General features: G+C 39.4%; 5 protein-coding genes and 1 long non-coding RNA gene across 6 annotated transcripts in view; 5 read left to right on the forward strand and 1 right to left on the reverse strand.

Moving 5' to 3' along the window:
* The first annotated feature begins 8647 nt into the window (after nt 1-8647).
* Nucleotides 8648-13348, forward strand: LOC132844242 (polymeric immunoglobulin receptor-like). Its single transcript, XM_060867477.1, has 6 exons — nt 8648-8786; nt 8880-9200; nt 9986-10327; nt 10595-10699; nt 12184-12221; nt 12328-13348. Exons 1-6 carry the CDS (start codon nt 8747-8749, stop codon nt 12577-12579), a joined length of 1098 nt encoding a protein of 365 aa, XP_060723460.1. The 5' UTR covers nt 8648-8746; the 3' UTR covers nt 12580-13348.
* A 4363-nt stretch (nt 13349-17711) lies between these two features.
* Nucleotides 17712-29342, forward strand: LOC132844243 (CMRF35-like molecule 8). Its single transcript, XM_060867478.1, has 6 exons — nt 17712-17771; nt 17864-18184; nt 19213-19554; nt 19768-19872; nt 25236-25273; nt 25377-29342. Exons 1-6 carry the CDS (start codon nt 17732-17734, stop codon nt 25596-25598), a joined length of 1068 nt encoding a protein of 355 aa, XP_060723461.1. The 5' UTR covers nt 17712-17731; the 3' UTR covers nt 25599-29342.
* Nucleotides 29343-40907: 11565 nt separating this feature from the next.
* Nucleotides 40908-42520, forward strand: LOC132844247 (uncharacterized). Its single transcript, XR_009648340.1, has 3 exons — nt 40908-41009; nt 42151-42206; nt 42316-42520. It is a non-coding gene; the product is annotated as an uncharacterized LOC132844247 (long non-coding RNA).
* A 2764-nt stretch (nt 42521-45284) lies between these two features.
* On the forward strand, nt 45285-47662 carry LOC132844083 (CMRF35-like molecule 6). Its single transcript, XM_060867245.1, has 5 exons — nt 45285-45512; nt 45971-46312; nt 46366-46557; nt 46668-46772; nt 47652-47662. Exons 1-5 carry the CDS (start codon nt 45407-45409, stop codon nt 47660-47662), a joined length of 756 nt encoding a protein of 251 aa, XP_060723228.1. The 5' UTR covers nt 45285-45406.
* Nucleotides 47663-50570: 2908 nt separating this feature from the next.
* On the reverse strand, nt 50571-54543 carry LOC132844246 (phosphopantothenoylcysteine decarboxylase-like). The gene is made up of 5 exons (XM_060867481.1): nt 54223-54543; nt 53301-53396; nt 53096-53224; nt 51791-51959; nt 50571-51661 (listed from the first exon to the last, which is right to left on the reverse strand). Exons 1-5 carry the CDS (start codon nt 54379-54381, stop codon nt 51561-51563), a joined length of 654 nt encoding a protein of 217 aa, XP_060723464.1. The 5' UTR covers nt 54382-54543; the 3' UTR covers nt 50571-51560.
* Nucleotides 54544-61960: 7417 nt separating this feature from the next.
* LOC132844084 (uncharacterized) overlaps nt 61961-71729 on the forward strand; it is a 13546-nt gene continuing 3777 nt past the window's right edge. Inside the window, exons 1-13 of the mRNA XM_060867247.1 lie at nt 61961-61964; nt 62097-62213; nt 62342-62458; nt 62587-62703; nt 62832-62948; nt 63078-63194; nt 63323-63439; nt 63569-63685; nt 63815-63931; nt 64060-64176; nt 64305-64421; nt 64549-64605; nt 69335-70216. Coding sequence (XP_060723230.1) covers nt 61961-61964; nt 62097-62213; nt 62342-62458; nt 62587-62703; nt 62832-62948; nt 63078-63194; nt 63323-63439; nt 63569-63685; nt 63815-63931; nt 64060-64176; nt 64305-64421; nt 64549-64605; nt 69335-70216 — 2113 coding nt within the window. The remainder of the gene's footprint in view (nt 61965-62096; nt 62214-62341; nt 62459-62586; nt 62704-62831; nt 62949-63077; nt 63195-63322; nt 63440-63568; nt 63686-63814; nt 63932-64059; nt 64177-64304; nt 64422-64548; nt 64606-69334; nt 70217-71729) is intronic.

The following is a 71729-nucleotide window of genomic DNA, read 5'->3' on the forward strand; positions in this document are numbered from 1 at the left end:
AAACTTCTAATATAGCAGCAGTTGGATGAGGAATAGAAATGTGGTTTGCAGGAGAACAATTAAATGAATGTGCAAAACAGTGATTGAATAAATGTTCAAAACAGTGATTGAGTGAATGTGCAAGTGCATGTGTGTGTGTTCGGGAACAGTTCAGTTCTGAGTAGTGTGGTAACAGACCAGAGGTGCATTTCATATGTCTGTTATTTGACTGTACTGTATGTGAATTGCACTAGTAGTCCACACATTTCACATAAAACGTTCTGACACAGCTAAAAGGGGAAGTGGAACATTGCTCACTTTTTGGGTAAGACACACATAAAGACAGTTTTGTACAAGCTAATCTTGGTTTCTTATGTCATAAGAATCTTGTTCCAGTTATTTGACAGGATGTTTACTACTGTATGTTGATTGAAGATGACAGGAAAATATTACTCATTATATGATTCTCATATGTTAGATTTGTGGTTATGTTTGAATCATGTGCAGATTTTCCTATGGTTGAAAAATGGTTGACTGTCAAACCACTACAGTGAAAATCACATCCGCTGTTATGTGTTAAAAGTTATATAACTTTACTTGTGTGCTGGGAATCATCCATCCATTCTTCCATCCATCTTCAGTAAGCACTTTATCCTGGTCATCATCACCTGGATCCAGAGCCTATCCCAGGAAGGCTGTGTACAATGCATACCTAGGGGCAATTTTGCATAACCAATACAGCCACCAGCATTTTTCTAAAGATTGGAGGGAATCCAAAAACAGAGGAAACCTAATCACACTTATGGAGAATATGTACAACTTGACACAGGCTGAAACCTGAACTGATGACCCTGGAGCTGTATTTATCTACTGCAGCCTGGACATCTGATTCTAGATACAAGGTTTATTTCACATAGATCAACCTTAAAGTTAGTAATGAGTTTTATAGAAAATAAACACGGAGACACACTGAATTACTGTAACTTTTTTTTTTTACATTATGATGTCTTTTTGTTCAAGCACATGTGACGCCCCGATTGTCGGTTCTTCACAATTAACACAATTACAAGTGTAATTAAAGACACTTAAATGGGTTTTTGCATGTTAAAATGTTTAAAGGAATGGTGGTTCCACCAGTTCAATAGAGGGCGCTGTGGGAGTGCTGCGTGTTGCAAGGTGTCTGCTGGGCTGCAGGGCATAACCCAGCAAGACAAGAGCTGATCACACGCATGGTTTTGTCCTGTCTTTATTTCACAATTCCACAGATTGCTGGGAACATTTAACTGCCAGCTGATACGGAAGTCCCGTACCCGCTACAGTTCTTGGGGGCTTGTCCGGGATGAGCGCCACCTGCTGGAGGAGGGAAGCTCATCCAAAAGAATCCAAAGACCAACTTGCTGTGGATCTTCGTATGGAATCCTTGCTGTTGTTTGATGATTGTTAACAGGGGTTTGGAGGTTGGTACGATGGAAAATGAAAGAAGAAATCTGGTGAAGGAGATCAGGAAAGCACTTTGTGAACTGCCTGACGATGAACTCTTCCTCATTGCTAAAACCATTGAACAAACCAACGAGGGGGAAGAATCACGAGTAGCACTGGGGGATGAAGAGGGATGTTTCGATTTTATAAGTGGCTTTTTGTGTTGTAAGAGCCTGATGGGAAGAGAAGATGGAGGAATGGCAGTGCTGCTAGATCTAAGGGATAAAATCTTACAAATTACTCAGTCTCAGTATGTAACAACACAAAAGCATAAGACACCTGACTGGAGCACAGGGGAAACCCAGGGTCACTCTGATCACACAAAATCTGACATAAACCCAAATACCAGCAATTCCCCCATGTGCACAGTAGACACTGAGTATCAGCAGATGTTAAAGATGTATGAGGAACTTGGCCGAAAGATTCACGCTACGAATCCCCACACCAGGTCCTCACAATCAAGCGCCCTCCCACTTCCTTTCCAGACTCACCCTCCCCCACGCTGTACTGACGACCCAATGAACAGGAGAGAACTTCCATATCTCCCACGGAGGGAGTTTAAAGTATATGGAGGCCAGATTGGCGACTCTACCTCTGAGATTAGCTTCAACAGTGTATGCCGACAAGTTGAAGAGGGCCTACAAGAACATTTTAGTGAGAGTGAAATCATCAGAGGGGTATTGAAGATCACTAAACCGGGTCACTTCAAGGAGATGTTAATGGAGAAAGAGGATTTGACTGTACAAGAGTTGATAGGGCTGCTACAGTCCCACTTAGGAGATAAGAGTAGCACAGAGCTGTTTCAGAAGTTGATGTGTGCACGCCAAGGAGAAAATGAGAATCCACAGCAGTTTCTTTATCGAGTAATTGGACTCAAACAAAAGATTCAGTTTGCTTCCAAACACAGCACTGGGGATATAAGGTATGACGCAAAAACCATAAAAGAGGTATTTCTCCACACAGTTTGCCAGGGTTTGGGGTCCAAACACGGTGAGCTTCGTCGTGAACTTAAACAACTAATTGCTGCAGGAGACGTAACGGATGACATGCTTCTCAGACAGCTTGTAAAGGTAACAAGTGAGGAGGAGGAGAGACAGCGTCGGCTGCAGTCAACGCCACGACTTAAAGCCACTCATGCTCATAGTGCTCAAATTGAAGGGACTTCAGAAGTTAAGGCAGCATCTGTGACTACTGAGCAGACTGATAAAGAGATTCGCAAGCTTATTACCCAAGTAGAAGCACTGACTGATGTAGTCAATTCACTGCAACAGCCCAAGGGGAAAGAACAGAATTGTCAATGTATGGCTAAAGCACCTGAAAAGAGGAGAAGGTCGGGTTGTCCTAACTGCATGAGACAGGGGAAAGAGGAGACTTGCAGCCACTGTTTCATTTGTGGAGGGGAAGGTCACCGGGCGGTTGGCTGCCTAGACAGACAAAAAAGGTCAGTACCTAATGTCAGGCCAAAAAGTACACCAGAGACTGCAGTCCCTAATGCAGGTTCATCCTATCGCAACTATACAGTCAATGCTGGTTCATGGGATCACATGGGTAGTACCACCAGGAAACCGAGGAGAAGACAACCTGAAGGCTCAGGAGAAAAGATTGTCCAGTTTGTTGGGAAAAAGTGTCTACTGGAAGGAGAAATTGGAGGTCATCGTGTAAACATGCTTCTTGACACTGGAGCGCAGGTTAGCATCATTGATCAAGACTGGAGGAAAAAGTACTTACCAACACATGATGTCCGCCCCTTATCTGAAATAGTGGGACCCAGTGCTGGTCTGGAGGTGTTCGCTATCAATGGGGAAGTAATTCCATTTAGTGGGTGGGTCGAAGCAACAGTAAGCTTATCTGGACATGATGGGACTCGTTACTCCATCCAAGTCCCTTTTCTGGTCAGTCAGCTACAGTTGGAGAGGCCGCTGTTAGGGTTTAATGTGATCTCAGAGTTAATCACAGGACCCAAAGATAAGGCAGGCATCCTTACTACCTTACATTCCCTGATGAGTAACACTGGAAATACTCAAGATGACCTGGTTAAAGTGTCAGTTGGCTTCATTCGTACAAATAGAGTATATGCCGACACAGCCCGGGTGAGGGTAGGGTCACAAGGTGTCACCATTCGTCCTGGTCAGGTCGCCAATGTAAAATGTAGGGTACCTCCCAACTTTAATATTTCTGACCCCACAGTCCTATTTGAGCCAAGTGAGGAGGCCCCACCACTAGCATGTCTTGATCTTGGAGAAGGACTGATTGAGGTTCACAAAAGAAGACAGACGCACATAAGAGTTCCAGTTGGCAACCACACAAAGCATGAGGTGACCATCCCAAAAAGAACCATACTTGGGGAAATAGCAGCCATTGCTAAGATTATCCAGACAGATCAACTTGAGCCAACAAATCCACAGGGAACTGTTTCATCCCAATCAGCACAGCCAGAGGATGACAACACACAGTGGCATCCTCCTGTAGACCTCAGCCACCTGAAATCAAGTGAACAAGCAGTAGTGAGACAGCTTCTTTATGAAGAGTCGTCTGTGTTTGCTCGTAATGAAAATGACATTGGAAATATCCCCAGCCTACAGATGGCATTGAGTTTGAAGGATGATATCCCTGTGCAGAAGGCCTATACTTCTATACCCAAGCCACTCTTGAAAGAAGTTAAGGAGTATGTACAGGACTTGCTTGCTAAGGGCTGGATAGTAAAATCTCGTTCACCCTATGCTGCCCCAGTAGTATGCGTCTGGAAAAAAGATGGCACACTACGACTATGTATAGACTACAGACAGCTCAACAGGAAGACCATCCCTGATCGTCATCCACTGCCAAGAATACAGGATCTCATGAACACCTTGGGTGGTTATCGCTGGTTTTCCATACTTGACCAGGGAAAAGCTTATCACCAGGGGTTTATGGCCGAAGGGTCGAGGCACTTGACAGCATTTGTGACCCCTTGGGGCCTATTTGAATGGGTAAGGGTCCCTTTTGGCCTTTCAAATGCTCCTGCAGCTTTTCAACGGAGTATGGAGGAAATGTTAGAGTCCATCCGTGATGAGTGCTGCCTGCCATACTTGGATGATGTTCTCTGCTTTGCCAAGTCCTTTGAAGAACATGTTGAAAAATTGCGAGTCGTGTTCAGGGTTCTCCGGGAGCATGGAGTCAAGCTGCGTCCAGCTAAGTGTGAGTTGTTTAAGCAGGAGGTCCGGTACCTGGGTCGCCTTGTGTCTGCGGATGGAATAAGAGTGGATCCAAAAGATCTGGATGCTGTGAGGATACTTCGTGATAAACTACCTCGAAATGTTGGAGAAGTTCGCCGCCTTGTGGGCTTCCTAAGCTATTACAGAAGTTATATTCAAGACTTTGCTAGGTTAGCTAAACCTATTTATGGGCTGCTCCAAGCGAACACAGCAGAAAATCAATCACCAATAGGAAGGGAAAGGAAAAGGAGGAGGAGCTCACAGCTGCCCTCTCGACATCCGATTGTTTGGGGAGACGAACACCAGCAGAGTTTAGACAGACTCATTGACATGCTAACCAACCCACCTGTGCTTGCATATCCTGATTTTGATGCACCATTTGTACTACACACTGATGCTTCAGAACAAGGATTAGGAGCAGTGCTGTATCAGAGGCAGGAAGGAAGAATACGGGTCATTGCCTATGGCTCAAGGACACTGTCGCCTGCTGAGAAAAATTACAGACTCCATTCCGGTAAGCTGGAATTTCTTGCTCTAAAGTGGGCGGTGTGTGAAAAGTTTCGTGACTACCTCTTCTACGCCCCATGTTTCACCATTTATACTGATAATAATCCTCTCACCTACGTGATGAGTTCAGCAAAGTTAAATGCAGCTGGTTATCGTTGGGTGGGGGAACTTGCAGATTTCTGTTTTGAGATCAAGTACCGTCCCGGCAAGAGTAATAATGATGCCGACATGTTGTCACGTTGTTCCCTGGACATGGACCAATACATTAGTGAGTGTACAGAGGGCCTGTCACAAAGTGCCATCCAGGCAACTTGGGAGGGTAACATGATGTCCAAGAATGAAGATGTAGCCTGGGTGGCAGCCCTAAACTTAAAAGCAACTGACACAGTCACACTCCATGATCAGGTGGCACCTGCCATTACTCCTGATGAATTGAGTAGAGCACAACATGAAGATCAGGTGATTGGGCCAGTGGTCAGATTGAAGGAAGCTGGTAAGACATTGACCCCTGATGTTCGGCGTATGGCGGCGAATGACACGATGAAGCTGCTAAGAGAATGGCATAAGCTAGTTCTAGAAAACAACATACTTTATAGGAGAACGACACAAAGACGTCAACTGGTACTGCCTAGAAAATATCGGCAGATGGTACTTCAGCAGTTGCATAACCACATGAGTCACGTTGGGACAGAGAAAGTACTACAGTTGGCTCGAGAAAGATTCTACTGGCCTGGGATGCGGAAGAGTGTGGAAGAATATGTGACTCGCCAGTGTCCCTGTGTAACACAAAAACAACCTGTAACCCATGGGCACGCGCCAATGGGAGGGATAACCTCAAACGCACCTTTGGAATTGGTGTGTGTTGATTACTTGCACCTAGAGACCAGTCGTGGGGGGTATGAATATATCCTGATGGTCATTGATCACTTCACCAGGTTTGCTCAGGCTTATCCTACCAGGAACAAATCTGGGAAGACTGCAGCTGAGAAAATATTCAACGACTTCATACCTCGTTTCGGGTTCCCAGCAAAACTACACCATGACCAGGGGCGTGAGTTTGAAAATTCCCTTTTCCACACCCTACAGAAGCTCTCTGGGGTGGGTCGCTCCAGGACTACTCCATACCACCCTCAAGGTAATCCTGTAGAGAGACTGAACCGAACTTTGCTTCAGATGTTGCGGACACTGAATGAAAAGGACAAACAGAATTGGAAGGAACATCTGCAGAAGGCCATTCACGCCTACAATTGCACCAGGCATGAGTCGACGGGATACTCTCCCTTCTACCTAATGTATGGTCGTCATCCACGGCTTCCCATCGACTTATTGTTTGGGATAGTACAAGAAGAGGGATTCACCACCCCACGTGGGTATGCTGAACGCTGGGCAGATCGGATGGCTGAAGCCTATAGGATTGCAGCACAGAGCAGCAAGCAGAGGAGTCTGCGTAATAAAGAATACTATGATCAGAAAGCCAGTTGTATCATTCTAAGACCTGGAGATCGTGTCTTGGTAAGGAATATGAGTCAGAGGGGTGGCCCAGGAAAGCTGCGTTCTTATTGGGAGCCTACCATTTATGTTGTGAAGGAGCAATTAGGTGATAACTTTGTATACAAGGTACATCCTGAAAATGATGAGCGCAAGGTCAGAACATTGCACCGAAACCACCTCCTGCTTGCAAATGATTTACCAACACCAGAGAATCTGGACCCAAAGAATCAGAAAGTGCCTGGAAGAAGAGGTGTTGAGACAAGGGTACGGCTGAGGAGAAAGGTGACACAAAAAGACAAGGTAGGAGGAGATGAGGAGTCAAGCTCTGATGAAGAGGAAGAATACTATTGGAGGAGAATACGCAATTCAAAACATTCTGAATGTGAAGGAGAGGAACCAGGAAGTGGGCAGTCTAAGGGAGAGCTGGATGGGTCTGACTCAATGGAGAGAGATGATTTACAGAGGGCTTGCACAAGAGAGACTTCGAACCAATTATCAAAAGAACCAGAGTGCATATCTCATGAGGCTGACCTTCCAGAAGATACTTCGCTACCTGTGGAGAGCCAGGAGCCAGAACAAGACATGGAATCAGGAGGTGAAGACCCACAACAAGAACCCCCACAACAAGAACCCTGCAGAGGAAATAAGAGATCACTCAGAGAGAGAAGACCAGCTCAAAGAATGACGTACCCCTTTCTTGGACAACCCACATTCCAAACAGTACCAACATTAAACACACTAACAGCAAACACAGTTCAGTCACTACCCTGGGCACTCACATCTGCACATACATGGGGGGACCATATCAGTAACCCATACCAAGGGATACCAGTTACAGTTATAGTTCCAAATTATTGAGAATATATATATGGATACCTAAAGAGTTAAGAGTTTCACCTTCTGTGGTGGGGAGAGTGTGACGCCCCGATTGTCGGTTCTTCACAATTAACACAATTACAAGTGTAATTAAAGACACTTAAATGGGTTTTTGCATGTTAAAATGTTTAAAGGAATGGTGGTTCCACCAGTTCAATAGAGGGCGCTGTGGGAGTGCTGCGTGTTGCAAGGTGTCTGCTGGGCTGCAGGGCATAACCCAGCAAGACAAGAGCTGATCACACGCATGGTTTTGTCCTGTCTTTATTTCACAATTCCACAGATTGCTGGGAACATTTAACTGCCAGCTGATACGGAAGTCCCGTACCCGCTACACACAGACTGAAAATCCTGTGTATTTGCATTTGTATGTGTATTTTTGTTTCAGTGATCTTCCTGTGATTTATCAGATGTATGAAGAGCAGTCAGTATTTGTGAAGTTCCACACAGACAAAGTGGATATTGCATTGTGTTGCATCTGTGCTGCATCAGACATACACTAGATTCAAACAGTTAATGTCATTCATTATCTAACTAAACTTTTCACTTTCTACGTGTTGGAGTTTCAACCGTGATACCAACACAACCTTCATCATCATTGTCTGACTCTATCTGTCCAGATGTAGATCAACCCCAACTACATGATTATGATGAATCTGGTCCCTTATGAACAATCAGCATGCACACTACAATATGAAGTCAGAAGAGATAGACATATTAATTCAGCATTCTATAATATATATTTACTGCCATTAGCAGATTCCCTTATCTACAACCAGTTAAAGAAATTCTTTGCAGACCTACATATATAGCTACAGATACAGAAAGTGTCATTGTATTACACATTTAATGTTCAGAGACAGACAGCAATGAAGGTGGTGTGCAGGAAGCTCAGATCTTTAAAATATGTGTAAATGTTTTCCACATACTGCCAGAAATTCAGACAAAGTCCGGATCTCTCATTATGAAAATTTTTATTCCTCCATGGTGAATTCTAATCACATATGACTGTTTACACATCTGCATTACACTGATGTAATTTACACATATTTCACACACACTTCCTGTACAGCTCTTTCTAACACAAATAGTAGGGGAAGTGGGAACAGCATTATTTCTCTTTAAGACACTGATGAAGACACATTCAGAACAGGCACAGAACATTAGCTTTAATATCTTTCTAAAATAGAGTTGGTGTAAATATCTGTGAGAGTGAACTCAGGATGAAGAGCCTCCTCATCTTCACCTTCTGTCTGATCTCAGGTAAAGAAATGCACTTCAAAATAATCCTCACTACCAGCAGCAGTGTTACATGAAGGAAGGTTTTGCTCAGATGGATGTTTGGTGTTTTGTTAGATGGAGGAGCCTCAAATGAAGTAACAGGATATTCAGGAGGAGGAATCCTTATCAAGTGCAAGTATGGTGCAAAGGTCACACAAAGGCCAAAATATTTCTGTAAGGGTTCAATGCGAGACTGTTCTGACCAAATAAAGACAGAAAATGAAAACCAGTGGGTCAATTCAGGAAGATTTTCACTGTTTGATGACACCAAATCATCAGAGTTCTGGGTGATGATAAGAGAGCTCACTGTACAGGACACTGGGACGTACCACTGTGGAGTTAATGTAACTTCAGGGAATGACATTAAGACATCAGTGAACCTGAACGTAAAGGAAGGTGAGTCTCCCACCACTGCCTTCTGTTAATCTTTACAAAGATCTTGTGTCATTAGCAGATATACAAAATACCAAGTAATATTACTGTCCTTAAATAGCATTTCTATCATTAGAATTTTTACTCTACATTTTCTTTCAGAACTTTCAAATAGTAAAATCATGACTTAATCTATATTTACTGTCTGCATGGCTAAGAAACTAATCAATGCATTTTTACTTTGATTCCTGATTAAAGGAAACCAATATCTGCACCTGTGTATTAAACTCAGCTGTTTCCTGTGAATCCTCAGTTTCTTCTGAACTTCTCTTTGCAAGTTATCGTCATTCAATTGTATGTTTATGAGCTGCATTTTTTTGTCTTTTAGCTTAAGTCGTACATTTTGATTCCGATTGTCCTGCAAGCAGTATTGTTCAGTGTGTTCATTAAATTCATTCATTGGGACTACTGAAGTCCTTATCTAGGTTTAAAAATAACAGGCTATAAGAATTGATAAGTGTTCTGAGAGGAGATGATTATTTCGGGTTTCTCCAGTGTCAGTTTATTGTGACAGTTTGATGCTGGAAAATGCTGGAAAATTCTGGAATTCTGAAAATATTATCTTCAAATAATCAATATAGGCTTGAAAACAGAAACTCTGCTTTGCATCAGGCCAACCTTCTATTGTTTATTTTCCTATAAGAGAAGACCTTATGGTTTTTGTATTTATTTACTATATTGCTTGTTATTGATTATGATGGTGAGGCTTTATGACATATAAACTGATCCAATTGGTTTTGGATCTGCAGATCTGTCCTATGGGAAGTCCATCAGTAAGACTGTCCATGCAGGAGGAGATTTGAATGTCAGCTGTAAATACCCAGAATCCCTCAAGAGTCACCCTAAATTTGTCTGCAGGAGGCTGCAAACTGCTGCTTGTTCTTATAATACATCTGTTAAAGGAAGTACAAAATATGTAAAAACTGGGAAAATATCTCTGTATGATGACAAAGAAAAACAAATCTTCAGTGTGAGTATTAGAGATGCAACTGAGCAGGACTCTGGTGAATACTGGTGTGGAGCTGAAGTACCTTGGAGATCTGATCATGGATACAAGGTTTATTTCACACGAATCGACCTGACAGTCACTGGTGAGTTTGTAGAAACACTGAGATACTCTGAATTAATGTTTTTGACATTAAACAACTTTTTACTGTTTTAGATCCACGTGTAACAGGTTCAACTTCAATACCTATACAAACTTCATCATCATCATCAGCTGACCTTACTCCAGCTCCTCCTCCAGCAGTGATTCTGTTCAGATGCACATAGTATAACTAAATGACTTTGATCAATCTGATCCCTTATAAATGATCAGCATGTAGGTTAAAGTGACTGTCTGTTTGTTTCTCTTCCAGGATTTCCAGCTTCCACTGTGATCACTGTGACTGTAATTCTGCTGCTGCTTCTGATTGGAACCATAATCCTCATTCTGACTCTACAAAACAGACACAAGATGCAAGGTTCTCACACTCAAACTACACACATGATAAAATGATTAGCACACATGTTAGGGGGAGATGTATTTGATGCACTACAATATGAAGAAGTTAATTAAAGATTAATGCATGAATAAACAAATTATTCTTGATTTATCATTTGGTTTCATAAAGGAGTAAAACAAATATCTTATACTTTATTAAGGCACATTTTGCGAGTCTACCAACTAAATACATGTTTTATTTTATTTTTTTCATTTTATGAAAAAATTTTAGTAAGATAATAATTTATGTCTCTGTCAAATTTTTAACAGGTTTTTAATAGGATTTAGATCTGAACCCTGATTGGACTATTTCAAAATATAATAAATCTTCTTCTCCTGAAGCCATTCCTTTTTGACTCGGATGATTCCCTCTATCCTGACTATAGCCTGAGTCTCAGCTGAAGAGAAGTAGCCCTATTGCATGATGCCGCCACCACCATGCTTCACTGTGGATATAGTGGTCTTTGGTTGATAAGTTGTCTAATTTTTGCATCAAACATCTTTTTAGAATTATGCCCAATTGGACACATCAGCCATAACACATTGTAGCATTTTGTGTTATGCACAGAACATGATTTGGGGTCATTTAAGAAGGCTTGCCACCCTAGCTCACAGCCCAGACATCTAAAGAATATAAGAGATTGGTGTCACATGCAGGGAGTAACCAGTACTTCCCAGATGTTTCTGCAGCTCCTTGTTGCCGAAGGTCTCTTCTCAGTCTCGACAATAATTTTTGTTTTGTCCTTTAATCAATTTTAGAGGGACGTCCTGTTCTTGATAATGTCACTGATGATGACCTTAATGGTGTTACATGGTACATGAAATGTTTTTGAAATTCATTTATACCCCTCTCTGGATCATTACCTTTAGACAGTGAGATCCAGGACATGCTTTGTAAGCTCTTTGAGGTCCATGGCTTCAGTAGTCGGATGAAACCAAGAAAATTCAAAGAAAATCCCACAAAAGACAGTTGATATTTGGGGGTTAATTAGAATTAATTAGAATTAATGTCCCTGAGTGGGTGAGAGGGGAAATGAGGACATGGGAGGCAGACGAGTTCAGTCAAACTCAACCAAATAGCTTTAATTTACTTTCATTTTCAGCCTTTTAATTAAACAAACATACTGCTGCACACACACAGCTCAGCAGCATGTTTTCCTCTCTCTCTTCATTCACAAACCAGCGCTTGGCCACGCCTCTGCTTCTACCATTACTTTTAAACACAAGTTCAAATGCGATGGGTTAATTTTGAGCAGTCACATGATCCATTATAAAAGAGTGGACACTTATACAAACAGGTTATTGTAAGTTTTTGTTTTTCCACTTAAAATGTTTCTGCTTGATTTTCACTTCATGTTTTGATGCTTGTTGTCTATTAAATCACAGTATGGTGTAAAAAGTGGTGTTTTGATTAATTACATCCAATATCATCAGTAATTATTAATATGCCTGTTTTTTTTCCAGCAGGCACAACTTTCCAAAATTCAGGAAATGGCCAGGAGGTAATTGTCTTCAAATTGTGTGTGTGTTTGTTCAGTACCAAAACTTACTGTCTTTCAAAAATAATGAAACATTTATATTTTTGTTTCTGTTCCTCTTTGCTCTCAGGTTCCTCTTGATGTTCATGAATATGAGGAGATTAAAATCACCAGACGACTTTCTGCCTCAAACGCTGAAATGTCCACAGTTTACGTCACTGCTCAACTACCCACAATCTCCTCTGATCATCACAATGCTTATGTAAAGAGAGGTTTACCCACAAACCCCTGTGATTCATCTGTTTATTCTTCTGCTCAACTGTCCACAATCCCCTCTGACCAGAACATCTACTCCAAAGCTCAGTTACCTACATGTCTCTGAAGCATGTCTCAGTGCTCAGTGCTCGACTAACTGAAACACACTGGAAATATATTATAGTTTATAAATTGTATAGTAATATAATAAGTTTTTTTTACACTTTTATTTTTAATGATCATGCTGACTGATAAAGCACATTTGTGTATATTATTACTCTGTTATGAGATATTTACATTAACTTTTACTGCATTTGGCAACCACCTTTATCCAAAGCAACGTATAAAAGTGCTTTTAAGCCTCTATCAATAAATACATTAACAATGGCTCACTAGGTTACAGAGTTTGGATACCATCAACCTAAATCTCTATTCAAGTTTTTTTAATATGCACATACAACAAACAGGGAAGTGATAGTTCATATCATAAAAAGTGCTAGATCAAGAACATTATTGATATTTAATAAATCTTTCAGTGACGAACTAATGTAAAATAAATAAAATAAATAATAAATAAATAATAAAAAAACACATTGTGTTGTTTCTAAGTAACATAGAAAGTGTGAGGTCTTTATTTAAACCATTACATATAAAATGAATACTTTGACTTAAGACTCCTATAGATCAGGAGCAGAAGAGCAGAGGTGACTGTGCCTTAGCGCAGTAGCGGCCCCAAAACTTTGGAATAATTTGCCTTTGTACATTAGGCAGGCACCTTCACTGGCTGTTTTTAAATCACATTTAAAAACATATTTGTATAGTGCAGCATACAACGCAGTATGAGAGTTACCTGTTAGGAGTTCTTTTTAAGTGTGTGTTACTAATTATTATTGTATTTATTGCATTTTTTATTGTGTTTTTTTTATTATTATTATTATTATTATTATTATTATTATTATTATTATTATTATTATTATTTTAATGCTTTTTAGTTATATTGTTTATATTGTTTGTACAGCACTTTGGTGAACACCTGCTGTTTTAAAAAGGTGCTTTATCAATAAACTTTGATCTGATTTGATTTGATATAGATGGCAGTATTTACATTTACATTTATGACATTTTGCAGATGCCCTTATCCAAAGAAACATACAAACAGGGAAAAGTGGTAGGTCTTCACCCATTGTTATAGCCAAATATAGCCAGTGACAGCTGTTCAAACATCTAGGGGAAGTTCATTCCACCACCTCAGGGCCAGAACAGAGAAGAGTCTTGCTGTACAGTATATCTACCTCTTACACTGAGGAATGGTGGGACCAGTCGAGCAGTGCTGGTAGATCTGAGGGAGCGAGGTGCAGTGCAGTAGTTTATTCTTGACATGACTTGACAATGACATGACTAAAAAAGTGGCTGGGCAGCCTGTGTGGACAAAAATGGCTGAATCCTTCTGATGTTAGAGAAGAAAGCGACATGAGCGTATCACTTTAGCAACATGCAAGAAAAAGGACAATTGATTGTCCATGGTTACCCCAAGGTTGCGTGCTGTAAATGAAGGGAAGATCATATCGTTGTGAAGAGATATTATAGTATCCTGACCTGGGCATGAATCACCTGGGATGATCAGAAGTTCAATTTTGCTGGGATTGAGTTTCAACTGATGAGCCGTCATCCACAATTATATGACCGACAGACATGCTGAGATCCGAGCAGAAGCCATCTGAGGGAGAAGATAAGTTGAGTATTATCAGCATAGCAGTGGTAAGAGAACCCATGTGAGGAAATAATTCAAACTAATAAAGCTAATTTTTTTTTGCTGTTTTTTGCTTATTTTATCTATTTTAAATATTATGGTGCAATCTATATATGTGTCTGTGTGTGTGTGTAGAAACAAATATAAATATTTGGAAAAAATAAAGAGGAAAAAAATCTGAATTTTGTCTGAATTATGAAACTCTGAGTTTACACTCCATTTCCACCAGCTATAAAGATGCATAGAATGTGGTAGCCTAGTGGTTAAGGTGCGGTATTACTGATTGTAAATTTGTAAGTCTGAGTCCCAGGTCCACCAAGCTGCCATCGCTGTGCCCCTGATCAAGACCCTTAACCGTCAGTTGATAATTTACTTCAGAGTACCTCCTAATTTAGTGTGGACTACTTAGAGAAAACTACATAATTTCAATTGACATGTACTATGCATGTATTCCAAACACACATTTATGTAAGTTGCGCTAACTAAGGTGACATTTCCTACAACTAGGAATTTGTCCATTACATTTTCTTCAACAGCAATCTGGTATACTTAATAAAACCATGCAAACCGATTGCCTTAAAAAAAATCAAGTAAGTGTTACTCCAGTAACTTAAGTAGTTCAAACATTTGAAATCATTGGATCCACTAATCACATTTGTAATTACACCAAAATTATAGTAGTGACACAGTTTAAGGTTCTAGTTAAGTTAATTAACACAGCCAATTTCTCTGCTGGGTTTTAAAAAATTAAAGTTAAATTAGTTTTAAATTAGCACCCTCTAGAATCAAGAAGCTGACAATTTTAAAAGTGATGCTAGGATTACTTAACAAAAAATGACTGAATCCACTGTCATTAACAAATGAAAACTAATGGCAAACCTCCACTCTTACACCCCTGTTTATATACTAAGTCACCAAATTTTTAAGCGATTGTAGTTTTGGTGGAAATTTGTTCTGTCGAAGCCAAGCATCACTCTTTGAATATAATTTGGATAAGGCATATGATGGCCCAAACAAGAGCCAGATTGCTTGAGGTAACTTTTCAAGATAGTCGATTACAATACTTTCCCCAACAATGATATCATTAGACACTGGCTCATGATAGATAAGATTTGGAGAGAGAGGTACATCAACGACAGTCAGCAACCCAAAAGATACAGGTGCATCTCAATAAATTAGAATGTATTTCGGTAATTCAGTACACACAGACTGAAGTAGTTTAAATCTTTGGTACTTTTAATTGTGATGATTTTGGCAAACATTTAACAAAAGCCCACCAATCCCAAAAAATTTAATATTTCATAAGAAATAATAAAAAAAAATTTTTTTAGTGAATTGTTGGCCTTCTGGAAAGTATGAAAGAAATCATTTTCTGTATATGTACTTAATACTTGGTAGGGGCTGCTTTGCTTTAATTACTGCATGGCATGAATGTGATCAGTCTGTGGCACTGCTGAAGTGGTATGGAAGCCCGGGTTTCTTTTGTTTTTTGACAGTGGCCTTCAGCTCATCTGCATTTTTTGGTCTCTTGTTTCTCATTTTCCTCTTGACAATAGATTCTCTATGGGGTTCAGGTCTTTTGAGTTTGTTGGCCAGTCAAGCACACCAACACCATGGTCATTTAACCAACTTTTTGTGCTTGGCAGTTTGGACAGGTGCCAAATCCTGCTGGATAATGAAATTAGCATCTTTAAATAGCTGGTCAGCAGAAGAAAGCATGAAGTGCTATAAAATGTCTTTGTAAATGGGTGCAGTGACTTTGGTAATACTTCAGTGTGTGTTTATATAATACACAAGTTTCACTATTTGAGTTATAGCAGCAGTTGGATGAGGAATAGAAATGTGGTGTGCAGAGGAACAATTGAATGAATGTGCAAAACTGTATGTGAGTGTGTGTGAGAGAGTATGTGTGAGTATGAGTGAGTGTGTGTCTGTGTGTGTGTGTGTGTGTGTGTGTGAGAGAGAGAGAGAGAGAGAGATAGTGAGTGACCAGAAGTGCATTTCATATGTACAGTATATTATGTGAAAGTATGTGAATTGCACTAGTAGTCCACACATTTCACATAAAACTTTCTTATACAGCTAAAAGGGGAAATGGAACATTGCTTCAGTTTTTGGGTAAGACACACATAAAGACAGTTTGGTACAAGTTAATCTTGGTTTCTTATGTCGTAAGAATCTTGTTCCAGTTATTTGACAGGATGTTCACTATGTTGAAGATGACAGGAACATATTACTCATTATATGTTTCTCATATGTTAGATTTGTGGTTATGTGTGAATCATGTGCAGATTTTTCTATGAATGAAGAATGGTTGACTGTCAAACGACTACAGTGAAAATCACATCCACATGTGTTAAGTAGTATAACTTGTGTGCTGGGAATCACAGTAAGCACTTTGGTCATCATCACATGGATACAGAGCCTATCCCAGAAAGGCTGTGCACAATGCAGGGCAATTCAAACCTAGGGGCAATTTTGCATAACAATACAGCCACCAGCGTTTTTCTATAGATTGGAGGAAAACCAAAAAACACAGAGGAAACCTACAGTAGTCACACTCTTGGAGAACATGTACAACTCCACACAGACTGAAACCTGAACTGATGGCCCTGAAGCTGTATAGTATGTATCTACTGCAGCCTGGACATCTGATTCTAGATACAAGGTTTATTTCACATAGATCAACCTTAAAGTTACTGATTTTAGACAGACATGCAGAGACACAGAATTTTAACTTTAATATTTTTTTTACATTATGTTGTCTTTCTTTTCAAACACAGACTCAAAATCATGTGTATTTGCATTTGTATGTGTATTTTTTAGCAGTGATCTTCCTGTGATTTATCTGAAGTTCCACACAAACAAAGTGTATACTGCATTTTGTTGCATCTGTGCTGCATACAGTAAGACATATATTTGATCAGTTAATTTAATTTATTATCTAACTAAATGTTTCACATTCTGCATGTTAGAGTTACAACCATGATAACAACACAAACTTCATCATCATTGTCTGACCCTATCTGTCCAGATGTACTGTAGATCAACTACATGACTGTGAAGAATCTGGTCCCTTATGAACAATTTACAGTCATTAGCAGATGCCCTTATCTACAACCAATTACAGAAGTTCTTTGCAGACCTACATATATCGCTAAAGATACAGAAAGTGTCGTCGTGTTATATATTTAGTGTTCACCGGCAGACAGAAGGGAAGACAGACAAAGTCCTGATCTCTCATTATGAACATTTTTATTCCTTCATGGTGAATTCTAATCACAATGTCAAACACTTGTACACATATGACTGTTTACACATCTGCATTACACTGATGTAATTTACACATATTTCACACACACTTCCTGTACAGCCCTTTCTAACACAAACAGAAGGGGAAATGGGAACAGCATTATTTCTATTTAAGACACAGAATAAGACACAGCACATTCAGAACAGGCACAGAACAGGAGATTTATTGTCTTTCTAAAGCAGAGTTGGTGTAGAGATCTGTGAGAGTGAACTCAGGATGAAGATCCTCCTCATCTTCACCCTCTGTCTCATCTCAGGTAAAGAAATGCACTTCAAAATAATCCTCACTACCAGCAGCAGTGTTTCATGAAGGAAGGTTTCACTTAGAAGGATTTTGGTGTTTTGTTAGATGGAGGAGCATCAAAGAAAGTAACAGGATATTCAGGAGGAGGAGTTCTTATTAAGTGCAAGTATGATACAGAATACACAGATAACCAAAAATATTTCTGTAAGGGTTCAATGTCAGCCTGTTCTGAAAAAATAAAGACAGGAGATAAAAACCAGTGGGTAAATTCAGGAAGATTCTCACTGTTTGATGACACCAATTCATCAGAGTTCTGGGTGATGATCAGAGAGCTCAATGTAAAGGATGCTGGGACGTACCACTGTGGAGTTAATATAACTTCAGGGAATGACATTAACACACCGGTGAAACTGAGGGTAAAGACAAGTAAGTCTCCCACCACTGCCTTCTGTTTATCTTCAAACATATCTAGTGTCATTAGCAGACATACAAAATACCAAGTAATAATGCTATTTTTAAATAACATTTCCATCCGTTTTTTTCTCTACAAGTTCTTTCAGGACTTTAAATAGTGAAATCATAATTTAATCTGTATTTTCTTTCTACATGGCTGAGACACCAACCAATGCATTTTAACTTTGATTCCTAATTATAATTCAAAATTAAAAGTCCAAGCCAATATCTGCACCTGTGTATTAAACTCACCTGTTTCCTGTGAATCCTCAGTTTCTTCTAAACTTCTCTTTGCAAGTTATCGTCATTCGATTGTATGTTTATGAGCTGCATTTTTTTTTGTCTTTTAGCTTAAGTCGTACATTTTGATTCCGATTGTCCTGCAAGCAGTATTGTTCAGTGTGTTCATTAAAGATCTAATTATAATTCACACCTAATTCACATTCTAATGTAGTATGAAATATAAAGATTTTTATGGAAAGGGTTTTTTCCAGGCTGCAAAGCATAAAAATAAAAACAGCACTGACTAATCACATGTTTATATTAATGTCCTCCCTGTAATACACTTTCATTTCTATAGTAATTCATTTACTGGTTTACTCATTCACACAGTCCTTATCTCGGTTTAAAAAGAACAGGCTATAAGAATATTATATATATATATATATATATATATATATATATATATATATATATATATATATATATATATATATATATATATATTGATAAGTGTTCTGAGAGGAGATGATTATTTCGGGTATCTCCAGTGTCATTTTTTGTTTTTTTGTGACAGTTTGATGCTGGAAAATGCTGGAAAAGAATCAACATAGGGTTGAAAACAGAAACTCTGCTTTGCACCATGCCAACCTTCTATTGTTTATTTTCCTATAAGAGCAGACCTTATGGTTTTTGTCCTTTTTTACTGCATTGCATGTTATTGATCATGATGGTACAGCTTTATTACATATAAACTGATCTGAATGGTTTTGGATATGCAGATCTGTCTTATGGGAAGTCCATCAGTAAGACTGTTCATGCAGGAGAGGATTTGACTGTCAGCTGTAAATACCCAGAATCCCTCAGGAGTGACCCCAAGTTTGTCTGCAGGTGGCTGCAAACTGCTGCTTGTTCTTATAATACATCTGTTAAAGAAAGTACAAAATATGTAAAAACTGGGAAAATATCCCTGTATGATGACAGAGAAAAACAAATCATCAGTGTGAGTATTAGAGATGTAACTGAGCAGGACTCTGGTGAATACTGGTGTGGAGCTGAAGTACCTTGGAGATCTGATCATGGATACAAAGTTTATTTCACACGGATCAACCTGACAGTTACTGGTGAGTTTGTAGAGACATGGAGACACACTGAATTAAATTTGTTTGACCTTAACAAACTTTGGTCGCTTTTCAGCTGACTTTCCTCCATCTTCTCATCCAGCAGGTGATTCTGCTCAGATGCACATAGTCTAACTACACGACTTTGATGAATCTAATCCCTTAAAAATGATCAGCATGTAAGTTAAAGTGACTGTCTTTTTGTTTCTCTTCCAGGATTTTCAGCTTCCACTGTGATCACTGTCTCTGTAATTCTGCTGCTGCTTCTGATTGGAATCATTATCCTCATTCTGACTGTACAAAACAGACACAAGATGCAAGGTTCTCACACTCAAACTACACACATGATAAATGATAAATGGGAAGATGTTTCCGATGCATTACAATCTAAAGAAGTTAATCAAAGATGAATTCATGAATTAACAAATGATTCTCGATTTAATCTCCACCTATTCTGTTTAACTGTTTTTTTTTCTCTAAAGAAATATTCCGATCTGTAGTAAACATTAGGGTACAGTCTGTGTGTGTTTGTGTGTGGATTAAAATAGTAATCCAAAAAAAGTGAAAAACAAAAACATTTTAGTAAAAAAACACTTACTGAAACCTGGTTCCATAAACAAGTACAACAAGTATCTAACACTTTATTAATGCACATTTTGCTCATAATAGAACACTCAGACTTTTTGGTGAGTCACCAACTAAATACATCATTTATTTTTTGTTCATTTTATAGTGAGCTGATGTATGCACAGTTCCTGTCAAAGTTTTTAACAGGTTTTAAAAAATAGGATTTAGATCTGAACTCTGATTATACTATTTCAAAATATAATAAATTTTCTTCTCCTGTAGCCATTTCTTTGGACTTGGATGACTCCCTCTATCCTGATTATAGCGTGATTCTCAGTTGAAGAGAAGTAGCTCTATTGCGTGATGCTACCACCACCATGCTTCACTGTGGGTATAGTGGTCTTTGGATGAGAAGTTGTCTGATTTTTGCCTCAAACATCTTTTTGTTTGCATAAAAATCTTATGCCCAATTAGTAAAATGTACCTGGATGCTTTACATTTTAGGGTGTCTGGTATGATATGGGGCTATGTGTATGTTGTCCAGTCAAGGTTATCTGTTTTCATAAGTCGTTTTGGATGTGCATCTGCCAGTGAGTGTGGTCAAGGGTCAGAAAAGCCCACAAAGGTGATGAAAGAGAGAGAGAAGTGCGAGAGAAGAGGCAAGCATGAAAAGAAACTGAACAACGGAAGGAGTTTTGACCCTTTGTAGGTGGGATTGTTCAGACTTTTTGTGCTCAGTTGGTCCCGTGGAATCCCATTTTCTTACACTATAGACTGAGTGGAGCAGGCCGAGCACATCAAGGAACCAGCCTCACTGGTGAAGAGGGCATGGTTTTATCCATTTCAGCTAATGCTAACAACACTTAACTACACGAGCTAGTGCATCGCCCCAAACACGGTTTGTGAGCCACGTTTGGCGAGCTGGAGCTTCACTGGATAACTGCGCTTTCAAATGTGTATACAATGGGTATACAAAAGTTACCAATGGGACATTGGGACAATGGAAACAGACACCTCGGCTGTTGTGGACGGACTTTTTGTGAATCAGAGGATCTTAAGTAGTGGGAAGCTACGTCGTCAATGTTATTGTCCTAACTCTTCAGCTTGGTTGTATAAAGTGCACCAACGGGCCGCAACAACAAGCACTTTGAGTTCTGGTGAGTTTGTTGTTTTACTGACATAAAGAGCACTGTTTGCCCTTTTACTTTATTTAAAGGCCTTAAAAATGCTATGTTCACTGCTCAGAGGTTATACAGTATTTCTGAGAATTTGTTTTTAAAGCTGCAGCCTAAGTATTGCAGGAAATAATTAATTAATTCTTATGTTCTATTTCATTATAACCTGGGTGAAGTGGTAACTTACTGTTATTGCATTTTCATGTTCTGGATATATACAATATGTACTAGTTTCAAAGTAAGTGTTGTAATCAGCAGTGGAGGCACCACACTACAAAATTCTATCAGATTGTTTAGTCACCTTAAATACTATTTCCCATTTTGTATTGTAAATCTACATCGGTAAACAGAGATCTGCCAGTTCACTATCCCACCACTGAGAAAACAGGATCCCGTTGCCCCACTGCTATACATATAATATGTTATCTCTAAGTAACTAATCAGGTTGTGCTAGTTGTGGGCCATGGTTGTCTAGGTTTCAGGTGACATCCACCTGTGAAAAAGGGGTTACATTTTTGGAGGCAATCCTGGGATTTTTTTCCCATAGTACTTAAAACAAGTAGTTATAAAATAAGTGTGGTTTTGTCACATGGTGTTAAACTTAGCAGAGCGCTACTGGATGTTAGTATTGACTGTGAGTCATGTGCTTGATTCAGTTAAAGTTCTGGGTCAGACCTGGAAACTTGGTCAGTGTGAGAAGACAGGTAAGCACTAATTTATCCTAGTGGAAACTGGTGTGGAGCTAGACCCTAGTTCTCTACCCCAGAGGTAGACATTGCAGGTGAAGTAGGGCCCTGGCCTGTTCATCTAGCGAGCCAGCTACTGACTGGGAGTCCTGCCTCTGACAAGGATGGTTTCAAGGTTAAGTTGCTGCCGTTGTTACAGCAAAAGGGAAAGTCTATGGGAGATGAGAGGGCTGTTTCTCTGGGTGCATAGCCTCCTAAATCAGATGTTAATTTAGAGTTCTAACCATTCATCCTGTAATGAGAAAGGCTTTTGAAACCATTAAACACACTGGTGTCTTGCAGAATGAGGTGGATAAGCATGGTACTGTATGGTTTGTTGATAGTAAGCCTGTTGTCTTGCAGTCTGGGCAGGTACTTCTTTGCCAGGGTTGGTAAAGTTTCTGGGCAAGCTGGATGAATCTTTGGTGCATGTGTACCAGGCTGTTAATACGCTAGCTGGTTTTGCTACTTTGGCACTTGAGATCAGGCCCGAAGTTCATCCAGTGTCTGATGTGCCTACTAAACGAATTAGGGTGACAGTGAGGAACATCTCTTCTAGGGAAGTGCAGGTAAAGAGAGGTAGTCCCCTTGCTCATACAGTACAGTATATACCCTGTAGATGGAGTACCACCGATCCTGTCCATGTGCATCTTGGGGGATAACAATGTGTTTTCTCCCTCTTCTTTTGATTTTGGCACCTCTCCTATGCCCGAAGAGGCAAAATGGTGCTTATGTGAGAAAATGATGCAGCGGAGAGAGGTTTTTTCTTGTCATGAAGGGAGGTTGGCTGTGCACAAAATGCAAAGCATGAGATTCAGCTGATGGACTCACAGCCTTTCCGAGAGAGACCTCTCCGCATAGCCCAAGCTGATTTAGAAGATGTGCATAAACATCTGCAGGAGCTTCAGAAAACTGTTTTGTAAAGGGGTTTTCAACACTGTGTCAACCTCTGAATGAGCTTTTGCAAGGTTGTCTGCCAGTTGTCTGCCAGAGGAAGACCTCGAATACACGGGTGAACCCAAGACAGATGGAGTGACTAGTGTGAGTGGGCACCAGTGTTGGTTTTTGCAGACACCCAAAAGCCATATGTGTTACATGTGGATTTACTGCTCTTCAGGCCCAGTCTTTCCCTATCAGAGAGAATTTTTTGAGGGTTGATTTTGAGATCAGAACTGACAACAATCCAATGACTTATATAAATAAGCAAAGCTGGATGGTACAGGTCACCATTGGTTGTCAGAATTATCCACCTATAACTTCAGCTTGAAGTACAAGCCGGGGCAAAGGAACCTGGATGCAGATGCACAGTCATGATGCGCTCACTCCAGCCTGACCCTTGATGATGAGTGGCAAGAAATTTTTTAATACCCATCTCTGGATCGATACCTTTAGATCCAGGACATGCTTTGTAAGCACTTCGAGGACCATGGCTTCAGTAGTCTGATGAAATCAAGAAAATCCCACAAAAGAAAGTTGATATTTGGGGGTTAATTACTGTATTATAATTTTTATTTATGACAGCTGTGTAATATTTACTGCAATGTCCCTGAGTGGGTGAGGGTTTTAATGAGGATGTGGGAGGCAGACAAGGTCAAATGCTACCAAAGAGCTTTAATTTACTTTCATTTTCAGCCTTTTAATTAAACACACACACACTCCTGCACACACACTCACTGTCAGGGATTGGAAAGGAGGGACCAAAGTGCAAGGATGCCAGAAAAATTCAGTAGGCACTTTAATATACAGCTGAGAGACCAAGTCTTAGGCAAGAGCCAGCACAAGTGGCAAGTCCAGATTTAAGACAAACAGAAAAGGCCCTAGAGTTCAAATCAACTACGGTGGCAAAAAGCAGGTGACTTGAATCCAACATAAATCAGAAACTAAACATAGGTCCAAAAGTAAGAACATAAACATTCACACGCAATGCCATGCAACATAACTGACAAGGGAATTAAAATACATAACTAAGAAAACACACCATGAAAATCAGCTGGCTGAGGATTAGCAAAATAACAATGAAATGAGAGTCATTAAATAAGCAAAAGGAATAACAACAGCTTGCTTGAAATTTAGAGTCCAAAATGCTGAGAATAATAAATAGAACAGTTTGTAGACTGGCAGCAGAGCAGGAAACAGAAAAAGCAGTTAAGAGTTTGTAAACGGAGCAACTAATAAACCAACAGAGAAACAGGCTCACAGTTTAGAGATAATGCAAATCCCACTGAGAAAAGTCATCCAAAAAAGGGAAAAAACTCACAGAGCAGGATGCCAATAATCCATGTAACAATAGGTAATTCAAGGGAAATAGGGGGTAATCCACAGCGAAATCCACGAAAGTTTCCAAAAAGTCTGAGAGGCGAACAGCCAGTGTGGCAGAAGGAACAAAACTGAAAACAAACCAGAGGTCAAGGGAAAGAAGCGAACCATGAAGGGCACGACAGCTCACAACAGAAACTTGAGAGACATAGATAAATAGTCTAGATGGGGTACAAAATTGTGGGTGCCCCAGAAGCGCTATGGACCCGATGGACACCAACCCGGAAAGGGAAGAATGAGCCGCACCATTACCATTGCTTCCACCATTACTTTTAAACAGGAATTTGAATGTGATGGGTTAATTTTGAACAGTCACTTGATCCATTATAAAAGAGTGCACACAACCAGGTTATTGTCAGTTTTTGTTTTTTACACTTAAAATGTTTCTGCTTGTTTTTCACTACTTGTTTTGATTCTTGTTGGTTATTAAATCACAGTACGGTGGTGTTTCGATTAATTACGTCTAATATTATCAGTAATTAGGGGGGCACGGTGGCTTAGTGGTTAGCACGTTCGCCTCATACCTCCAGGGTCGGGGTTCGATTCCCGCCTCCACCTTGTGTGTGTGGAGTTTGCATGTTCTCCCCGTGCCTCGGGGGTTTCCTCCGGGTACTCCGGTTTCCTCCCCCGGTCCAAAGACATGCATGGTAGGTTGATTGGCATCTCTGGAAAATTGTCCCTAGTGTGTGATTGCGTGAGTGAATGAGAGTGTGTGTGTGTGTGCGCCCTGCGATGGGTTGGCACTCCGTCCAGGGTGAATCCTGCCTTGATGCCCGATGACGCCTGAGATAGGCACAGGCTCCCCGTGACCCGAGGTAGTTCGGATAAGCGGTAGAAGATGGATGAATGATGAATGAATTATCAGTAATTAATACTGATTATGTGTCTGTTTATTTTCCAGCAGGCACAACTTTCCAAAATTCAGGAAATGACCAAGGGGTAATTGTCTTCAACTTGCATGTGTGTGCTCAGTACCAAAACTTACCGTCTTTCAAAAATAGAAAACATTTATATTTTTGTTTCTGTTCCTCTTTGCTCTCAGGTTTCTCTTGATGTTCATGAATATGAGGAGATTAAAGACACCAGACAACTTTCTGCCTCAAACGCTGAAGTGTCCACAGTTTACGTTACTGCTCAACTACCCACAATTTCCTCTGATAATCACGCTGCTTATGTAAAGACAGAGTTACCCACAAACATCTGTGATTCAGCTGCTCAAATGCCCACAATCCCTTCTGACCAGAACAACTGCTCCAAAGCTTAGTTACCTACATGTCTCTGAAGCATGTCTCAGTGCTTGACTACCGCTCTCACAGACCTCTGTGCAAATAACTGCTATTCTTCAGTTTTCTAGCAAAAACTTTCTGGAAACATCTAAAGAAGAATATTTGTGTACATAATTGCTCTGTTATGAAATATTTACATTAACATTTATGGCATTTGACAGACGCCTTAATCCAAAGCAACGTGAAAAAGTGATTTTAAGTCTCTTTCGATGAATACATTAACACTCGCTCACCAGGTTACAGACTTACAAAATTCAACAAACAGGGGAGTGATATTTCATATCATAAAAAGTGCTAGATATAATACATTTATGGCATTTTGCAGATACCCTTATTCAGAGCAACATTCAATGTTTTTTTATAAATATACACAAACAACAAAGATGTGTAGTTGCTAAGTCATGTATTTCAAGAAGACATATGTCTTCACACATTGTTTGAAAATAGCCAGTGTCGAGCTGCTCGGACCTCTAGGGGAAGTTCATTCCACGACCTCAGGGCCAAAACATCTCATAGTCTTGCTGTATACCTACCACTTATCCTGAGAGATGGTGGGACCAGCCGAGCAGTGCTGGTAGATCTGAGGAAGCAAGGTACAGTGCAAGCAGTGAAAACAGATTTGACGTAAGAAGGAGCTGGATCATTTTTGGCTTTGTAGGGAAGCATCAGCATTTTTAATCTGATGCATGCAGAATTTAGGCAGGCTGAAAACAAGTAGTGCAGCTGCATTTTGGATCATTTACAGAGAAGGAATTGCATTTATAGGTAGACCTGCCAGCAGTGAGTTGCAGTAGTCCATTGTTAAAATTACAAGAGACTGAAGAAGTACCTGTGCAGCCTGTGTGTACAGAATCCTTGTGATGTTTTAGAGAAGAAAGCGCCATTAGCATGTCACATTAGCAACATGCGAGGAAAAGACAGTTGGTTGTCAATGGTTACCCCAAGGATGCAAGCTGTAACCAAAGAGGAGATCATTTTGCAGGGATATTACAGGATATTGACCTGGGCATGAATCACCTGGGATGATTAGCAGTTCAGTTTTGCTGGGATTGAGTTTCAACTGATGAGCTTTCTTCCACAATGATATGTCTGACAGACATGCTTAGATTCAAGCAGAGGCCATGGTATCTGAGGGAGGAAAGGAGAAGATAAGTTGATTATCACCAGCATAGCATGTAACTTGACCAAGAGAGTGAGTATACTGGGAGAAAAAGAGAGGATCAAGTACTGAGCCCTGTGGGACACTAGTGGAGAGTCTGTGTGGAGCAGACATCACTCCCCTCCATGTTACCTGATATGGGTGACCTTCCAGGTAGGAAGCAATTCCTACAGAATCCATTCCCATGCTGATCTGCTGATCCCAAGACTCCTGAGGGTGGACAAGAGATCTTGCGGTTGATTGTAGGAGGATGAGGAAAGATGACAGCTTGTCTCATCTAGCAGCATGTAGATTCTAGGAATGCAGTTGTTAGGATTGCAAGACTGGATGAGTTGTAAAGCTGCTTCTGCTGCTATAGTTGAGAGATATGACAATGAAGGAGTAGGATAATCCTGGCTGTAAAATGTAGGTACAGTCAGGGCAGAAGTGAAGGTCTGGAAGATTTTCTCAATGTAAAAGAAAGCAAAGTCTTCAGTAGACAGGGCAGATGAAGCAGGGGGTGCTAGGGGGTTGAGTAGTGAAGAAAAGATTTTGTGGAGCTTCTTGCTTTTCATTCAGTCTGCAGAGAACTTGGCCAGGACTGTACAGTAAGAGGCAAGATCTGCATTGAGTGATTTCTTCCACTTTCTCTCTGCTAATCTTAGTTCTCTTCAATTGCTGCACAACACATCCAGAAGCAAAGGAGCAGAATTGGAAGTCAAGAAGGAGTCAGGATCAGGAAGAAATGAAAGACTTCCAGAAGCTGCAGAAGAACGGGAGATAGAGGGGAGCTTATGACTGGACAGACAAATTTCATCCTTGTGTGTTAGGAGTGTTGCTGTTGAACGTCAGGGGGAAGGAGTCCAGAAGAGTCAGGAGGGAAAAAGACTGAAGCTTGTCAGAGGGGAGGATTAAATCACTAAGCACTGTCAGAGGGATGCTCTTGGAAGGGAATGCACTGAGCAGTGTGTCCATTTCTTCCAGGAAGTCTCCTAGTGCACCAGGAGGACAGTAGATGAAAATGATGACAAGGATGATTGGAGAGGTAACTGAAACGGCATGAAATTCAAAAGAAGAAATGGTTACATTTATTTTGGTTATAGCAGAGGCATTCAATCACTATTTTATTGTTTTACAGTTGTTTTACACATAAGAGTTGTTTAACACCTTTACAGTTGTTTAACACATACGCTTTTCCAATAGACACAAGTCAATCCGTTTTCAGTTTAATAACCATCACAGAATCAGAGGTATCACAGATCATTAAATCACTTAGACCGTCTAGTTGTAAAGATATTTTTGGTATGGATACAGTGATGCTCAAGGAGCTTAGTGCAACAGTCACACGCCCCATTACCAAAATTATCAATTTATCAATTTCACAAAATATGTTCCCCAGTATGTGGAAATCAGCTGTTATTGTTCCCATTTTCAAACGTGGAGACCCTCATTCAAATTATTAACTATCTAAATACCACACCCTATGCTCTCCACCCTATGCAGTTTGGCTATAGAGCCAATTATTCAACCGAAACTGCTACTTGCTTCTTTGCTGAAAATATTAGAGCCTTGTTGGATTGAGGTGTGGTGGTTGGAGCTGTGTTCCTGGATCTTAAGAAGGCTTTCGACACTGTCAATCATAAAGTCTTGGTGACAAAATTATGCAGTTCCCAACATGTCAGAGTCTAGTCATTTAAATCAGCGGCTCTCAGTCTATCTACCGGTCTTCCTCAAGGATCAATTTTAGGACCTTTGTTGTTCTCACTTTATAAATGACCTACTGTCTGTCTGTGCAGATGTTTCTGTGTGTGTCTGTCCAGATGTATGCTGACACTCTCTGACACTGTAGTCTATGTTCATTGTAGGAATATTTCTCAGGTAGCTGCAAAAATCACTAACTCTATGGTTAATATCACAGATTGGTTGAAACATTCTTGCCTGCAGTTGAATACATCAAAAACAGTAGCAATGCATTTCACCAAGTCTAACAATAAGTTCAGTGTTGAACCAGATGTCTTTGTGTCAGGGGAAAGGCTACAGATTGTGTCAGAGTACAAATATTTGGGGATTGTCTTTTAAATCGCATGTAAAAAAGGTCTGTAATATAATCACATTCGACCTCAGTAACTTTAGACACATTCGCCATCAAATGTCTATCAAATCAATGCACTCTATGATTTTTTCACATATCTCTTACTGTTTGCCCGTTTGGTCACAGGCTAGTGTTACATCTCTGAAGCCTCTTCAATCACTTTACAAACGAACTGTAAAAATTCTGGATAGGAAATCAAACATTTCTCATTATTGTCCAATATTACAAAAATATAGATTACTCAGCTGGGAAAACATGGTAAAATTCTCAAATCTATTCTTGTTTAAAGTCACCTCAGACTTGCTCATTGGGGATACATTCATACACATTGTGAACTAAATCTATCTAATATGAATCTTGAATTTTGCATTCTATTAATCTTTATATTATTCTTTATATTAACCTTTTGTTCTATGTTTATGTTCTTAAAGCTGCTTTGAGACAATGTCACTTGTAAAAAGTGCTATACAAATAAACTTGAATTGAATTGAATTGAAGTTTATAAAATTATTCATGGTTTATCATCCCCTCCCCTCCATCAGTTTGTCAACATCTGAACAGCTGATCATAGTAGAACCAGAGGTGCAGTGAGGGGATATTGTATCATTCCCTTTAGGAAAAGTGTATTTGGTCAAACTGCTTTTTCTGTTCGAGCTACTACTGAGTAGAACCTTATCCCTATAAACATCAGATACCTGAACACGTATAGTACATTTAAGATCCAGTTAAAGAAATGGTTCGTTATTAACCAGAGCTGACAACATTAGCTTAGTTTTTGACCTGCTCTTGTTGCCCCCTGATGGTTTCTTGTTTATTGTGTATGTATGTGTTCATGTATTTGTCTGATGTTTGTTTGATTGTTGATGTGTTGTGTTTCTAATTTGTTTCTAATGTACATCATAGCTTAATACTTAGTACTTTTACTAAATGTATTGTAGTTGCTTTATTGTTATTTCAATATGTACTTTTATCTACTTTTATCTTTTTTAGGGTGACTATTACCATCTGTCTAGGGACTACAGGTGAAAAATAACCATCTGGCTAACTCTGGCATATTGACAGAAATGTTTAGTCATATGCATTGTCCCTGTAATAAATAAATAAATAAATAAATAAATAAATAAATAAATGAGACAAGAGGACAGGTGTGAAACACCATCTCCTTGACAACAGTGGACCTGTACTACCACCCCTGCCTGATTCTCATGGTGAGTACAAGAAAGCATAGGCAGAGGATAGAGCAGCCGGTGTAGCAGGGTTCTGTGTGGATATATAGGTCTCAGTAAGTGCCAGAAGAAGTAGTTGGAAGTTAAAGCCAAGGATCAGCTTTCCTTAAGGCAGACTGGCAATTTCAGAGCACACCTATCACCACTGTTTGAGACATATTGCACATGGCATTGGCAGATTTTTGTCCTCCTCTTTCACAACATTTGCCAGTTCCCAGTTCAGAGGAGATTGTGTACAGTCTTAGTTTTGCACACAAACCATGTGATTTTACATGAATTAAACTCACAATTTTACAGTAGCCTTTATTATTCAACTACTAGAAATTATTTTTATAGCAATGGTATAACTGTTAAGGGTGTGAAAAATGCACATCTGGTCCTAACCTCAAATCTTTAAGTATCCAAATATCAATGGTTGATTATAAGCAATCTTTCATACAGCCCTAAAGTGTAGACCATAATTGATATAGAGTGCACAGACTGAAGCAAACCTTAACTTTTCATCAGATTGAACAAAATCCATTAATCCTTTAAACATTTAATAATGCATTATATCACATGATAATAGACATGTAGTTGTTTGTGTCTGACTTTCTTCACAGTCAGAATCAGTGGGTGTGTTCTTCAAATGTGTTTGTGTCATGTCTTGCACCTTTAAAGGAGTTGTGTAAGAAAATACAGTTCATGTTATATATTACACATGTAACACACTAAATTAACACTGTATGGCAGTGTTATAATCCTCTTTCTGACTCAAACAGATGCAAGATTTAAGGATCTCACACCCAAACTAAACACATGATAAAATGATTAGAACAAACATGATGGGGGTGATGTATTTGATGCACAATAATCTCCACATATTCTGTTTAACAAATTTTTTCCACCTCTTTTTGCTTATTTTTATTTCCTAGATCTATTTGAAATATTATGGTGCAATATATATATATATATATATATATATATATATATATATATATATATATATATATATATATATATATATATGTACAGTATGTGTGTGTGTGTGTGTTTGGATTGATGTGTCTGTGGATTGATATAGAAACAACATTTGAGTTTACACTACAATTCCACCAGTTATAAAACAATGATAATGCCTCGTATGGGTCAGGAGTAATTGAAAAGTGAGCTACTGGAGCCAAATTGGGGAGATCAGAGTTGAGAGAGAGTACAAGAGAAAAGTGACCACCTGTCTCTCTAACTCAACCTGTGAGACACACGAGCTAAGTCAGTGTGCTGCCTCAACAGACATGGGACCCGAACCACAAGACACAGGCACTTGGCTGGAAAAACAGCCAAGCGGGAGCAGAGCTTCTGAAGATGTAATGTGCAAGTCGCCCCCATAATTTTTTTTCCCAATAATCTAAATAGATGGGATGAACAATTAACACACATATTTTGTTCATATTTGCGACACAAAATTCTTAGTTTGACTGCATGTACTGTATGTCTGTGTGTGTGTGTGTGTGTGTGTGTGTGAGAGAGAGAGAGAGAGAGAGAGAGAGAGAGAGAGAGAGAGAGAGAGAATGAGTGTTCTAAAAGTGAGCAAAGCCCTGCAATTTAATAATGTAAAATATTTACTGAATTTTGATTATTGACTTGATCAGTCTGTTTATTGAATCATGAATGTAAAAAATATTTGTACTGTGCTTTTTATTCATAAAAACTTATTTCCTGTCATAATATTTTAAACTAGACTTTATTATACAGAAACTATTACCAACCTTTATAGCAAATGTATAAAGTTACATTAATCAATTAATTATAATAAATCAATGAATTAATAAAAACAAGGAACAAAACAATAACTATTGCTCATTTGACTAAATTTCTTCAGCAGCAGCAGCTCCTGTTGTGAATCTGACCAAGACTCAGGAAATGGCCACACTGTAAATTTAATTAGTTAACCTTACTTTTAAAATAAAGCATGCAAACCGATTGCCTTAAAGAAACTAAGTAAATTGAAAATAGTTCAAGTTCAAGTAACTTAAAATAAACTGTAGTTAGTAATTGATCATTTACTTCAGAAAAACTCCTAACTTAGTGTGGACTACTTAGAGATAACTATTAAAAGCAACTACATAAATTGAAATGTACTATGCATGTATTCCAAACAACACATTTATGTAAGTTGAGCTAACGAATGGTTCCACTAATCACATTTGTAATTACACATAAATTAGTGACAGGTTCAATAAAACACGTTTTATTTATTAAAACTTGCAAAAAAAAGTTAATACATTAGCAAAATTACACATTTTTGGACAACAATTTAGACAATTTGGACAACATAGAATTAAAGCTATTGTTGAATAGTTTAAACACAATTTATAGACCAGACTTGCTGATAAAACTTACTGACCAAACAACCAACAGGTTGATAAGTGCAAAATGGTTTCATTTTGTAAATATATCAAGATAACAGCTCAGTGATATACACTATAAATAAATTAGCAGCCACTAGAACCAACAAGCTGACAATTTTAAAAGTGATGCTTGGATTACTTAACAAAAAACAACTGTATCCACTGTCATTAACAAATGAAAACTAATGGCAAACATCATCACTCTTACACCCTTGTTTATATTCTAACTCAGCAGGAGATTTTTAAGAGACTGTAGTTTTGGTTTCAGTTTGTTCTGTCCCAAGCCAGGTGTGCATGGTGGCTTAGTGGTTAGCACGTTTGCCTCACACCTCCAGGGATGGGGGTTCAATTCCCACCTCCGCCTTGTGTGTGTGGAGTTTGCATGTTCTCCTCGTCTCCTCCGGGTACTCCGGTTTCCTCCAAGACATGCATGGTAGGTTGATTGGCATCTCTGGAAAATTGTCTGTAGTGTGTGATTGAGAGTGAGTGAATGAGAGAGTGTGTGCCCCCTGTGATGGGTTGGCACTCCGTCCAGGGTGTACCGTATCCTGCCTTGATGCCCGATAACGCCTGAGATAGGCACAGGCTCCCCGTGACCCGAGGTAGTTTGGATAAGCGGTAGAAAATGAATGAAAGAATGTCCCAAGCCAAGCATCACTCTTTGAATACAATTGAAAGTGTTTTTCATGGCTTTTTAGATAATCCAAATACAAGGCATATGATGGCCCAAAGAAGAGGCAGATTGCTTGAGGTAGGTTTTCAAGATTACAATACTTCCCTCAACAATGGTGGCATTAGACACTGGTTCATAAAGGTTGGCGAGAGGTACATCGTCAATGACAGTCAGCAACCCAACAGATACATGTTCAACATCAACATCAGATCCCTGTATAAAACTTAAAAAACAGCATTACACAAGGAAATGTTAATAGGCATCATCATCTGTCATTTACAGTAACTGCCTACACATGGCATTTAAATGCTTTTAAAACAAAGGCATTGACTCATATGATTCATATGCTATGTTTTTGTGTGTGTTAGTCTGTTTCAGTGTATTTAAGATTTCATTGGTTCAACAGTCTTTCAGGCTTTATCAACAATGAGGATGTCACCGTTCATGCAGCCATGAAAAAAAAATCATGTGTTCCCTCTGTGCTGCCAGGTTTAAACTGATGTTTGTGTTTGTGTACCTGTTGCACTGTTTCTGAGAGTTATTTGTCTGCTGCTACATACAACACAGTGCCTTTAACAATTTCTGCTAATCGTTCAATATACACATGTTCCTCAAAAGTTACAAGATCCTCAATGAAAGGTTGAAGAACGTCTATATAAGCAGGGTGTTTCACAATGCTAACTGTACACAAAAGTGCAAGCTGGATTGGATGAACAGCTGACCGATATTTGGAGTCTAGATTGGCAATCACCCAATATATGGCATATATTTTGTGTTTTTCTTAGATGTTCCAATTGGATTAGCCACTTCAAACTCATCAATATGTAATCCAAGAGCAATCCCAAATTTAGGAAAAGATTTTGTTTGAAACGGGAGCCATCTCACAATGAGTGTTATTCTTTAGATTAAATCATCTCTGCATGCAACACCTTATCCAAAATGTCTTTACTGCTTAGCAAACCGGCAGCATTTAGAGTGTGGGGACATAAACAACGAAATCTTTGTCAAGAAGATACTCAACTGGCATAATAGTGCACAGTGCTGACTGATCATTTTTTGTACTGTGCTTTGGCTGTGAAAGTAAATGGAACTGGTTAATCTGCTAAATAACCACTTGTGTAGCACTGCCAGATATGTGCAGGATTGTTTGCATTTTAAAAAATAATGAAGCCAGGTTACGTTCCAATTGAAGTCCTGTGGTCATTCACAGACTCCTTACACTCAGTGTCATCTTGTAAAGGAAAGTCTTCTTCCACTTCAGTCAACTGATCTGGACATTCAGTGTTTGATAAATTGTATAGTAGCACTTCCACTGTGAGCATTAAATGTTGAAAATAGACTGCTCTGTAAACCACAGCCTTCGTATGGACATGATACGCTTCGTTTAAGTTTCAAAAGGGCTGTGCATGTGTGCAAAAAACTCCGTTTCTCTGCAGGGCTCTATGAATTCACATACTGTAACTGACAGTGAAATGCAATTTTGGCTTGATGTGCTTGCCCAATGTAACATTGCCAAACAGATAAATGCACTTTAAGTTTGCAGAAAAAATAAAATTTTTACAATGCCACTCCATAATCAAGAAATTATTTAGCTCTCTCTGTGGTCCACTGGAGCAAGGAACAATTATCCAAGCTTTCTGAAATGCGCCTCAAATCACTTATTTTTTTAACAATTTTCCTGGACAGATACCTTCTGCAGGCATCAGCATCACACGTTCAGTCCTTCACGCTTTTTTGATTTTGATCCTCTTTAATCTACACTTCCAGGCCATACGTAGTACACTCAGAGCATCATGGGATAACAACAAATAATATATAACTGGGTTTTTCATCTTATAAATGAACTATGAATTATTAATCTCTTGTATTTATAAATCAGTTTAAACCCTGTGCAAAATGCATATTTTAGCATTATAGAAATAAACATGATATTATCTAATTATTTATAATGTAATAAAATACATTAAATGACAATGCATTAATTTAGTGAAATAAAATACATTATCATAAATAAAAAACAAACACAAAATATCCTGATTTGCTGGATAATCTGGTTATTAATAAAGATCATTGTGCATATAGTATAGGGTTGTGAACATTGAGCAAAGAAGGTTGTAAACACAGAGAGTTCTTGCAGACACTCACTCTCACTCACTCATTTTCTACCGCTTATCCGAACTACCTCAGGTCACGGGGTCTTGCAAACACTACACTTCTTTAATAGCAGCAGTTGGATCAGAAATGTGGTGTGCAAGAGAACAATTGAATGAATGTGCAAAACAGTGATTGAATAAATGTGTGTGTGTGTGTATGTGTGTGTTAGGTAACTGTTGAGTTCTGAGTAACATGGTAACAGACAAGAAGTACATTTCATATGTCTGTTATTTGGAAGTATGTGAATTGCACTAATAGTCCACACATTTCACATAAAACTTCCTGAACAGCTCTTTCTTACACAGCTAAAAGGGGAAGTGGAACATTGCCTCAATTTTTGGGTAAGACACATATAGACTGTAAGGTGCAAGTTAATCTAAAGCACTTTATCCTGGTCAACATCACATGGTGTCAGGCCCCCGGATCCGGTGGAAAGGAGACAGAGCCATCGGCAGGATAGCTTCAAATGATAGGGGTTTAATACACAAGGGAAACAAACAGACATCCACACGACACGGGGAACTAACGTAACTTAATCTAACTTAAATACACTAATGAATCCGCACTGCCATCGGCAACGCGGCTCACATAAATACACACACAGTCAATCACAGGATGGGAAACAGGTGAGGAGACAGGGAGGAGTGGAAGAAGGCGTGGCAGACACGTGACAATAATAAAAACATTCGCACGTGTCCAAAGGTCCGCGCTGATCCCTGACAGAACCCCCCCCTTAAGGCGCGGCTCCCGAAGCGCCAAAACCCGACAAGGTCCAGGAGGGGGGGCGAGGCCCACGGTGATTGGCGGGTGAGGGGAGCAAGGACGACGGCGAGGCCAGTGGGGGGAGCAAGGACCATGGCGAGGTAGGCGAGGGGAGCCAAGGCACACGGTGAGGTAGGTGGGGGGAGCAGGGCACACAGCGGCGCAGCCAAAGAGGGCCAAGCGACGTCCACAGCCGAGCCGAAGGGCCGAAGTGACGTCCGCATCCGAGCTGAAGGGCCGAGCGAAGTCCACAGCCGAGCTGTAGGACCGAGTGACGTCCACCGCCGAACTGAGGTGCCGAGCAACATCCCCCCATGCACCGCGGCCAAACCCCCGCCTCGGCGACCTGAGAAAAGGGGCGGGAGGGCGGGAAGGATCCTCCGCCTCGGGCCCGCAGCACCCCCCACGGAAAGAGTGAAGCGACGTCCTCCTCGGGATCTGTACCGGAAACGGAGCGGCGTCCTTCACCGGAAACGTGCGGGGCGATGCCGCAGGGCACCAAAAAAAAAAGGGGGGCCAACCAGGATGACGACATCCTCCGCGAACGTGGTGAGGATGTCACTGGACTCAGGCCCGGAAGGATTGACGGAACAGTCCAGGGGGGAAGGATCCTCCGCCTCGGACCTGCAGCACCCCTCGCGGAAAAAGTGAAGCGACGTCCTCCTCGGGATCTGTACCGGAAACGGAGCGGCGTCCTTCACCGGAACATGCGGGGCGATGCCGCAGGGCGCCAAACAAAAAAAAAAAAGGGGGGCCAACCAGGATGACGACATCCTCCGCGAACGTGGTGAGGATGTCACTGGACTCAGGCCCGGAAGGACTGACGGAACAGTCCAGGGGGGAAGGATCCTCCGCCTCGGACCTGCAGCACCCCCCGCGGAAAAAGTGAAGCGACGTCCTCCTCGGGATTGACCGGAAACGGAGCGGCGTCCCTCACCGGAGAAATGCGGAGCGATGTCACTGGACTCAGGCCCGGAAGGACTGATGGAACAGTCCAGGGGGAAGTGAAGCGACGTCCTCCTCGGGAGAAACCGGAAACGGAGCGGCGTCCTTCCCCGGAGAAAAAAAAAGGAAGAAAAAGAAAAAAAAAAAAAAAGGCCGATCCGAGCTGGAAGCTATCCTGCTGGGTCTGCTGGGTCTTAAGGCGGATTCATTCTGTCAGGCCCCCGGATCCGGTGGAAAGGAGACAGACCCGTCGGCAGGATAGCTTCAAATGATAGGGGTTTAATACACAAGGGAAACAAACAGACATCCACACGACACGGGGAACTAACGTAACTTAATCTAACTTAAATACACTAATGAATCCGCGCTGCCATCGGCAACGCGGCTCACATAAATACACACACACAGTCAATCACAGGATGGGAAACAGGTGAGGAGACAGGGAGGAGCGGAAGAAGGCGTGGCAGACACGTGACAATAATAAAAACATTCGCACGTGTCCAAAGGTCCGCGCTGATCCCTGACACATGGATCCAGAGCCTTTCCCAGGAAGGCTGTGAACAATGCAGGGCAATTCATACCTAGGGGCAATTTTGCATAGCCAATCAGACTGAAACCTGAACTGATTACCCTAAAGCTATATTTATCTACTGCAGCTTGGACATCTGATTCTAGATACAGTGATACCTCGAGATACGAGTGCTTTGACATATGAATATTTTGAAATACCAAATTTTTGCCTTGAGATACGAGCAAATTTTTGAGATACGAGCATCCAAGCTGCCACCACCGAAACAAAGATCCCCAACAACCATGTGTTTCCCCTGCCTCAGCTTCCCGTGTCTCACTTGGTTAAAGCCGCCTTTCCACTGCACACGACAAACGGCGGCCGATAAATGAATGGGAATTGAATGAATGGGAATTGAAATAGTTGGGTAATTTGGATGTTGTAACCGGATTGGTGCCCGTCGTGGACAGCTGATTACCAGCTGATGCACGCTTGACGACGTGGCCTGCCAGAACTAACGCGATGTTTGATTTAAGTTCGTTAATTTTAGTGAAGTTTAGTTACGTTCCATTAAAGTGTAAAGTAGCATTAAGAGTGTATAGTATCGAGTAAGTGAACGAAAGTGAAAGTGTAATTCCTCCTAACTCCTCCGCCTGTTTACTCATCCCTCAACCTCCGTGCGCATCTTCCGTAAAAGTAAAACCAGTTTTTTTTTAACATTCTCTTTTATTACTGTATGTTTTTATACAATATTTGTCATTTATATATACAGGTACTGTACATTTTTCATATTCAAAACACATAAACAAAACAACTGGAGTGGAATTTTGTGAGCTGGAACGGATTAATGGGATTTCAATTAATTTAAATGGGGAAAATTGCTTTGAGATACGAGCAATTTGAGATACGAGCAAGGTCATGGAATGAATTAAACTCGTATCTCGAGGTATTACTGTACAAGGTTTATTTCACATAGATCAACCTGAAAGTTAGTAATGAGTTTTATAGAAACATTTTTTTTTTTTTACATTATGATGTCTTTGTGTTCAAACACAGACTGAAAATCCTGTGTATTTGCATTTGTATGTGTATTTTTTTTTTAGCAGTGATCTTCCTGTAATTTATCAGATGTGTGAAGAGCAGTCAGTATTTGTGAAGTTCCACACAGACAAAGTGGATATTGTATTGTGTTGCATCTGTGCTGCATCAGACATACACTAGATTCAATCAGTTAATGTCATTTCTCATTTATCTAAACTTTTCACTTTCTACATGTTGGAGTTTCAACCATGATAACAACACAACCTTCACCATCAATGTCTGACCCTAACTGTCCAGATGTAGATCAACCCCAACTACATGACTGTGATGAATCTGGTCCCTTATGAACAATCAGCATGCACACTACAATATGAAGTCAGAAGAGATAGACATATTAATTCAGCATTCTGTATTATATATTTACAGCCATTAGCAGATGCCTTTATCTACAACCAGTTACAGAAATTCATTGTGTTACACCTTTAGTGTTCAGATGCAGACAGAAGGGAAGGTGGTGTGCAGGAAGCTCAGATCTTTCAAATATGTGGAAATGTTTTCCAAAACCAGCGCCAGAAAACCTATACAATTCAGACAAAGTCCTGATCTCTCAATATGAAAATTTTTATTCCTTCATTATGAATTCTAATCACCAATGTCACACATATACACATATGACTGTTTACACATCTTCATTACACTGATGTAATTTACACATCATATTTCACACACGCTTCCTGTACAGCTCTTTCTAACACAAACAGAAGGGGAAGTGGGAACAGCATTATTTCTATTTAATACATAGGTGAAAACATGGCCCATTCAGAACAGGCATATAACAGGAGCTTTAATATCTTTCTAAAGTAAAGTTGGTGTAAAGATCTGTGAGAGTGAACTCAGGATGAAGATCCTCCTCATCTTCACCCTCTGTCTGATCTCAGGTAAAGAAATGCACTTCAAAATAATCCTCACTATCATCAGCAACTATCTAGCAGGTAAAATCTTCACTATGAAGCAAGGATTTGCTCAGAAGGATGTTTGGTGTGTTTTTAGATAGAGGAGCCTCAAGGGAAGTAACAGGATATTCAGGAGGAGAAATCCTAATCAAGTGCAAGTATGGTGCAAAGTTCACATAAAAACCTAAATATTTCTGTAAGCGTTCAAAGTCAGTCTGTTCTGACCAAATAAAGACAGGAGATAAAAGCAAGTGGGTAAATTCAGGAAGATTCTCACTATTTGATGACACCAATTCATCAGAGTGATCGCTAACTACCAGGCCATCAGATCATTTAAGTTCATGAACATCTGTAGCTTTGCAAACATTTGAATGTTGTATAAATTTTAAATTTTTAGACTGCGACACATAAGTAAAAACAGCAATAACATCTTTATATCAATGTCCTCTTTGTAATACACTTTCATTTCTGTAGTCATTAATTCACTGGGATTTCTACTAAAGTCGTTATCTAGGTTTAAAAACTAAACATATAACAAATAGAAGAAAATTGCTTCTGTCGTGGGATGATTATTTCTGGAGTCTTCAGTTATTTGTAACAGTCAGATGTAGTGCTGGAAAATAATTAAATTTGGGTTGATAACAGAAACCCTGCTTTGCATCATGTCAACGTTCTATTTTTTTATTTTCCTATATCAGCAGACCTTATAGCTTTTGTCCTTAACTATTGTACTGCTTGTTATTATGATGGTGAGGCTTTATGACATATAAACTGATCTGATTGGTTTTGGATCTACAGATCTGTCCTATAGGAGGTCCATCAGTAAGACTGTCCATGCAGGAGAAGATTTGAATGTCAGCTGTAAATACCCAGAGTCCCTCAACAGTCACCCCAAGTTTGTCTGCAGGAGGCTGCAAACTGCTGCTTGTTCTTATAATACATCTTTTAAAGAAAGTACAAAATATGTAAAAACTGGGAAAATATCTCTGTATGATGACAGAGAAAAACAAATCTTAAGTGTGAGTATTAGAGATGTAACTGAGCAGGACTCTGGTGAGTACTGGTGTGGAGCTGAAGTACCTTGGAGATCTGGTCATGGATACAAAGTTTATTTCACACAAATCGACCTGACAGTTACTGGTGAGTTTGTAGAAACATTGAGATACTCTGAATTAATGTTTTTGACATTAAACAACTTTTTACTGCTTTAGATCCACGTGTCACAGGTTCAACTTCAATACCTATACAACCTTCATCAACATCATCAGCTGACCTTACTCCAGCTCCTCCTCCAGCAGGTGATTCTGTTCAGATGCACATAGTATAACTACATGACTTTGAATCTGATCCCTTATAAATGATCAGCATGTAGGTTAAAGTGACTGTTTGTTTGTTTCTCTTCCAGGATTTCTAGCTTCCACTGTGATCACTGTCTCTGTAATTCTGCTGCTGCTTCTGATTGGAATCATAATCCTCATTCTGACTCTACAAAACAGACACAAGATGCAAGGTTCTCACACTCAAACTACACACATGATAAAATGATTAGCACAAACGTTGGGGAAGATGTACTTCTGTTATGCCTTGTAATCTAGGGACATAAGAACAGCAGATGGATGCACACGTTACTTCCATCTGGAGCTTTCTCCCCTTGCCTCCCTTTCACTGGCTCTCCGCAGTGGTTTCCTCCCAGAGTATGACACTGCCTACACTCTCTACAATGCCTATACTGGCCTGATTTCCTGTCACAGTGACAGCACACATTAGCCTTGCTTTTATTTGACATACTTATAACATACAGCCTGCCACCTTGGTTGATGGGTGAAAATCTACATTATTTTGTAACTAAAATGATACAAAAAAGTCATTTCTATTGTGACACACACGACACAAAACAGATGTTAAATGTTTAACATGTTCAGGTTCATCATTAGGCAGTACGGTGATGCGATGCTGCTTCACAGCTCCACGGTCCTATAAGTGATAGTGTGCAAATCCCTGCAGTGGAATAATGTACAATATTTACAATATTTAAAGTTATATGAATGTACAGTATAAGTGAATGATTGATTAATGAATGGATCACACAGTCTGTTTAATTGATCTTGTTTATAAAGAAACATTTAAATATGCTACTTATATGTGCCATTTATTCATAAAAACACATTTCCTGTGCCATAATATTTTAAAACCTGTCAAACATATAATTCATGTTTTAATTTAAAATAGTCCTTATTATAGGGGGGCACAGTGGCTTAGTGGTTAGCACGTTCGCCTCACACCTCCAGGTTTGGGGGTTCGATTCCCGCCTCCGCCTTGTGTGTGTGGAGTTTGCCTCGGGGGTTTCCTCCGGGTACTCCGGTTTCCTCCCTCGGTCCAAAGACATGCATGGTAGGTTAATTGGCATCTCTGGAAAATTGTCCGTAGTGTGTGATTGCGTGAGTGAATGAGAGTGTGTGTGTGTGCCCTGCGATGGGTTGCCACACCGTCCAGGGTGTATCCTGCCTTGATGCCCGATGACGCCTGAGACGGGGGCACAGGCTCCCCGTGACCCGAGGTAGTTCGGATAAGCGGTAGAAGATGAATGAATGAATGAATGAATAAATAACAAGAAGAATAACTATTGCTAACTTGACAACTTTTTTTAGAAGCAGGAGCAGCTTCTGTTGGCAGGCATTCTGACCAAGACTCAGGAAATGAAAAGAGGGTAATTATCTTCATTGTGTGTGTGTGTTCAGTTGCACATGAAATGATAGAAATGAAAAAAATCTAAGTGTTTGTATATAAATATAAATTCTGTTTCTCTTTGTTTTCAGGTTTGTCTTGCTCTGTGTGACTATGAGGAGATGAAATATGCTGAAAGTCTGATTTACACAACAGTAAGTTTTTACAGCAATGCCACTAGCTCTAATGAATCAGCTACAATCATTAATGATGAGGTGTTGTGTGACTATACTTCAGTCACTTACACTGCTGTATGCGGATAGATTATTGGATCATGATTTGTGGTCCAAGCATGTGGCACTGGATTTCTACAATTTTGTTCAGATCTTATTTCTTCTTCTTCCCTTTATAAAACCCTTTAAAGCCCTAGGGAACGTTGAGTGGGAGATAATTTGTGTAGCTTCAAGCAACTTCAATCTGTTAATGTGATGCTTAAATGTTCTGTTATTAGAATAAAGGTTGATTTTTGTAAGAGAAATGTGTTAATGACTTGATGATGTTGTGGTTCAGTATAATGCAGTCGTGATCTATCATCCAATCCGATTAACCCTGACCTTGCAGTTTTGTAGCAATCTGTTAAATCTGTGTTTGTGCTGTAAGTCTGAGGTTGACTGTTATATGTTGTATTATAACTAATAATGACCAGTAGAGGTCAGTGGTGGTGTGTGTATGTTGGAAGCTGCACGAAGCTGTGCGTGTCTGTTACGTTGTTAATATAAATTAAAGCTATAAACAGAATGACGTCTCTGTTCTTGTATACAAGCTACAACATTGACAACTACATTTGTAAAGTTCGTCGCGACAAACTTTGATGTTGGCTTTGACGATGCAAGTATTCGCAACGGATGGTGCTTTTTGGAGGCAAGTGGACATAAGGGTTAGTGTTGCTTTTGGAGGCAAGTGGACAGAAAGCTAGGTTGCCAAAACATTTGGAGGTAAGTGGAGACAATCATATGACATCATCCAAATACTCCTGAGGAAGTTCCCCACATTGGGCTGATTGTTTTGATATGTCACTTATCCATGTTGTGCTAATTTTTTATTTTCACGTGACGTCACATGACGTCATCAGAATACACGTGAGGAAGTTCCCCTTATTGTTCTGAGTGTTTTGATTTTTTGATTTTGCATATTTGGGGGTGGGGCTGCGGCACAACCGAAAGGCCAGTCGGTACACCAGTTTAAACCTTTGTTCAGAGTATCACCCTAAAGGAGCTGGCCGAGTTTGGTGTAGTTAGTTTGAAAGCTTGCCGAGTTATAAACCTCCAAAGTTTATAATGGGAGTCTATGGGAAAAAAGGCCATTTTGAGACCCGGTACCGGAAGTACCGGTACTCAGATCGCTTATAAAAGTAATAGCAACAGACTTTAGACCAGGGTCTACAACATATGCATGTGGCTTGAAAGCTCTAGGCCGCATTAAGTTTTATAAATTTTTGTCTAAGCTTAAATAGGAAAACAGAATGTTGGCTTCTACAAAGCCAACATAATAAAAGATACCGCTGTCTGAAGCATGTGTGAAAACACACCGATTCTTTTGTCCAGCGTGCTTCAACAAGTCCATATAAGGGCATATACGTCACGGAATCTCCAGATTCTAACTGTCTGAAGGAAAACGTTTCAGTGCCCAAAGCGACACAGCATCTCATTCGCTTCTCAGCTTAACATGTCACATATGTAACATTAGTGGGAATTCAACTCTAATGTTTTGGCCTTGAACATCGCTGGTAAGCAAAGATTTGGCTTATTTTCAGACACCATCAAGAGGCGTCGCACAGAGGCGTCATGACCATTCAAAAGTGTCCCCTCGATTTATTGAGCCATATGAAGTCCTAAGAGGCCTTGCATTATTACTTTTTGTCGTGAAGTTGTTTTGTCGTGATAACGATTTAATATTCTCGTTATGTCGACACAATAAAATTATGAGAAGATGTTCTAGAGGCAGCACCATGGATGATCACATGGGCCTTTACTTTGCTCAGGGACTCATGTGATTGACAATGTTCACATAAATGTCCAACACATAAGAAGGAGGCTGTGATGTCTTCAAAGTAAATATAAGCTTTGAGAAATTAGAATCATAAATATAAGACCACAAATTAGTGAAATATTAGGGGAATAAAAATAGAAGCATTAAGTGTACATTAGTGTAGGATGTGCAGAAGTGTACAAGTACGACATGCTCACAGTTTGTAAGTAAGAGGTGCAGTATAACAGTCTGAATTGTGTGTGTTAAATGAAATGCATATGGAACAGCAAAGTGGTGTCCAAGGACACAGATAAGAAACCATGGTTGGTCCTGGATATTGTTCATGAGGCCAGTTGTGGATGGAAAGAAAGTGTCTTTGAGTTGTGAGCGGTGATGAGGTGAGTATGGATTCAATACTGTCTTTGGTAGGTGGAACTTCTTTAGCTGCTGCAGGAAGTACATCCTCTGGTGTCCTTTTTTAATCAGAGAGTTATGTGCAGAGGTCCTGTGTGATGATGATTCATAAGAAGTGGTATAAGAGCATAGTATCCTCTGGGGAGTCACACAGGATGATGGGAGCAGGTACAGATATAGATACAGATACAGAAACATCACACCACTAGTGTTCACAGACAATCAGCAGGGACGTTTAACTACAAGAAGATGATCTCAGGCCTTCAGAATAGGAAATTATGAGGTGTTTTCCCAAAGCACCACAAACTTCTACAATTTGGTCCTACACTATCATTATTAAAATTTTTATTCTTCCATTGTGAATTATAATCACCAATGTCAAACACAAGTGATTGTTTACATACGGTAACTGACAAGAGACTAATATTTTGTGTGAGAAATTTGAAAACATCTGTATTAAGATGATGTAATTCACACATATTTCGCTCACACACATATGTGCTTCCTGTAGAGCTCTTTCTCACTCGGTCAGAAGGGGAAGTGCGCACAGCATCATTTTTATTTTAAACACAGTTGAAGACACAACTAATACAAAGCTGGACAAAGACAGTAATGGTGTGTAAAGGAACAGGAGCTTTAATATCTTTCTGAAGTTGAGTTGGTGTAGAGATCAAGGTCAGATCTGTTCTGTGTAGAGGTCAGATCTGTTCTGACCAAATAAAGACAGGAAATAAAAACCAGTGGGTAAATTCAGGAAGATTCTCACTGTTTGATGACACCAAATCATCAGAGTTCTGGGTGATGATCAGAAACCTCACTGTACAGGACACTGGGAAATACCAGTGTGGAGTTAATATAACTTCAGGGAATGATATTAAGACATCCCTGGAACTGAAGGTAAAGGAAGGTGAGTCTCCCACCACTGCCTTCTGTTTATCTTTACAAAGCTCTTGTGTCATTAGCAGACATATAAAATATCAAATAATCATACTTCAGTACTATTTTTATATAACATTTTCATGCTTTTTTACTTTACATTTTCTTGGACCCTGGATCTGTGATCGCTAACTACCAGGCCATCAGATCATTTAAGTTCATGAACATCTGTAGCTTTGCAAACGTTTGAATATTGTATAAAAAAATCCAAATTTTCATGTGAAGGTTTTTTCTAGGCTGCGACACATAAGTAAAACAGTAAAAACAGAAGTAACAACAGCACTGACAAAGAACATGTCAATGTTACATTTTTTGTTTTCCTATATCAGCAGACCTTATAGTTTTTGTCCTTAACTATTGTACTGCTTGTTATTATGATGGTGAGGCTTTATGACATATAAACTGATCTGATTGGTTGTGGAACTGCAGATCTGTCTTATGAGAAGTCCATCAGTAAGACTGTCCATGCAGGAGAAGATTTGACTGTCAGCTGTAAATACCCAGAATCCCTCAAGAGTGACCCCAAGTTTGTCTGCAGGAGGCTGCAAACTGCTGCTTGTTCTTATAATACATCTGTTAAAGAAAGTACAAAATATGTAAAAACTGGGAAAAAAACCTGTATGATGACAGAGAAAAACCAAATCATCAGTGTGAGTATTAGAGATGTAACTGAGCAGGACTCTGGTGAGTACTGGTGTGGAGCCGAGGTACCTTGGAGATCTGATCATGGATACAAAGTTTATTTCACACGGATCGACCTGACAGTCACTGGTGAGTTTGTACAGAGATTTAGACACATCGAATTAATGTTTTTGACATTAAAGAACTTTTTACTCCACGTGATCCACGTGTCCCAGGTTCAAGTTCAATACCCATACAACCTTCATCATCATCATTATCATCATCACTAACGTCATCATCGACAGCACCACAATCATCAGAATCACCATCATCATCATCATCATCATCATCATCATCATCATCAGCTGACCTTACTCCAGCTTCTCCTCCAGCAGGTGATTCTTTTCAGATGCACATAGCCTAACTACATGACTTTGATGAATCTGATCCCTTATAAATGATCAGCATGGAGGTTAAAGTGACTGTCTGTTTGTTTCTCTTCCAGGATTTCCAGCTTCCACTGTGATCACAGTGACTGTAATTATGCTGCTGCATCTGATTGGAACCATAATCCTCATTCTGACTCTACAAAACAGACACAAGATGCAAGGTTCTCAAACTCAAACTACACACATGATAAAATGATTAGCACACATGTTAGAGGGAGATGTATTTCATGCATTACAATCTGAAGAAGTTAATTAAAGATAAATGCATTAATAAACAAATGATGTGTATTGTGTGTATTGAAGTGTGTATTGAAATAGATCAAACATCTTTTTGGTCACATCAGCCATAACACATTGTAGTATTCTGTGTTTTACACAGAACATGATTTGAGGTCATTTAGGAAGGCTTGCGAGATTGGTGTCACATGCAGGGAGTAACCAGTACTTCCTCTTGGCAGTCTTGACAATAATTTTTGTTTTGTCCTTTTACCAATTTTAGAGGGACGTCCTGTTCTTGATAATGTCACGAATGATGACCTTAATGGTGTTACATGGTACATGAAATGTTTTGGAAATTCATTTATACCCCTCTCTGGATCAGTACCTTTAGACAGTGAGATCCAGGACATGCTTTGTAAGCTCTTTAAGGACCATGGCTTTAGTAGTCAGATGAAAACAAGAAAATGCAAAGAAAATCCCACAAAAGACAGTTGATATTTAGGGTTATTCTTGTTGTCTATTAAATCACAGTATGGTGGAAAAAGTGGTGTTTTGATTAATTACCTCCAATATCATCAGTAATTATTACTGATATCGTGCCTGTTTTTTTTTTCTAGCAGACACAACTTTCCAAAATTCAGGAAATGACCAGGTGATAATTGTTTTCAACTGTGTGTGTGTGTGTGTGTGTGTGTGTGTGTGTGTGTGTGTGTGTGTGTGTGTGTGTGTGTGTGTGTGTGCGTGTTTTCAGTACCAAAACTGACTGTCTTTCAAAAATAGAAAACATTTATATTTTTGTTTCTGTTCCTCTTTGCTCTCAGGTTCCTCTTGATGTTCATGAATATGAGGAGATTAAAATCACCAGACGACTTTCTGCCTCAAACGCTGAAATGTCCACCACAATCTCCTCTGATCATCAAGCTGCTTATGTACAGAGAGGGTTACCCACAAACCCCTGTGATTCAGTATATTATTTTGCTCAACTACCCACAATCCCCTTTGACCAGAACAAACAAAGCTCAGTTACCTAGATGTCTCTGAAGCGTGTCTCGGTGCTCAACTAACTGAAACACACTGGAAATACAATAGAAGTTTCTCTACACACTCTTTTTTAATGATCATGCTGACTGATACATACCTCTGTGCTCATAACTTCTGTTTTTCAGCTCTCTAGCAGAAACATTCTGGAAACATCTAAAGAAGCACATTTGTGCAAATTATTACTCTGTTATGAAATATTTACATTAACATTTACCGCATTTAGCAACCGCCTTAATCCAAAGCAACGTACAAAAGTGCTTTTACTGTAAGTCTCTATCGATAAATACATTAACATTGGATCACTAGGTTACAGAGTTAGGATACCATCAACCTAAATCTCTATTCAAGTTTTTTTTTTTTAATATACAAACACAACAAACAGGGAAGTGATAGTTCATATCATAAAAAGTGCTAGATATAATATTATTGATATTTAATTAATCTTTATTGGTGATCTAATGACCAGAATGTTAAATAAAAAACAAAAACCTTTGCACATTGTGTTATTTCTAAGTAACAAAGTAGAATCAAATGAGATGCTATCAAATGAGACCTTTATTTAAACCATTACATATAAAATTACAATTTAAATTTTTTTATAAAAATTATATCTGAAAATGAATACTTTGACTTAAGACTCCTATAGATGGCAGTATTTACATTTACATTTATGGCATCTTCCAGATGCCCTTATCCAAAGCAACATTTTCTTTTTTTTTTAAATATACACAAACAACAAACAAGGAAAAGTGCTAGTTCAATATTTCAGGAAGAGGTAGGTCTTCACCCATTGTTTGAAGATAGCCAGTGACTCAGCTATCTGGACATTTAGGGGAAGTTCATTCCACCACCTCAGTGCCAGAACAGAGAAGAGTCTTGCTGTATACAGTACCTACCTCTTACACTGAGAGATGGTGGGACCAGTGGAGCAGTGCTGGTAGATCTACGGGAGCGAGGTGCAGTGCAAGGAGGGATAATAGCTTTGAGGTAAGAGAGAGCTTGTCCATTTTGGCTTTGTAGGCAAGCATCAGCATTTTGAATTAATTTCAATTTGATGCATGCAGATGCCCAATGCTAGTGGATGGAGCGCAGCAGCGGGTTGGTATGTGAGAACTTAGGCAGGTTGAAAACAAGTCATGCATCTGCATAATTTGCAGAGGAGGAATTGCATTCATAATTAGACCTGGCAGCAGTGAGTTGCATTAGTCCAGTCTTGAAATGACAAGAGACTAAAAAAGTGCCCGGGCAGCCTATGTGGACAAAAATCCTTCTGATGTTGTGAGGAAGAAAGCAACATGAGCATGTAATATTAGCAACATGCAAGAAAAAGGACAGTTGGTTGTCCATGGTTACCCCAAGGTTGCAAGCTGTAACCGAAGGGAAGATCATATCGTTGTGCAGGGATATTGCAGGATCCTGAACTGGGCATGAATCACCTGGGATGATCAGCAGTTGTTTTGCTGGGATTGAGTTTTAACTGATAAGCCGTCATCCACGATGATATGTCCGACAGACATGCTGAGATCAAAGCAGAAGCCATGGTATCTGAGGGAGGAAAGGAGAAGATGAGTTGATTATCATCAGCATAGCAGGGGTAAGAGTGGTAATTCAAAATAATAAAGCTATTTTTTTGGCTGTTTTTTCGCTTATTTATATTTCCTAGATCTATTTTAAATATTATGGTGCAATCTATATTTGTGTGTGTGTGTGTGTGTGTGTGTGTGTGTGTGTGTTTGGATGCATGTGTCGGTGGATTGATATAGAAACAAAATTCAAGTTAGAAACAAATAGAAATATTTGGAAAAAATAAATGAAGAAGAAAAAATTCTGAAATGAGTTTACACTCCGATTCCACCAGCTATAAATATGCATATTATGTGGTAGCCTAGTGGTTAATGTGTGGTACTCCTGATTGTAAGGTTGTAAGTCTGAGTCCCTGGTCCACCAAGCTGCCATCGCTGTGCTCCTGGTCAAGACCCTTAACCCTCAGTTGCTCGCCTGTATAAACTGTTTTAAAAATGTAAGCTGCTCTGGATAAGGGTGTCTGTCAAATGCTGTAAATGTAATACAGTTCTACAGATTAGGTACAGTAGACATCTCTACTTTCTATGCTTCAGTCAGTTATGTTACCTCTGTTTAGTACAGGTCATGTTTTGTGTGGCTTTACAATGCAATGCCTTTCAGTCAATGTTAAAATATTTATATGTTTGTTCCTGTTCCTTTTTGCTCTCATTTTTCTCTTGATGTTCATGAATACGAGGAGATTAAAAGCACCAAACAGATATCTCTTCTCCTCCCCCTTGTTTCCTTAGCAATTAACATTACTAATATAACTATCTTTTTAGCTGTTGCTTGCTGCTTGTTGCCCACATCCAGTCTGATGCAGGCAACTTTATATGAGCTTAATATAAGCATGCAAAAGAGACTGGTTGTTCCTCTCAGGATAAACAGGATAAACAGCCAAGCGGGAGCAGAGCTTCTGAAGATGTCATGTGCAAGTCGGCCCCATAATTTTTTTTTCTTTAATCTAGACAGATGGGACAAACAATTAACACTTTGTTCATATTTGCGACACAAAATCCTCAGTTTGAATGCATGTATGTCTGTGTGGGTGTTTGTGTGTTAGAGACAGAGCGAGAGCAAGAGAGAGATAGAATGAGTGTGCTATAAGTGAGAGTAAGCAAATCCCTGCAATGGAATAATGTAAAATATTTATTGAATTTTGATTATTGACTTGATCACAGTCTGTTTATTGAATCATGAAAGTAAAGAAAAAATGTTTACTCTGCTTTTTATTCATAAAAACATATTTCCTGTGTCATAATATTTTAAAGTAGACTTTATTATACAGAAATTATTACCAACCTTTATAGCAAATGTATAAAGTTACATTAATCAATTAATTGTAATTCATTAACATATTAATAAAAAAACAATAACAAAACAATAACTATTGCTCATTTGACTAATTTTTTTCAGCAGCAGCGGCTCCTGTTGTGATTCTCAACAAGACTCAGGAAATGACCACACTGTAAAATCTAATTAGTTAACCTTACTTAAAAAAGCATGCAAACCAATTGCCTTAAAGAAACTAAGTAAATTGAAATAGTGAAAATTGTTGTACAAAATAATAAATAAATGTTGCGCTAACAAATGTCTGTTTAGTATAGAGCACTTACACTAGAGTTCAAGTAACTTAAAATAAACTGTAGTTAGTAATTGATCATTTACTTCAGATAACCTCCTAACTTAGTGTGGACTACTTTTAAATCAATGGTTCTGCCAGAGCTCTCAAGTATCACGCATTGTATTTGTCACACAGAAAAACTACTATTTATCATATATTTACTATGCTGCAGCGCCCAAAATGTATCTGTCTGCACCGCAGTCTGTAGGATGTACAATAAAGGTAGATCAAAAAACATGCACTAAACTTTCATCACTGAGTTCACTTATAATTTAAATAAATGTTTAAAGGTATATTTCAAATTTCATTAAAAAAAAAAGTTACATTTGTAAATGACTTTATTGCACATTTTTTGTTTGTTTTTTAATTTTTTTAAATTAAAATTTGTCTTTTTAAAATACCCAAAATATAAGAACTTAAAAATCACACATTAAAGAAAACTATTTATTCTATAAAACTATATACAATATTATACATTCACAGTAGGATATATATTGCACTTTCAGTGTTTATCAACATGTGCTGTGATTTTCTCAGCTGGTCTTGGAAGATACTTTCGGATGGCATCCACAATAGTTGACACCTCTGCCATTGCACCTTTGCCTACAAACAGACACAAACTTTACTCCATGCTACACATAAATAAACAGGGAAAGTCATCAAGGAACAAAGGCTCTTTGAGGAATACTCTTAAAGTACTTAAAATCCACAAAGGTGTTACAGTGATGTTACCTTCATCTCCACAAACCAGCTTCTTATAAATGCAGGGGATCTCCACGTAGCCAAAGCCCTGAAGTGTGGCCACTTGCTGGGCAGTGATCGGATGCTGCCACATAGCCGTGTTCATGGCAGGACAAAAGAGTAGAGGGCGACTCGTGTCCCACGCTCTTACGATGCATGTCTGGGGAGGACAAACACTACATATTCATTTGGCAGAAAGATTAAACCAGATCATCAAGCCTTTTAATCCAAGCTTGTTAATTGATCAAAGAGTTAAAAGAGTTGGCCTGCCCTAAACTGCTCCAAGCAGTGGTTTGTGAACTCCAAAAGAGCCCCAATAAAATAACATAACGACTATTTCCCACACCATGGGTAAAAAAGTAATATGGGTGTTTGCCTTACATGGGACTCAGACAACATTCCATCATCAATGAACAAGAGAATGCCCTTATAAAAATCTTTGCACAAACTGCATGATAACATGGTCAGTTCTATAGCTCTGCAGAAAGCTGGGAGGTGTTCTGTGTTGGTGAAAAGTCTCAAACACTAAAATGTGGGTAAATCAGCCATTGGCTCGCCCATGGAGGTGATAGCAGTAATGTGAACAGCAGCATTGACCTCTGGCAGCCCACAGTATTTCCATGCTTACAGACTAAAATGTGCTACTCCTGTGGTCTCCATGACAGAAGACACCCTTGGGGAGCAAAAAGAGTCTGGATAAGAGAGTAGAGACTAGTGTGTGGTAGACTAGTTGGAGAATTACATACACACATACATTATACACATATGCATATAACTACTGTATATTCATTCGACCATTGTAAATCGTGACTTTTTGAATTTTTATTCTTGTCCTTGTTATTTTACTTTTTAGATGCTTTTTTGTACAATGTATTGTTTCCTTCCTTCAGAAACATTTAAAATGTTTCATTTAATGAATCCTGCTTATGCAAAGCTCACTCAACATGATACTGATTGTGAAAAATTCAAGGCTTAAACTGGGGACAAAGAGGGAGTGTTAGATTAAAATAGGCCTCTCATTGTAACACAATTTGTGATTCATCATTATAATTTGTGACCTTTAAAGGTGGTGAGTTTTTGTTTAGCTCGTCTTAGCTCTAAATTATTGTTTGGGTTGTTTCACTCTCAAACCGGAATGCCGTCTCATGACTGCTCCCCCCTTTCTCCATTTTCCTCTAAACCTGAGAATGCCTTTATGTAAGCTGCCTGTGAAATCATTAGAGAGATGATTTGTTAATCATTTTGAAATCATTTTCTAAATGTATATATCTATATATTAAAGAATCATAGTCTCACCAGAAGGTTGTCGCAAATACCACTGGCTATCTTGCCGAGTGTGTTTGCATCCAGTGGAGCAATGACCAGCAGGTTGGCCCACCGTCTCAGTTCTATGTGTAGCACAGGGTCTGAGCGTGTTTTAAATATCTAAGACAGATGAAATTCACATGGTTATCTCTTCATAATCTGCAGCAGTACTACGATGGATACCAAGCATACTCACCTCCCACTCATCTTTGTCTGTGTAGACATGGACAGGAACCTCAGCAACATTGTAAAAATGGGTAGCATGGTCTGTGGTGACCACCCGTACATCAATCTACAAGGAGAGGGGGTACGGTTTTAAAGATTATTTGACAACATATACCATCTCTTACTATTTTCAAAGAAAGGTGGGTATTTTACAAATGTGAAATAGCTGTTTTTATTAATGTAAGCTTTTAAAGGACCATAATGGTCAAGGGTGAGCTAGGGACTTTCAAAAACATGTCATGGATTGGCTAATCTAAATCCCCTCTAGCAACTAGGTGTGAATGTGTGCGTGGAAGCTGTGTAGTACTGTTGTCCTATCTGGGCTGTATTCCTGCCTGGGATTCCTGGGATAGGAACATCTACCAAATCTAAGTAATAAAACGGTTACTTGGTTGCATGAATGTGGTCTAAATCATGCTACTTAATAATAAGGTACAAATTTACAGTTTTCCATCGACCACGTATCTTTTTGTCGTTAGTTAACTGAAAAAAATCGAATTTTAAATGAAATTATGACATTTATACAATCATTATAGTGTACTATGTGTCCAGTAGGGAAGGTTTAGAGATGCAGCAGTCTGGCAACAGTGAAACCTGATGTCTGTACTTTTGAGAGTCACAAACAGCTGGAATCAAATTCCTTGTGTGTGTCAACACACTTGGCCAATAAACCTGATTCTGATAAAGCAGAAAGACTGCCGCCTGCTGGACACAGCAATACAGTACAATTACATTCACAGTGAATTTCCACTGACAAACACGCAACCTTCTTGTCCAACATCTTTAAAACTAATCATTCAAGAGGTTAAAAAAAAAAAGAATAAAAATAAATAACAGAAATAAAATGTATGGAAAACTACCATTAGCCCTATAATACTGCCTTATATACATACCCCGGGTATTTCGAGAAGTTGTGACACCAACAAAGGTAACTTCATTGCTGCAACACTACCAGTTACACCCACAACAACACGGAAAGTGGAACCAGTAGAGCTCAAGTTTAGCATCGAGCTAACGTGAGAATCACAAGTCGGCTGCATTGTACGAGACATTGCACGTTAACGCTTTGTAAACAAAAATATATTACATGTTTCTACTTGTATAACAGGCAACGTTAATAAAGCTCAAACTAGCATAATGTAAACACATGTTTTGCAAATTCTATTGCTGTTCGTTTCACTTCCGTCAACAGCGCCGTTATATGAGGTACGAGTGTATACAGCGCCCCCTCTGGAATCGGAATCAGAATCAGAATCAGAATCAGAATCAGAATCAGAATCAGAATCAGAATCAGAATCAGAATCAGATTTATTGGCCAAGTGTGTTGACACACACAAGGAATTTGGTTCCAGCAGTTTGTGACTCTCAAAGGTACAGACATAAATAACACTATACTATACAAGAAAACAATGCAGACGATGAGATACAATATAGACAGAATGAGTATAAAATATGAATATAGAATGATTAAAATATATAAAATATGAATCTAGAATATGAACGATCAGGTATGTACATAAAGTGTGGGAGTGCAAGTAACAATATTGTGCAATATTATGCTTTTTGTGCAATATACAGCAGCAGTAGTGTGTAATATACAGATGATGATGTATTAACGCAGTGGTTCATACACTATCGGGGGGGGGGGGGGTAGGCTACAGGATGGGAGGGGAAAAATAAAATCTGGAAAAAAAATTTTGGTAAATTTTTTTATCATTAAACTACTTTCATCGAAAGTTATAGTTTTGTATATACATAACTCCTGAATAAAAATTAAAATGTGTTTGGACTGGTTTGTCGGTAGTGAGCGCGGAAATACAGGAGATAAGTGGTTTTATTAAGCGAGTCATTGAGTCGTTCATTCAAACGATTCGTTCAAACGGCCGATTCATCAAGAATGAGACAGATGTTTGTGAATGGGTCATTGAATCTTTGACTCAACCGATTCGTTCAAATCACTGAATCATTCAAAACACGATTGAGTGTTGCTGTGAGGCGCAATGCTGTGATCTTTGTTTGGATTCATCAGATCTATTTTCGCTGCTAAAATAGACCAAAACAGTCAATATTTCGTCTAAAATGTAAGCGACTTGAACTGTAAAACCCGAGTGTAGGCCCACTTCTTATTTATTTATTATGTTTGCTGTCTTGTAAATATATCGAATGACTGAAAAGACAAGATGGGGCCTGTTTCAGAAAGGAGGTTTAACCAAATCTGAGTTGAAACTTGAACTTTTCGGTTACAGAACAGCTGAAAAGAGTTCGTTTTATCAACTCTTAGTTGACTGACTCTGAGTTAAGTGCGTTAAGTTAACTTTAAAAAGCCATTATCAATGGAGCGCAGATATAACGAGTCACCATGGCAACAGCGTCAGACAAAAGAAAAGTCTGCATATATCTCGTCAGCAGAACCGGAAGTGCTTATGCAAGTGTATGGAGAATATGAACACGTATTTAAAAAAAAAAAAGCAACACTGCTGTATAAAACAATAGTGGATTTAACATAAAATTTTACAAGGTGTATTTTAAAAATGTATTCTAATACATATATATAAATATATATATATATATATATATATATATATATATATATATATATATATATACCTTTTAAAAGTTATTTTTTTTAATGTAAACTTCTCCCTCTAGTTACACACTTTGTTCAATTCAAGGATAATTCATGCAATTGTATATTGTTCATTTCTTGTCTCTCCTTATTGTTCAAGTGGTTGAGGTTGATATTGGATTTAGAAAGTAATTAATAAGTAAGTAGACCTAATTAGTAAGTAGACCAATACTTTCTAGAGATAGTAATTATTACATTAATCTAATTAGACTTGTTGAAGATGTAATTTGTAGTTAGTAATTAAGAACTATTTTAGAGTAAATTCCCAACTGTTATAATATCAGAGGTGAAACCGGAAGAACAGTATTTTATTTTATCAGAAAACAACACAAAAATTGTCAGAAAGCGCTTAAGAGCTTTCCTGACCGCTCTGCAAACAGTAGCCTTACTAATATGTTCTGCATCCCCGATGTTATACACAAAACTACAATTCACAAAGAAACGTAAGGCAACGCAAAGCATCTGCTCGGATGTAAGAGCACGGCCGTGATGGCTGATGTAAGGATGGATGAGATTATGGATCTTATTGGCTGTAAAGAAAAACGGTATCGCTCAAATAAAAATGCATAGGGATGTGACAAAAATCCACTCTGGGCTCAAAAAAATTAATACAGACTCTTCATCAACAGGATCGTCCATAAAAGGACACGCCATTTCATTCATTTTACATTTACAGCATTTAGCAGACCCCCTTACCCACTTTATACAACTGAGCATTTGTGTCCACAAAAACCTTAGTGGACCTGGGATTTGAACCGCTGACCTTCTGAGCAGTAGTCCAACACCTTAACCACTGAGCTACCACATCCCCCATTCCCTTTGCTGAGAACTGTGTAACTGAAATGTGGGCAATGAATGAGGTGTTTAAACGTCGCTTCCTCTTTAAAAAGGGGAGGAGACCAAAAGAAACTCTGGGTTTACTGAAGAAAACCTGCTCCCGACCAGGTTAGGTTCACAGAGTAAGTTACTATGGTAACTGACTCTGAGTATAAGTTACCTCTCTTTCAGAAACGGGCTTAACTTAACCTGCTTTCTCGGGTTTAACTTACCTCCCTTTCAGAAACGGAAAACTCAGAGTTTCCCTCATTTCAGGGTTAACTTAGAGTTTTCACTTAACCCGCTTTCTGAAACAGGCCCCAGGGCTGTTTTCTTGGTTGTTTTTGTTGTTTAACATCTAGATGCAATTGTTGTACGCCATCTTAACAAACTTCAAGACTATCAAGTTTATTAACGAGCAACTTCTAAAAAGAAAATGTTTAGTTGTCTTTGTAAAGAAAATGTAAAGATCACACACACGCAGCCACGCACACTCAAACATGTTTACATTTATGTTGTTAATAAATGACAATAAATTGTTGTAACAGCAATATGTTTTGTTTTTCACTGTAAAAATGTCATGATTTGCCAATGCAAAGAGAGTACCGCCACCTTTTCCCCCCACTTCAAGCACTGATTATAACACAAATAAATCATCCTCCTTGCGACTTTTTTTTTGTCAAAACCGATAAATCCAGCGACTTTTACTTTACTTTTTTGGAGACTTTTGTGGTGTTTGGAGACTCGAAAGCACTCTGCAGTTAGGCCTACTGTGCTCACCGAGCAGCGGGTGCTGCCGTGAGCCCCTCTCCCGTCCAAAAGCACTCACAGCCGGTCAGTCTCTCGGTAGCCTCGCGCTGCAGTCAGAGCAGAGAGGAGACACACACCCCTCCGCGTCCAGGCTGCAAATGACTCACGCATGTACCTGGCCGCCGCCCTGGTTTACAGAGCAGGGTGTAAATGTTTCTTCACTTTTCCTCACACAAAAATAAATCACTGCATTTAAATTGACTCACGACATAGCTCTCCATTCACTGCATTGATGCAGGAATACCCTGAACTCTGTGACATCGCCTTGAAGATGTTCGTTTCGCGTCAACATATTTGTGTGAGGCAGGATTCTCAAAAATGACTGCACTCAAAATGAAAAACCGCAATCGTGCACAAATCGAGGATGATTTGAGGCTAAGTTTATCAGACATTGAGCCAAGAATTTAGGTTCAGGTCTCACATTAACATCACCTACCTGCAAGCTTCTGTAAAAAATGCAAAGGATATGCCTACTATTAGGCCTAGTAATAATAACAATAAAGCATGTAACCTCATATAATGATATAGCAATAGCCTAGTAATGATGATAGGCCTACTACCACTCATAATAATAAGAATAATAATAATAATAATATCTATCTATCTATCTATCTATCTATCTATCTATCTATCTATCTATCTATCTATCTATCTATCTATGCAAGGTGGTGTGTGTGTGGGGGGGGGGGGCAGACCTGCTTTGGGGGGGCTCAGCTTGCAAAAGGTTGAGAACCCCTGCTCTATGGAACCGGGCAGGAATCAAGAGCGTCTCCCCTGGAGTTCTTAGTCAAGCCTGACACTTATCAGCCAATCAAAAAAATAGGCTACACAATAGCCAATCAGAAAACAGCACTATTGTATCTGGGTGGGGGCACGGTGGCTTAGTGGTTAGCACGTTCGCCTCACACCTCCAGGGTCGGGGTTTGATTCCCGCCTCCACCTTGTGTGTATGGAGTTTGCATGTTCTCCCCGTGCCTCGGGGGTTTCCTCCGGGTACTCTGGTTTCCTCCCCCAGTCCAAAGACATGCATGGTAGGTTGATTGGCATCTCTGGAAAATTGTCCCTAGTGTGTGATTGCGTGAGTGAATGAGAGTGTGTGTGTGCCCTGTGATGGGTTGGCACTCCATCCAGGGTGTATCCTGCCTTGATGCCCAATGATTCCTGAGATAGGCACAGGCTCCCTGTGACCCGAGGTAGTTTGGATAAGTGGTAGAAGATGAATGAATGAATGTATCTGGGTAAGATTTAACGCAACAACCAATGTAATTGTTCATCATCCTCATTCACCCACAGAGAAAACCCCTGGAGCTGCAAGCATCACTTTGAGCACAGAATAAGTCGTGATCTCCTGTTTTAATGTTACAGCAAATGCACAACGTGTTTGACACAATGACATTGTGACTGCTGTTAGAGACGTTTCCCAGATCATCAGCATGAGTTTTTCATGAGTGTCTGTAACTTAGACAACAGTTTTACAGCCTGTTCACTGACAACATCTGCTCAGAACAAGTAGTCTAGGCCAGTGGTTCTCAAACTGAGCGCCCTGAGATGGTGCCAGGGGCCCCGGCTTTATGACATTTTATAAAATAATGAATTTATCATAAATTCTGTGTAATTAAATCTCAGAAAAATAAGGCTACTAACCAACAGCACTACACTGTATAATTTAATATGTTTGGTTTAATTCAAATATGAAGTTTTGAAATGTTTTATGTCATAAATTTTCTTTTGGGGGGCAAGTATGGATGCACTGTATACAAGTGGGGCAGCACACCAAAAAAGTTTGAGAACCACTGGTCTAGGCCTAGTCATATTTTCGTTATCACACGATTACTGACATTTTGTCATATTAAACATATTGTTGATGAGGCCATTTGTGGATGGAAAGAAAGTGTGAGCGGTGATGAGGTGAGTATGGATTCAGTACTGTCAAACGCAAATGATTGTTTACATACGGTAACTGACAAGAGACTAATATTTTGTGTCAGAAATTTGAAAACATCTGAATTACAATTATGTAGTGCACAAATTTTTCGCTCACACACACATGCTTCCTGTAGAGCTCTTTCTCACTCAGACAGAAGGAGAAGTGGGCACAGTATAATTTTTATTTTAGACACAGTTGAAGACACAACTAATACAAAGCTGGACAAAGACAGTAACGGTGTGTAACAAAACAGGAGCTTTAATATCTTTCTGAAGTATAGTTGGTGTAGAGATCTTTGAGATTGCTGGATTCTCCTCATCTTCACCCTCTGTCTGATCTCAGGTAAAGAAATGCACTTCAAAATAATCCTCACTAACAGCAGCAGTGTTACATGAAGGAAGGTTTTGCTCAGATGGATTTTTGGTGTTTTGTTAGATGGAGGAGCCTCAAAGGAAGTAACAGGATATTCAGGAGGAGGAATCCTTATCAAGTGCAAGTATGATACAGCATACACAGATAAACAAAAATATTTCTGTCAATGTCAGTCTGTTCTGACCAAATAAAGACAGGAGATAAAAAAAGTGGGTAAATTCAGGAAGATTCTCACTGTTTGATGATAAAAATTCATCAGAGTTCTGGGTGATGATCAGAGAGCTCACTGTACAGGACACTGGGACATACCAGTGTGGAGTTTATATAACTTCAGGGAATGACATAAAGACATCAGTGAAACTGAAGATAAAGGAAGATGAACCTCCCACCACTGCCTTCTGTTTATCTTTACAAAGCTCTTGTGTCATTAGCAGACATATAAAATATCAAATAATCATACTTTGGTATTATTTTCTATATAACATTTTCATGCTTTTTTACTCTACATTTTCTTGAGCCCTGGATCTGTGATTGCTAACTACCAGGCCATCAGATCATTTAAGTTCATGAACATCTGTACTGTAGCTTTGCAAACGTTTGAATATAGTATAAAAACATCCAAATTTTCATGGGAAGGTTTTTTCTAGGCTGCGACACATAATTAAAACAGTAAAAACAGAAGTAAAAACAGTAATGACAAATCACATGTTTATGTTAATGTCCTCCTTGTAATACACTTTCATTTCTGTAGTCGTTAATTCACTGGGATTTCTACCAAAGTCCTTAGCTAGGTTTAAACTAAACATATGATAAATAGAAGAAAATAGAAGAAAAAATGCTTCTGTCATGAGATGATTATTTCTGGAGTCTGCAGTTATTTAACAGTCAGATGTAGTGCTGGAAAATGCTGGAAAATAATAAAATCTGGGTTGATAACAGAAACCCTGCTTTGCATCATGTCAACGTTCTATTTTTTATATTCCTATAACAGCAGACCTTATAGTTTTTGTCCTTAACTATTGTACTGCTTGTTATTATGATGGTGAGGCTTTATGACATATAAACTGATCTGATTGGTTTTGGATCTACAGATCTGTGCTATAGGAGGTCCATCAGTAAGATTGTCCATGCAGGAGAAGATTTGAATGTCAGCTGTAAATACCCACAGACCCTCAAGATTGACCCCAAGTTTGTCTGCAGGAGGCTGCAAACTGCTGCTTGTTCTTATAATACATCTGTTAAAGAAAGTACAAAATATGTAAAAACTGGGAAAAAACCCTGCATGATGACAGAGAAAAACAAATCATCAGTGTGAGTATTAGAGATGTAACTGAGCAGGACTGGTGAGTACTGGTGTGGAGCTGAAGTACCTTGGAGATCTGATCATGGATACGAAGTTTATTTCACACGGATTAACCTGACAGTTACTGGTGAGTTTGTACAGACATTTCGACACATTGAATTAATGTTTTTTGACATTAAAGAACTTTTTGCTGCTTTAGATCCAGGTGTCACAGGTTCAAGTTCAATACCCATATGACCAGAGATCTATTTTTGTGTTGAAAATCTGAAATAATTTGCATTGCATTTTGCATAAATATTTCACAAATACACTTCCTGAACATCTCTTTCCAATAAAAACTAAAGGGAAGTTAGTACTGCAATAATGTCTTGTTAACATGTAAATGAAGACACAATATATTCACACAGAAGGACAGAAACAGAGACAATACCAGTGTGTAACAGAACAGGAGCAGGAGTTACAGAACTTTGGTATCTTTCTGAAGTGTAGAAATGTGTGAGAGTGAACTCAGGATGAAGATCCTCCTCATCTTCACGCTCTGTCTGATCTCAGGTAAGGAAATGCACTTGAAAATAAAATTCACTATCATCAGAAGCATTACATGAAGGAAATTTTGCTCAGATGGATTTAATGTTGTTTAAATGTGGAGATGTTTGTTTTTTTGTTAGATGGAGGATCAGTAACAGATGAAAATATATCTTCAGGAGAAGGAGTCCTTACCACCAGTGAGTATGATACAGAATATACTCAAACCCCAAAATATTTCTATAAGGGTTCATGGGCAGGTATGATCTAGGGTAAAGAAATGCACTTCAAAATAAAACTCACTATAATCAGAAGCATTACATGAAGGAAATTTTGCTCAGATGGATTTAATGTTGTTTAAATGTGGAGATGTTTGTTTTTTTGTTAGATGGAGGATCAGTAACAGATGAAAATATATCTTCAGGAGAAGGAGTCCTTACCACCAGTGAGTATGATACAGAATATACTCAAACCCCAAAATATTTCTATAAGGGTTCATGGGCAGGTATGATCTAGGGTAAAGAAATGCACTTCAAAATAAAACTCACTATAATCAGAAGCATTACATGAAGGACATTTCGCTCAGATGGATTTAATGTTGTTTAAATGTGGAGATGTTTGTTTTTTTGTTAGATGGAGGATCAGTAACAGATGAAAATATATCTTCAGGAGAAGGAGTCCTTACCACCAGTGAGTATGATACAGAATATACTCAAACCCCAAAATATTTCTATAAGGGTTCATGGGCAGGTATGATCTAGGGTAAAGAAATGCACTTCAAAATAAAACTCACTATAATCAGAAGCATTACATGAAGGAAATTTCGCTCAGATGGATTTAATGTTGTTTAAATGTGGAGATGTTTGTTTTTTTGTTAGATGGAGGATCAGTAACAGATGAAAATATATCTTCAGGAGAAGGAGTCCTTACCACCAGTGAGTATGATACAGAATATACTCAAACCCCAAAATATTTCTATAAGGGTTCATGGGCAGGTATGATCTAGGGTAAAGAAATGCACTTCAAAATAAAACTCACTATAATCAGAAGCATTACATGAAGGAAATTTCGCTCAGATGGATTTAATGTTGTTTAAATGTGGAGATATTTGTTTTTTTGTTAGATGGAGGATCAGTAACAGATGAAAATATATCTTCAGGAGAAGGAGTCCTTACCACCAGTGAGTATGATACAGAATATACTCAAACCCCAAAATATTTCTATAAGTGTTCATGGGCAGGTATGATCTAGGGTAAAGAAATGCACTTCAAAATAAAACTCACTATAATCAGAAGCATTACATGAAGGAAATTTCGCTCAGATGGATTTAATGTTGTTTAAATGTGGAGATGTTTGTTTTTTTTGTTAGATGGAGGATCAGTAACAGATGAAAATATATCTTCAGGAGAAGGAGTCCTTACCACCAGTGAGTATGATACAGAATATACTCAAACCCCAAAATATTTCTATAAGGGTTCATGGGCAGGTATGATCTAGGGTAAAGAAATGCACTTCAAAATAAAACTCACTATAATCAGAAGCATTACATGAAGGAAATTTCGCTCAGATGGATTTAATGTTGTTTAAATGTGGAGATGTTTGTTTTTTTGTTAGATGGAGGATCAGTAACAGATGAAAATATATCTTCAGGAGAAGGAGTCCTTACCACCAGTGAGTATGATACAGAATATACTCAAACCCCAAAATATTTCTATAAGTGTTCATGGGCAGGTATGATCTAGGGTAAAGAAATGCACTTCAAAATAAAACTCACTATAATCAGAAGCATTACATGAAGGAAATTTCGCTCAGATGGATTTAATGTTGTTTAAATGTGGAGATGTTTGTTTTTTTTGTTAGATGGAGGATCAGTAACAGATGAAAATATATCTTCAGGAGAAGGAGTCCTTACCACCAGTGAGTATGATACAGAATATACTCAAACCCCAAAATATTTCTATAAGGGTTCATGGGCAGGTATGATCTAGGGTAAAGAAATGCACTTCAAAATAAAACTCACTATAATCAGAAGCATTACATGAAGGAAATTTCGCTCAGATGGATTTAATGTTGTTTAAATGTGGAGATGTTTGTTTTTTTTGTTAGATGGAGGATCAGTAACAGATGAAAATATATCTTCAGGAGAAGGAGTCCTTACCACCAGTGAGTATGATACAGAATATACTCAAACCCCAAAATATTTCTATAAGGGTTCATGGGCAGGTATGATCTAGGGTAAAGAAATGCACTTCAAAATAAAACTCACTATAATCAGAAGCATTACATGAAGGAAATTTCGCTCAGATGGATTTAATGTTGTTTAAATGTGGAGATGTTTGTTTTTTTGTTAGATGGAGGATCAGTAACAGATGAAAATATATCTTCAGGAGAAGGAGTCCTTACCACCAGTGAGTATGATACAGAATATACTCAAACCCCAAAATATTTCTATAAGGGTTCATGGGCAGGTATGATCTAGGGTAAAGAAATGCACTTCAAAATAAAACTCACTATAATCAGAAGCATTACATGAAGGAAATTTCGCTCAGATGGATTTAATGTTGTTTAAATGTGGAGATATTTGTTTTTTTGTTAGATGGAGGATCAGTAACAGATGAAAATATATCTTCAGGAGAAGGAGTCCGTACCACCAGTGAGTATGATACAGAATATACTCAAACCCCAAAATATTTCTATAAGTGTTCATGGGCAGGTATGATCTAGGGTAAAGAAATGCACTTCAAAATAAAACTCACTATAATCAGAAGCATTACATGAAGGAAATTTCGCTCAGATGGATTTAATGTTGTTTAAATGTGGAGATGTTTGTTTTTTGTTAGATGGAGGATCAGTAACAGATGAAAATATATCTTCAGGAGAAGGAGTCCTTACCACCAGTGAGTATGATACAGAATATACTCAAACACCAACATATTTCTCTGTAAGGGTTCATGGGCAGGCTGTGTTGACAAAATACGAAAAAACATAAGAACAAATTGGTAAATTCAGTTAAATTCTCATTGTTTTATGACACCAAATCAGCTCAGGGTGATGATCAGAGAACTCACTTTAGAGGACAATGAAACTTGTGGAACTGATAGAAATTTGGTAAAAGGGGGTGTCTGTCGCGGTGAGGCAAAGGCGAGTGAGGATCCAAATGCGGATTAAACGTTTAATAATCAAAGCCAGGAAACAGATAACCGACAGACAGGCAAAACTAGGCGACACACAGAGCTAACAGGAACATAAACAATGACTAGCAACAGTTAAGTGAACAAACAGTGTATATATATCAGACAGGAACCAATCACAAAGCAGAGACAATGAGTAACTATGACAACAAACGAGAGGGAATGAATGAGTTCAATGAGTGTCCATGGCAACAAACGAGTGGGCGGAGCAAACAATTAACAGGGCAAGACAGCGGACAGAAACAGGGCAAAACACACACAGACTCATTACAGTGTCTCACCAAAGTCTTTTTTTTTCTCTTCCAAAAAAATAAAACTATAAAATAAACCTCTAGTATCATTAATCTAGCCATGGGGGTCACAGTCCAGTGACTTCTGTGCCGGTCCCAAGCCCGGATAAATAGAGAGGGTTGCGTCAGGAAGGGCATCCGGCATAAAACATTGCCAAATCTAACCATGCGAGTTGTCAGTAAGAATTTCATACCGGATCGGTCGAGGCCCGGGTTAACAACGACCGCCATCGGCGCCGTTGACCTACAGGGCGCCGGTGGAAATTGGGCTACTGTTGGTCGAAGGAGTAGAGGAGGGAGGAGAGTGCACAGACAGAGAGAGAAGAGGAAAGGTAAGAGTGTAGGACTGAGAATAGGGACTCTGAATGTTGGTACTATGACAGGGAAAGGTAGAGAGCTGGCTGATATGATGGAGAGAAGGAAGGTGGATATACTGTGTGTACAGGAGACCAAGTGGAAGGGTAGCAAGGCTCGTAGTATAGGAGCAGGATTCAAGCTGTTTTATTATGGTGTGGATAGTAAGAGAAATGGGGTAGGTGTGGTCCTGAAGGAGGAGTTTGTGAGGAATGTTCTGGAGGTGAAGAGAGTGTCAGACAGGGTGATGAGTCTGAAGTTAGAGATTGAAGGGGTGATGTTGAATGTTGTTAGTGGTTATGCCCCGCAGGTAGGTTGTGAGTTAGAGGAGAAAGAGAGATTCTGGTGTGAATTCGATGAGGTGATTGAGAGTATTCCCACGGGTGAGAGAGTGGTGATAGGAGCGGATTTTAATGGACATGTTGGTGAGGGGAACACAGGTGATGAGGAGGTGATGGGCAAGTTTGGAGTTAAGGAAAGGAACCTTGAAGGACAGATGGTAGTAGACTTTGCTAAGAGGATGGACATGGCTGTGGTTAACACTTATTTTCAGAAGAGGGAGGAACATAGAGTGACTTACAAGAGTGGAGGTAGGAGAACAGAGGTAGACTACATCCTTTGTAGAAGAGGCAATCTGAAAGAGATTAGTGACTGTAAAGTGGTAGTGGGAGAGAGTGTAGCCAGACAGCATAGGATGGTGGTGTGTAGGATGACTCTGATGGTCTGTAAGAGGAAGAGGTCAAAGATAGAGAAGAAAACCAAGTGGTGGAAGCTGAAAAAGGAGGAATGTTGTGAGGATTTTAGACAGAAGTTGAGACAGGCTCTGGGTGGTCAGGTAGTGCTGCCGGATGACTGGGAAACTACAGCAGAAGTGATCAGGGAGACAGGGAGAAAGGTGCTGGGTGTGTCATCTGGAAGGAGGAAAGAAGATAAGGAGACTTGGTGGTGGAATGAGGAAGTTCAGGATAGTATCCAGAGGAAGAGATTAGCCAAGAAGAAGTGGGATATGGACAGGACTGAAGAGAATAGACAGGAATACAAGGAGTTACAGCGCAGAGTGAAGAGGGAGGTGTCTAAGGCCAAGCAGAAGGCATATGAAGAGTTGTACACTAGGTTAGACACTAGAGAAGGAGAGAAGGACTTGTACAGGTTAGCTAGACAGAGGGATCGAGATGGGAAGGATGTGCAGCAAGTTAGAATTATTAAGGATAGAGATGGAAGGGTGCTCACAAGTGAGGAGAGTGTACAGAGGAGATGGAAGGAATACTTTGAGGAGCTGATGAATGAGGAAAATCAGAGGGAAAAAAGAGTAGAAGGGGTGAACTTTGTGGAACAGGAAGTAGATAAGATTAGAAAGGATGACGTCAGGAAGGCTTTGAAGAGGATGAAAAGTGGAAAGGCAGTTGGTCCTGACGACATCCCGGTAGAGGTCTGGAAGTGTCTAGGAGAGGCAGCAGTGGAATTTTTAACTAGTTTGTTCAACAGGGTATTAGAAAGTGAGAGGATGCCTGAGGAATGGAGAAGGAGTGTGTTAGTGCCGATCTTTAAGAATAAGGGTGACGTGCAGAGTTGCAGCAACTATAGGGGGATAAAGTTGATGAGCCATACAATGAAGTTGTGGGAAAGAGTAGTGGAAGCTAGGTTAAGGAAGGTGGTGGAAATTTGTGAGCAGCAGTATGGCTTCATGCCCAGAAAGAGCACAACAGATGCAATTTTTGCTCTGAGAATGTTGATGGAGAAGTATAGGGATGGTCAGAGGGAGTTGCACTGTGTGTTTGTAGACTTAGAGAAAGCGTATGACAGGGTGCCAAGAGAAGAGCTGTGGTACTGTATGAGGAAGTCAGGAGTAGCAGAGAAGTATGTCAGAGTGGTGCAGGACATGTATGAGAGGAGCAGGACAGTGGTGAGGTGTGCTGTAGGTCAGACAGAGGAGTTCACAGTGGAGGTGGGACTGCATCAGGGATCGGCTCTGAGCCCCTTCCTGTTTGCTATAGTGATGGACCAGTTGTCAGAGGAGGTCAGACAGGAGTCTCCTTGGACGATGATGTTTGCAGATGACATTGTGATCTGTAGTGAGAGCAGGGAGCAGGTGGAGGAAAACCTGGAGAGGTGGAGGTTTGCGCTGGAGAGAAGAGGAATGAAAGTCAGTCGTAGTAAGACTGAGTACATGTGTGTGAATGAAAGGGAGGTAAGTGGAACAGTAAGGTTACAGGGTGAAGAGGTGAAGAAGGTACAGGAGTTTAAGTACTTGGGGTCAACAGTCCAGAGTAATGGAGAGAGTGGGAAAGAAGTAAAGAAGCGAGTGCAGGCAGGTTGGAGTGGGTGGAGAAAGGTGTCAGGAGTTCTGTGTGATAGGAAAATATCAGCAAGAATCAAGGGGAAGGTGTACAGGACAGTGGTGAGACCGGCCGTGCTGTATGGTTTAGAGACAGTGTCACTGAAGAAGAGACAGGAGTCAGAGCTTGAGGTAGCCGAACTGAAGATGTTGAGGTTCTCTTTGGGTGTGACAAGACTGGACAGGATTAGGAACGAGTACATCAGAGGGACAGCCCATGTTGGACGTTTGGGGGACAAAGTTAGGGAGGCGAGATTAAGATGGTTTGGACATGTTCAGAGGAGGGAGAGTGAGTATATTGGTAGGAGAATGTTGGACATGGAGCTGCCAGGCAGGAGGCAAAGAGGAAGGCCAAAGAGGAGGTATATGGATGTAATTAATGAGGATTTGAAGCTAGTGGGTGCAAGTGTTGAGGATGCAGAAGATAGGGTTAGGTGGAGAGAGATGATTCGCTGTGGCGACCCCTGAAGGGAAAAGCCGAAAGAAGAAGAAGAAGATCATTAGCACTGAAAATACAAAGTATCAAGTAAACATATTTCAGTACAGTCCTTAAATATAGTTTTAAAATATTTTCATGATATTTTAAGACTAGTGTGTGATATTATTGGCAGTTAGTGAATAGAACACTAACTGCCAATTTATTTTACATTTAACAAGGAAACTTGTTAAATTCTGGAACTGATGTGGTCTAGCTGATATTATCTGCTAAAAGTCTGACTTTTTTTTCATGTCCTTTCAGACTAAATAATACGGCAGGTAAAATGCGTTTCGAACACATCAGCTTTTTCTCAGTATATATATTTATAAAGATGTTGTTGACATTAAATTTTCAGCAGATGTCAGTAACAACCCAAGTAATCCATACAAAGATTATGTATAGCGCTGGCAAACTTCATATAATTAAAGGAAGGATGTATTTAAAAACGTACTGAGACATTCTTGACAAAATATCTGCAGCCATCTACTAGGGTGAAGAAGATGAAACAAGGGACATTTTAGCAAGACAATAATCCTGAACACACAGCCAAGGAAACTCTCAATTGGAGAAAGAAAATAAAGTGGCTAAAATGGTTCAGACAATCACCTTACCTGAATCCAATAAACAAAATCGATCAGAGTTCATAGAAGAGGCCCATGGATCCTTCGAGCTTTCATGACTGTTTGTGCATGCGACTAGTTTGAAGCTGTCATTATCAAAGGCTTTTGTACAAAGTATTAATACATTTCAGTAAGCATTTTCAATACTTTGTCCCTGTGCCATTCAATTTTATTAAACATAACTTAATTTCTGAACTTATTTGTTTCATATAAAAAGCAGTCAGTCTTTCTGTAGGTCTGCACAAACAAACTGTATAATGTAGTGTTGCATCTGTATATTAAACACTCAAACTCAAATATCTGTACCAATATTAGATTCTCTTACTTATCTTTTAATTATATAAACTAAACATTTCAGGCTCAGATCCAGCTCAGATTTTACTCAGCTCTCCATCATCATCATCATCATCATCATCATCATCATCTTCACAACCCTCATCACCATCATCATCATCATCATCATCAGAATCACCACCACCACCACCATCATCATCACAATCACCAGGATCACCACCACTACCATCATCATCATCACAATCACCACCACTATCAACATCATCATCATCATCATCATCATCATCATCATCATCACTACCCTCATCACCACCACCCTCATCATCATCATCATCATCATCATCATCATCATCACAATCACCACCATCACCATCACCACCACCATCAACATCATCATCATCTCCACTGCCACCCTCATCATCATCATCATCATCACCACCACAATCACCACCATCATCACCACCAGCATCATCAGCATTATCATCACCACCACCATCATCATCATCATCATCATCATCATCACCACCACAATCACCACCATCATCACCACCAGCATCATCAGCATTATCATCACAATCACCACCATCATCATCACCACCACCACCATCATCATCATCATCATCATCACCTCCACAATCATCACAATCACCATCAACATCATCATCATCACAATTACCACCACCACCAACATCAACATCATCATCATCACCATCATCATCATCATCATCATCATCATCACCATCATCACCACCAGCATCATCAGCATTATCATCATCACCACCACCACTAACATCATCATCACAATCACCACCACCACTATCATCATCATCACCACAATCACCACCACCACTATCATCATCATCAGCAGCAGCATCTTCATTGTCAACAATATCATCATGTATCAACAATATCACATCTGACTTTACTCCAGCTTCTCCTCCAGCAGGTGAGTCTGCTCTACATACAGTGAGGAAAATAAGTATTTGAACACCATGCTATTTTGCAAGTTCTCCCACTTAGAAATCATGGAGGGGTCTGAAATTGTCCTCGTAGGTGCATGTCCACTGTGAGAGACATAATCTAAAAAAAAAAATCCAGAAATCACAATGTATGATTTTTTAACTATTTATTTGTATGATACAGCTGCAAATAAGTATTTGAACACCTGAGAAAATCAATGTTAATATTTGGTACAGTAGCCTTTGTTTGCAATTACAGAGGTCAAACGTTTCCTGTAGTTTTTCACCAGGTTTGCACACACTGCAGGAGGAATTTTGGCCCACTCCTCCACACAGATCTTCTCTAGATCAGTCAGATTTCTGGCCTGTCGCTGAGGAACACAGAGTTTGTGCTCCCTCCATAGATTCTCTATTGGGTTTAGGTCTGGAGACTGGCTAGGCCACGCCAGAACCTTGATATGCTTCTTACAGAGCCACGCCTTGGTTATCCTGGCTGTGTGCTTCGGGTCATTGTCATGTTGGAAGACCCAGCCTCGACCCATCTTCAATGCTCTAACTGAGGGAAGGAGGTTGTTCCCCAAAATCTCGCAATACATGGCCCCGGTCATCCTCTCCTTAATACAGTGCAGTCGCCCTGTCCCATGTGCAGAAAAACACCCCCAAAGCATGATGCTACCACCCCCATGCTTCACAGTAGGGATGGTGTTCTTGGGATGGTACTCATCATTCTTCTACCTCCAAACACGTTTAGTGGAATTATGACCAAAAAGTTCTATTTTGGTCTCATCTGACCACATGACTTTCTCCCATGACTCCTCTGGATCATCCAAATGGTCATTGGCAAACTTAAGACGGGCCTGGACATGTGCTGGTTTAAGCAGGGGAACCTTCCGTGCCATGCATGATTTCAAACCATGACGTCTTAGTGTATTACCAAGAGTAACCTTGGAAACGGTGGTCCCAGCTCTTTTCAGGTCATTGACCAGATCCTCCTGTGTAGTTCTGGGCTGATTTCTCACCTTTCTTAGGATCATTGAGATCTTGCATGGAGCCCCAGTCCGAGGGAGATTGACAGTCATGTTTAGCTTCTTCCATTTTCTAATGATTGATCCAACAGTGGACCTTTTTTCACCAAGCTGCTTGGCAATTTCCCCATAGCCCTTTTCAGCCTTGTGGAGGTGTACAATTTTGTCTCTAGTGTCTTTGGACTGCTCTTTGGTCTTGGCCATGTTAGTAATTGGATTCTTACTGATTGTATGGGGTGGACAGGTGTCTTTATGCAGCTAACGACCTCAAACAGGTGCATCTAATTTAGGATAATAAATGGAGTGGAGGTGGACATTTTAAAGGCAGACTAACAGGTCTTTGAGGGTCAGAACTCTAGCTGATAGACAGGTGTTCAAATACTTATTTGCAGCTGTATAATACAAATAAATAGATAAAAAATCATATATTGTGGATTTCTGGATTTTTTTTAGATTATGTCTCTCACAGTGGACA

The sequence above is a fragment of the Tachysurus vachellii genome, chromosome 4, assembly GCF_030014155.1.
Source record: "Tachysurus vachellii isolate PV-2020 chromosome 4, HZAU_Pvac_v1, whole genome shotgun sequence".
Classification (NCBI taxonomy): domain Eukaryota; kingdom Metazoa; phylum Chordata; class Actinopteri; order Siluriformes; family Bagridae; genus Tachysurus; species Tachysurus vachellii.

Excerpts from the sequence above, each read along its gene's own strand:
- LOC132844246 (XM_060867481.1), bottom strand. The coding sequence starts at position 54,381 with ATGTCTCGTACAATGCAGCCGACTTGTGATTCTCACGTTAGCTCGATG. Across the intron at positions 53,397-54,222 it reads AACTTCTCGAAATACCCGGG|ATTGATGTACGGGTGGTCAC; the intron begins GTATGTATATAA and ends CTCTCCTTGTAG. Across the intron at positions 53,225-53,300 it reads CAGACAAAGATGAGTGGGAG|ATATTTAAAACACGCTCAGA; the intron begins GTGAGTATGCTT and ends CATCTGTCTTAG.
- LOC132844083 (XM_060867245.1), top strand. The coding sequence starts at position 45,407 with ATGATCAGAAACCTCACTGTACAGGACACTGGGAAATACCAGTGTGGA. Across the intron at positions 45,513-45,970 it reads GGAACTGAAGGTAAAGGAAG|ATCTGTCTTATGAGAAGTCC; the intron begins GTGAGTCTCCCA and ends GTGGAACTGCAG. Across the intron at positions 46,313-46,365 it reads GATCGACCTGACAGTCACTG|AACTTTTTACTCCACGTGAT; the intron begins GTGAGTTTGTAC and ends TTGACATTAAAG.
- LOC132844242 (XM_060867477.1), top strand. The coding sequence starts at position 8,747 with ATGAAGAGCCTCCTCATCTTCACCTTCTGTCTGATCTCAG. Across the intron at positions 9,201-9,985 it reads GAACCTGAACGTAAAGGAAG|ATCTGTCCTATGGGAAGTCC; the intron begins GTGAGTCTCCCA and ends TTGGATCTGCAG. Across the intron at positions 10,328-10,594 it reads AATCGACCTGACAGTCACTG|GATTTCCAGCTTCCACTGTG; the intron begins GTGAGTTTGTAG and ends TTTCTCTTCCAG.
- LOC132844243 (XM_060867478.1), top strand. The coding sequence starts at position 17,732 with ATGAAGATCCTCCTCATCTTCACCCTCTGTCTCATCTCAG. Across the intron at positions 17,772-17,863 it reads CACCCTCTGTCTCATCTCAG|ATGGAGGAGCATCAAAGAAA; the intron begins GTAAAGAAATGC and ends GTGTTTTGTTAG. Across the intron at positions 19,873-25,235 it reads AAACAGACACAAGATGCAAG|CAGGCACAACTTTCCAAAAT; the intron begins GTTCTCACACTC and ends TTTATTTTCCAG.